The sequence below is a fragment of the Stomoxys calcitrans genome, chromosome 3 (genome assembly GCF_963082655.1).
Source record: "Stomoxys calcitrans chromosome 3, idStoCalc2.1, whole genome shotgun sequence".
Lineage (NCBI taxonomy): Eukaryota > Metazoa > Arthropoda > Insecta > Diptera > Muscidae > Stomoxys > Stomoxys calcitrans.
Window position 1 is genome coordinate 67,430,199 of NC_081554.1, and position 72,089 is coordinate 67,502,287.

Below are 72,089 nucleotides of genomic sequence, written 5' to 3' on the forward strand. Positions count from 1 at the left end.
CAAAGCCAACCTAGCCATAGGGATCTGACTGAATCTCTAGATTGATGTTTAAAAATCTGGTTGATTTAATATGAAATTCATTCTCTACTCCTGAATACCTTTCATTTGAGTCCCATATTGTCCCGATCGGTCCACTTTTATTTTTGAGTAGTACTTTTGGCGTAAGGGGAGGGTCCGCCTCCCCTTCCGATATCAAAAAATTATATCTTATATATAAAAATCAATTTGTGTTTATTTGTAGTTTTGTTTGTTTGTATGTTTGTGTGTGCCTTATAGACTCAGAAACGACTGAACGGGTTTTCTTAACATTTTCACAGATGGTGCATAATGACCCCGTGGTGGAAATAGGGTATTAAATTTTTTGATATCCGTAGGTGGGCGGGCCCTCCCCCTTACCCTAATTTTCAGAAACGCCAGATCTCGGAGATGTGTGGAGCGATTTAAGCGAAATTTTGTGTGCTCTCATATAGTAACCTAAAAATAAAAATTTGGTATCCAAATTTCGGATGGGTACTTAGGGGGGCTGCCCAACCCTAAAACCTACCAAACATATTTACACGAATCACGACAATATGGGACTCAAATGAAAGGAATTTAGGATAAGAAAACGTATCTGATATCCAATTGTCGGACCGAGTGCTATGGGGACCACCCCAAGCCCCAAAACACCCCTAAATCGGACATATTTACCGACCATGGCAATATGGGACTCAAATGAAAGGTATTTGCGAGTAGAATTCTGGGGGTCCACCCCTTCCCCAAAACACCCCCCAAACAGGACTTATTTACTGACCATGGGAATATGGGGCTCAAATAAAAGGTATTTTAGTGTAGAATTCGAATCTGATATCCAAATATGGGACCAAGTGTTTGGGAGGCCATCTCTCCCCAAAAACATCCCCAAAGTGGACAAGTTTACGACCATAGCAATATGGGGCTCAAATGAAAGGTCTTTGGGAGTAAAGCACGAATCTGATATCAATATTCGGGAAATACAATAACCTGTACAATCTATATGATAACCTTCTACAAAACTCTCTCTCTCTACATTCAAACGTATGCAAAACACATTCAACATGGCCTTCGTTGTCCATCACCAAAAACCATCTATGTGTTAGATTCCAAATGGCACTGCTCTTCTGGTTCGCCATATCGACATTGATAATGATAATGTTTTCGCGTCCGATAATTACATATCGTATTTGCTGTTTGCAGGATATGTCTCCTCCTCCCCTCCAGAAAAAATGCCTTTAGTGCAGGATTTGCAAATGACAAGCAAGTGATGAATGCTCCCAACGTTTATGTTGGTTGTCAATCAATCGTTTAATCAGACATGTGAGTGGGTGGATGGTGAAAAAAACACGAAAAGATACAAATGGCAGATTCAGCCAGCAACCTTTTCAAGCGGCAGTGTAGCCTGATTTAAATGGCATTGCTTGCTTTAATTTTAGCTTAAGGTTAAATGTTGAATATTTGGCTTGAATGAGGCAATGTCACCAAATGATACCAGTAAAGAGAAGCTAAAGTTGGGCCGACAATATATTGTAATACCCTACCCCACGGAGACTATCTGCTACAGCAAGATGTTTTTGCAATGGGACCCAAATTCTGGCTACTGCAGATTGAAAGACAAATATCAGCTAAAAAAGTAAAAACAAGTAAAAGATACCCACCACCTCGTGTATATACGGAAACCACCTTTCGTCAAAATCCGGTGAAAAATGCATACCTTATACCCCATAGCAGCTATATCGAAATATGTTCCGATTTGGACCAAATACTAATAAGTACAAGTCATTGTTCAATTGTGTATAACAAAATATGGATCTTTTTAGTAGCTATATCTAAAAATAAACTGATCTGAGCCATATACGACACGGATGTCGAAGTCACTGTGTCAAATTTCAGTGAAATCGGATTATAAATGCGCCTTTTATGGGGCCAAGACTTTAAATCGAGATATCGGTCTATATAGCAGCCATAACCAAATCTGGACCGATTTGAGCCAAGTTGCAGAAGAATTTCGAAGGGCCCAACACAACTCACTATCCCAAATTTCAGCAAAATCGGATAACAAATGTGCCCTAAAACCCCAAATCGGTGGTTTCGTCTATATAGATGCTATATCAAGATATAGTCCGATATAGCCCACCTTTGAACTTAATCTGCTTACAGACAAACCCAATAATATTTGAGAGTAGAGTACGATTATCTCTGAGCGAATTCTTACACCAATATTGATCATATGGGATTCATAAGACCTTTTTATTGTTGTACTGTTGCTCGAGCCATATACACATACCATTTTCGTAGCATGGTATTTTATTAAAAGCTCTTCTAATGTCTAAAATTAATATTCAAAGGATAATTTTATTCCATATAAAGTAAAAGAAGGCGCGGCGGAGCGGGCCCGGTTCAGCTAGTCTATAATAAATAGGGAATTTCCTGTACATTCATGTTAAACCTACACACCATATTCATATTATACTCCCAGATATGAATCAGTTTTAAAATAATTTCGCCACCTATAAATAGTCATAATTGCTAATCAGTATTTTAAGCAAATAAATGTCTGCGTTCTTTTGTTGTTGTGACCTTATATCAATTGTCTCCTTTCAGTCGAATATGTAATGAGGCAATGAAGAAGTCTGCTACAACACTCCCAGGTAACTTCATAGATAAAATCGCCAAAAAAAAACACAATTGTCGGCTCTGATTCATATTTGGTGATAAGGCCACTTAACATGGTGTTGGACAATTTTTTTGCTTCTATGAACATCGCAATAAGTCGTCTGTGGTTAATTGAATTGTTGATAGTTTCAGTTTAATTGTTAAGTGGACGAGAATGTGGAAAGCTTTAGGGCGGTTGTACCATTCATGAATGAAATTTCACTAGAGGCAAGATTTGTTAAGTATTTTACTCTAGAGAATAGAAGAAACAAATAAAAATAAATGGGAAAGGAGCACTTCATGCGATATAACATCAAGATAACATATTCGAAATTAAGGGTTTACATAGTATCAGGGAAAAATAATTTTATGAAGATTGATTAAGCCTGTATATAATTAATTTTCAAGCATACATTCGGGAGCTTTTTGTACAATCCACCATAGGATGGAGGTATACTGACTTCCTCAAACTCAACGAGATATTGATCTGAGACCCAACAAAGTACAGTTGAAACTCGATTATCCGGCTAGCTCGGGACCGAGTCTAGGACGGAAAATCGAAAAATACGATTAATAGAGTTTTTTTCTTAATATCATTAATTATCTATTTATATTGATTTCTTTCAATACCATACAGAGTTCTATGATATTATATACATACATCGGTATATAGATAGCGTTTTAAAATAAATATGCTACGTGTATCTATTATATAAAAAATAAATTGTTGCGCTTTGTTTGTTTATTTCTTTGTTAGTTTGTTTGTCTGTTCCGTATAGACTCAAAATCGGCTGAACCGATTTTCATGAGATTTTCACAGATGGTAGAGTTTGGGCCCCCTTTGAAAATAGCGTACAACATATTTTGATATCCGAAGGGGCGGACGCTCCCCCTTACCCAAATTTTCAAAAATGCCATATTTAAGCGAAATTTTGTATGCCACCTTATGGTACTCCAAAAACACGAAATTGGTATAACATTTTAGGGTCATATAACCTGGAGGGACGCCCTATCCCAAAACCCACCCGAACGGACATGTTTGCCGATTGGGACAATATGGGTTTCAAACGAAAGGTATTAAAGAGTATAGTACGAACATGGTATAAAAATTGAACCGTAAGTGGTCGGGGGGTCCCCACCCTCAAAAAAAAAACCCCAACAGGACTCTTTCACCGCTTTAGGCAATATGGGTATCAAATGAAAGGTTTTTAAATTCCGTAGAATAAAAATCTGACATAAAAGTTTATCTTTTGGTGTCTGAGGCGCCCACCTCTCCCACCCCCCAAAACCTCACAGCAGGCCATATTTAGTGATTGGGACAATATGGGTATCAAAAGAAAGATATTTATGAGTAGAGTACGAACTTGGCATACAAATCACCCTATGAGACGGGGGAGGGGTACCCCATTCCCAAAAACACCACCCAACAGGACACTTTTACCGCTGTGGGCAATATGCATAAAAATTTCACCATAAGTGTCGAGGGGGTTCCCCATCCAAAAAACACAGCCCAACAGGACACTTTTACCTTTGGGTAGAGTACAAATCTGACATAAAAATTTATTTCTTGGTTTTTGAGGCGCCCCGCCCACCAAGGCAAACCCTCAACAAATTTACCGATTGGGACAATATGGGTATCAAATGAAAGGTGTTTGGAAGTTGAGTACACATCTATTATAAGTATTTTGTCCAAGGGGACCTCTTCAACCCCAAAAACCTCCAAAACGGATATGAATGTCCAACGTCCCTCAATGGATGTAAATTGAAAATTCTTTGCAAGTTGACTAAGAATCTGATATACACACTTTGGACCGAGTCTTGGACCGGCTCACCCACGAAATACCCTTCAATAGGACGTGTAGTTCGTAGATAATACGGGAATTTAACGAAAGGTCTGTGACATTAGAGTTCGAATCTTATGTTGATATAAGTATTCAAAAATCTATGTAACGTCCTGGACATGTAGTTCTCGGCATTAAAGGACTCAAATAAATTTTCTTTTAGGTCTTAGCGTCGGGGGTCCGATGCTTTCCTCTCAATAAAAACAACACTTAACACTCATGTAGAACGGCCGAGAAAATATTGTATTCAAATGAAAAAACGTGTCAAAGAGATATCACCTTCCCCTCATCCTACCTTAAAAAGGAACAAAAAACCAGTTAGGAAAGGGAAAAGTGGGGCGGAGCCGACTAAATAATACCCTACACCACTGTATCTACGTACTACTTTTAATGCATCGAACCTATTTTGAAATATAATAAGATTTTAATTTTGCATACCTATTGAAATATGGAATAGAACCTTGTAAGGACCTAAATTGTGGCTACTAGAGCGCTAAAGGCAATATCATATGAAATATATATGGGAATTACATATACCTAAATCTGGACGGACTTTGATCAAATTTAGCATACTAACTAAAAGTCAAATAAAACATTTCACACTAAATTTTATAAAGATCAAACCAAAATTGTGGCTTCTATAGCCTTGGGAGGATAGCGTCGGTCTTATATATAAGGCCATGTCGGATGGAAGATATATACGGGAGCTATATCAAAATCTGAGCCGATTTTTATGAAATTTTATGCAAAATGTTGTAAAGATCGGACTAAAATTGCGGCTTCTATAGCCTTCAGCGGATGGAAGATATATATGGGAGCAATATCTAAATCTGAACCAATTTTAATGAAATTTTGCACACGTATGTGGACATCAAATAAAACATCCCTTGCAAAATTTTTTAAAGATAGGACAAAAATTGTGGCTTAAAACACCATATCGTATGGAAGATATATATGGGAGCTATGTTTGCCTACTATGGCAATAAGGGGCTTAATAATAGCTACTTGGCAGTAGAAAACGAATTTGATGTGCAATTTTGAAGCCAAGTGTTTGGTATCTGAAAGACCGTACCAGCATTACCAAACAGGCCTTTTTCCTGACCGTGCCATATCTTCCTTCTTGACTAAATTTAGTGATGCACCTGGCCATATCTCACAAATCTATTTAGGGTTTGTATGGGAGCTGTATCAGGTTATAGACTGATTTGGAAGTTGTTGGAAGTCATAACAGAACACCACATGCAACATTTCAGCCAAATCGGACAAAAATTGCGGCTTGTAGGAGCTCAAGAATTCAAATCGGAAAATCAGTTCAAAGGGAGCTGAACCGATATAGCCCATTTGCAACCCCAACGACCTACATCAATACTAAGTATATGTGCTCATAAGCAGGTTAAGTTTGAAGATAAGCTATATCGGACTATATCTTGATATAGCCTCCATATAGACCGATCCGCCGATTTAGGGTCTTAGGCCCATAAAGGCAACATTTACTATCAGATTTCGCTGAAATTTGGGACAGTGAGTTGTGTAAGGCCCTTCGATATTCTACTTCAATTTGGCTCCGATCGGTCTAGATTTGGATATAGCTGTCATATAAACCGATCCGCCGATTTAGGGTCTTAGGCCCATAAAAGCCACATTTATTATCCAATTTCGCAGAAATTTAGGACAGTGAGTTGTGTAAATCCCTTCGACATCCTTCATCAATTTGGCCCAGATCGGTCCAGATTTGGATATAGATGCCATATAGACCGATCCGCCGATTTATGGTCTTAGGCCCATAAAGGCAACATTTACTATCCGATTTCGCCTAAATTTGGGACAGTGAGTTGTGTAAGGCCCATCGACAACCTTCTTCAATTTGGCCCAGATCGGTCTAGATTTGGATATAGCTGTCGTATAGACAGATGCGCCGATTTATGGTCTTAGGCCCATATAAACTACATTTATGATCCGATTTCGCTGAAATTTGGGACAGTGAGTTTTGTCAGGCCCCTCAACATCCCTTTTCAATTGGGCCCAGATCGGTCTAGATTTAGATATAGCTGTTATATAGATCGATCCGCCGATTTAGGGTCTTAGGCCCATAAAAGCCACATTTATTATCCGATTTCGCTGAAATTTGGGACAGTGAGTTGTGTTAGGCCCTTCGACATCCTTCTTCAATTTGGCTCAGATCGGTACAGATTTGGATATAGCTGTCATATAGACCGATCTCTCGATTTAAGGTCTTGCGTCCATAAAAAGCGCATTTATTGTCTGATTTTACAATAATTTGGGACAGTGAGTTGAGTTAGGCCCCTCGATAACATTCTGCAATTTGGCTCAGATCGGTTCAGATTTGGATATAGCTGCCATATAGACCAATCTCCTGATTTAAGGTCTTGCGTCCATAGAAAGCGCATTTATTGTCTGATTTTACAATAATTTGGGACAGTGAGTTGAGTTAGGGCCCTCGACAACATTCTACAATTTGGCCCAGATCGGTTCAGATTTGCATATAGATGTATGATCTGTATGGCAGACCGATCTCCCGATTTAAGGTCTTGCGCCCATAAAAGCCACATATATTATACGATTTCGCTGAAATTTGGGACAGTGAGTTGTGTTGGGCCCTCCGACATTCTTCTTCAATTTGGCCCAGATCGGTTCAGATTTGGATTAGGATCGATCTTTCGATTAAGGAGTTGTGGGCCCATAAAAGGCGCATTTATTGTCCGATGTCGAAGAAATTTGGGACAGTGAGTTGTGTTGGGCGCTTTGACATTCTTCTTCAATTTGGCTCAGATCGATCTGGATTTGGATATAGCTGCCATATAGACCGATCTCTCGATTTAAGGTTTTGGGGCCATAAAAGGAGCATTTATTGTCCGATTTCGCTGAAATTTGGGACTGTGAGTTTTGTTATGCTCTTCGACATGTTTTTGCAACTTGACCTAAATCAGTACAGACTTGGATATAGCTGCCATATACCGATATCACGATTTAAAGTCTTGCCCCCATAAAGGTCGCATTTATATTCCGATTTCACTGAAATTTGACACAGTGACTTATGTTAGGCTTTTCGACTTCCATTTCGTATATGGTTCCGATCGGTTTATTTTTAAACGATCAATGTTTTGTTCTACACATTTGAACAATGACTTGTAGTTATTAGTATTTGGTCCAAATCGGAACATATTTCTACGGGGCATAAGGTATGCATTTTTCACCGGATTTTGACGAAAGGTGTTTTACGTATATACCCGAGGTTGTGGGTATCCAAAGTTCGGCCCGGCCGAACTTAACTCCTTCTTGCTTGTTTAAAATAAATCCCCAATTTGGGGGACATCCCCGATCTGGCAACATTATACCACAATTGTGAGCATTGACAATCCTATTGAGGAGACCGAACAAAAGAGGGTTCATTGAATCAATTCCAAGGAGCAGAACTCATCAATGATCCATTCCTTTCTAGGACTTCAGCTGTCTCATTTCCGGCCAATAAAATGTCAAGACGATCATTTGGCGGCCTCAGATCAAAAATTCCATATATTTGCAAAGGTATTGCAAGATTTGTATTTTCCCATCTATTGTAGTGAGTGTACTGATATTTTGTTTTTATAAAATAACCATTTGTGGACATTTTCATAATGCATTCCATTCCATGCTTCATTAACAACCAAATAATTGTTTTTCTTCTCCATATTAACAATTACATAATTAAAACAAAAAAAAAACTCTAAACCCATGGGAGCGTATTCATCAATTTTTAAAGCTTGACCTTGGTCATATTGTTTTCCAGCATTTTTGTATTATTGTTCCAGCTTAAGTACACTCCAAATAGACGATAAGAAGGGAAGCACGTACTACGATTCTTATCATGTTTTGAGAAAACTCGTTACAATAACAATAATGCTCCTACTTAAGTAAACAGGGGAAACAGGCATCACTCATAGTAAGAAGCAAAATGTTTTGAATGGGATCGGGAATCTTCAAAAGCATTTTTATTGTTGAAAAGTACGGTTGCATAGCAAAATATATCCTCATTTCATTAGTGGAAACCCAGTGAAGAGATCGCTTGTTATTTATACCGGAAGTTACAGTTAAAACAAAAATATTAAACAAATTCGAAATGGAAAATAAAACTGTTAAAAAGTATTCCATATCCTCAATCAAGGATGAAGAGATCAACCAACGACCACAGATATATAAATCTACAGGAAGTGTAACTAATTTGGAAGAAGCCTTTGAAGAGGTTAGTTGCCAAGACTTTGTGAAATTACTTAAATAGCTACTATTGGATATGTTTGGAAAATAAAAAAAAAACCCTAATAAGTCATTTGTGAAATGTGAAAAGTGTTAAAAAAAGCAAAAATCTAAATTCGGTGAATATACGCATTTTATGAGCATAAATATTTCACTTCGGAAATAAATACATAAGAGGTTGTCGATGATTCAGGCACAGCTCACTTTGCCAAACTTCATCGAAATTTGCTGCTGAGGTCCTTCGCCAATTGGGGACTCCATGCAGTCTGCTATGGAGAAGATGTTACACACACAAAAAAATAGTTTTGAAAAACAACAACTTTGGTCGAAAAACTACTACGAAAGTTGTTAATTTTCCTGCAACAATTTATTTTGAATCTCAATGACCCTAAGTACAAATTCGTTGTTAAAAGGCTAGCCAACATATAACAACAATAACAATATATCCATAAGCAAGGCAAAAAAAAAACATCTAACCAGCCAACGCATGTGCTTTGCTTCGGGTGGTGGTGTTTTTGTTTCCTTTGTTCGGCTCGTGCTGCTTTGTTTCGTTCGTTTTACTGCTGCTCTCGGATTTTCCTCTGTCACTCTCTCTACTGTTACCTTTAAAAACAAATTTTAATAATTTTGGTGCCGCAGAGTATTGCACTCATGTTCTCATGTTTAGTAGTCTTGCACGCATCCTCTGGCCTACCAACATCATCTTCTTTATGATGAAATAAATCAATAAGTATTGCTGCACACGACTGTCGAGTTTTACGCAGATACCTGCCATCACGGCCCAAACCTGCGAGGCCCAAGGCCCAAGGGTGAATACAATGCGTCTACCAACGCCCCCACATGTGGTAACCCACACATGAGTACCAATTTGATCCCACGTATTTGGACGTGTTCACCTCCTTGGTTAGGAGCGGAGCACTACCTAAAACTCCTTCTGATCTATGGGTAACGGCACCCGGTTGAAAACGCAACTCCACGCCGAGCTTATGCTCTACCCGCTATTTGGGTACAAACCACAGCCACCACGTTGCTTCCCAATGGGGCCTCACCATTGTCAGACTGGAACCAAAGTTCCAGGGGCTCCTGACAATTAATTAAAACTCAATTAATTTAAACTTAAACAAGTAAAACAAACAAGTTGTGTACATTTCAGCCATTTCAAATAAGAATTGCGCCATTTAGGGGCTCATGAAGTAAAAGAGAGAGATCGGTTTACATGAGAGATGTATCGGACTATAAACCGATTCAGACCATATTTGACTCGTATGTTGAAGGTCATAGTATAAGGCGTTGTACAAAATTTCTTCCAAATCGGATAATAATTGCGCCATCTAGCGGCTCAAGAAGTCAAGATTCAAGATCGGTTCATAAGGCAGGTTATAAACCGACTTAAACCATTATTGGCACAGTTGTTGGAAGTTATAGAACATGTCATTCAAAATTTCAGCTAAGTCGGATAATAATTGCGCCCTCTAGAGGCTCAAGAAGTCAAGATTCAAGATTGGTTTACATGGGAGCTATATTTGAATTGAACCATAATTAGCACAGTTGTTGGATGACATAACGGCACATGTCATGCAAAATTTCAGCCAAATCGGATAGGAATTGCACCCTCTAGAGGCTCAAGAAGTCAAGAACCCAGATCGGTTTAAATGACAGCTATATCAGATAATGAACCGGCCCTGGCAATATGGGGCTCAAATTAAAGGGATTTGGAAGTGCATCATGAGTTTGATATCCATATTTGAGTCAAAATGTCTGAGAAGCCTAATGAGAACATTACCCTAAGGAAGAACATTACCACCAGGAACCGACAAGGGTCAAATTCTCACACATCAATGAGTGCTTTCCGATTCAAGTTTAAACTCAATGATAAGGGACCTTTTTTTATAGCCGGGTCCGAACGGCGTCTCGCAGTGCGACACCTCTTTGGGGAAAATTTTTTAAATGACCATGCATGGTATTGTAACTCGCAAATGTCGCCAAAATTAAGAGGGGATAAACACCGCTATATTGAGCTAAAATTTTGCACAGATTATTTTTTGTTCATAAACAGGTTAAGTTCGAAGATAGGCTATATCAGACTATATATTGATATAGCCCCCAGATCGATCCGCCTATTTAGGCTCTTAGGCCCATAAAAGCCACATTTGTTGTCAGATTTTGCTGAAATTTGGGACAGTGAGTTGTGTTAGGCCCTTCGACATCGTTCTTCAATTTGGCCCAGCACGGTTCAGATATGGATATAGCTGCCATATAGACTGATCTCTCGATTTAAGGTTTTGGGCCCATAATAGGCGCATTTTTTGTCCGATATCGCTGAAATTTGGGACTGTGAGTTGTGTTGGGCCCTTTGAAATCCCTCTTCAATTTGGCCCAGATCGGTTCAGATTTGGATATAGCTGCCATATAGACCGATCTCTCGATTTAAAGTCTTGACCCCATAAAAGGCTCATTTATTACCCGATTTCGCTGAAATTTGACACAGTGACTTATTTAAGGATTTTCGACATCCGTGTCGTTTATGGTTCAGATCGGTCTATTTTTGGATATGGCTACCACAAAGACCAATATTTTGTTTTACAAAATTGAAGAATCACTTGTACTTATTAGACCTCTCAATATCCGTGTCGAATTTAGTCCAAATCGGACCGATAAAGCTGCTATGGGGGAATAAATTAAGCATTTTTCACTGGATTATGATAAAAGGTGGTTTGCATATATATCCGAGGTGGTGGGTATCCAAAGTTCGCCCCGGCCGAACTTAACGCCTTTTAACTTGTTTGCACTCTCACAGTCACCACAAAACATGGTTTCTATTGTAGGGGTCGGGTGCCGCGGGGGACGCCCAAAACCCGCCAAATGGATATATAGACCAATCACGTCAATATAGAGCCACCTCAAAATACCTACCTATTATATAAAATCTATTTGGGGGTGTAAATTGATTGATTTTCGAGAAATTGATGTTCATTTTCGAAAAAGGACCCTGGGGTCCAACCCCACCCTCAAACATAACTTTTTTAGCGATCATGCCATTATGGGGCTCATATGAAATGTTTTTGAAAGTGCAACATGAATCCTATATTGACTTTAATGACCAAGTGACCACCCCTGAAATACCCCCTAAAACGGAAATATTTACCAATACTGTACTATAAAACTCAAAAGAAAAGCATTTGGGAGGAAAGTAAAAAATTTGCCCAAGAACCGAGCAGAGACAAACTTCTCACATATCAATGAGTGCTTTCCGATTCAAGTTGAGCTTATCAATGACAAGCGGCCTTTTTTATAGCCGAGCACAAACGGCGTGCCGCAGTGCTACACCTCTTTAGGAAGAATTTTTTACATGACCATGCATGGCATGGTATCTCGCAAATGACGCCAGCATTAAGAGGGGATAACCATCGCTTTTAATTTTGTCCCATGTTCTCGCGAGGATTCGAACGCAGGTTTTCGGCGTCATAGGCGGACATGCTAACCACAATAGGCATGCAAAATTAAAGACTCACAGGATTGTGAGATAAGTTCTATTTATTAAAAGTAGTACATAGACTAAGTGGTGTGGGGTATTATATAGCCGGCTCCGGCTGACTTTTGCCTTTCCTTACTGGTTATTTTTGAGTTTTTGGCTCTTTGGCTCGTTTTCTTTGCTAAAATCCTACAAATAAGGAAAAATCTTAGATTTTAAGTCAAAATTTTTTCAGTGTAGATTAGTAGACTCCCCACCCTATGGTGGTGAGTATAATAAAATACGGTGATGGGTTGCCATTAAGGCTTGCGCGCAAGAATCACGCACAGGTACTTAGCCTCTTAACAAAACGGCAACTCTTTCCCATACAGAACATGGTCCGTCGCCCCGCATATAGCCTTCCGCCTAGCCGCATCACAAACGATACAACTTAGAATCTGACAAAGTCAAACATGTGTCAATTGCGAATCAAAACAACAGAAGAAGTTGCTGACATAATTCCCATTCCAAAAGATATTTTAGCAGAGACAAAGAAATATGACGGGTTTTGCATTTCCACATTCATTCAATTTTACTATCAGAGCGCGATAAGGGACAAAAATCCACTGATAGACAAAGAAGAATGGTGACGATTATTACTGTATATGTACATACGTACAATGGTTGAACTTGAAATTCATTCTCATATGTTTTAGATTCTAAAGCATCACTGCGTCATGCAGAACTGCCATCGCCACCAATTGATTAAATTAAGAACACAACATACACACACACACACAAAAGACGCCACGAAACAAATGTATTTGAAAACCCACCAACAGCTGTTTCTTAACGAACTTCAGATATGAATAATACGGGCAACCGTATTATCTTTGGTATAGAATGCAGACTCTTCTCTCCAAACTCTCTTCTCTATAAGTAAACTTTAACAAAGAGGATTGACTTTATGGGTGGCAGAGTTGCCAAGGCAGCCAGATAATAAAAAACGCAATTTTGATAAAAAAAAAACGTGATTGATTTGTTGAAAAAAAATATATGAGAACTAAATAGAAAAAAATATTTTTTTTAATAAAGGGCGATATTTAAAAAAGAAAAACAAGAAAGAGCGTGCTAAGTTCGGCCGAGCTGAATATTATACACCTTTTACCATGGATCGCATTTGTCGAGTTTTTTGCGCGGCATCTATTTTTAGGCTAACAAAAAATAATGGATAAGAATTGTTATACTATTAGAGCTATATCAAGTTATAGTCCGATTCGAACCATAAGTGAATTGAATCTTGAAGACCCTAGTAAAAGTCATGGTGTAATATTTTAGTCCATTCCCATAATAATTGCGCATTGTAGGGGCTTAAGAAGCAGAATCGCGAGGTCGGTTTATATGGGAGCTCTATCAGGCTAAAGATTGAATCTGACCATATTGGGCATGCACTCTGAAGGTCATGGGAGATGCCGTTGTACAAAATTTCAGCTAAATCGGATGAGAATTGCGCCCTCTAGAGGCTTAACAAGTCAAGATCCCAGATCGGTTTATATGACAGCTATATTAGATAATGAACCGATTTCAACCATATTTAGCACAAATATTGGAATTCAAAACAAAACACTTCATACAACATTTTAGCCAAATCGGACAAAAATTGCGCTCTCTAGATGTTTAAGAAGTCCCGATCCCAGATCGGTTTATATGTCAACTATATCAGGTTATGTACCGATTTGAAGCATTTTCAGTAAAGTTGTTGAAAGTCATAATATAATACTTAATTTCAGACAAATCGGATGAGAATTGCGCCCTCTAGAGGCTTAAAAAGTCAAGATCTCAAATTTGTTTATATGGTAGCTGTATCAGGTTATGTACCGATTTCAACCATACTTAGTACAATTATTGGAAGTCATTACAAAACACTTCATGTATAATTTCAGCCAAATCGGATGAGAATTGCGCCCTCTAGGGGCTTAAAAAGTCAAGATCACAAATCGGTTTATATGGCAGCTATATCAGGATATGAACCGATTTAAACGATACTTAGCATAATTGTTGTAAGTCACTACAAAACATTTCGTACAAAATTTCAAATTATACCCACCACCATAGAATGGTGGTGGGTATAAAAAGTCAAACAGGGGGAAATATTTGGAGGGTATTTTGGGGTTGGGGCGGATACAGGCACTCTTCCCTGAAAATAGATATCAAATTCGTTCTTTACTCACAAATACCATGATTTGAGCTCCATATTGCCATAATCAGAAATGAAGTTCAGTTTAAGTGACGCTTAAAGGCGTATCCCGAAACACTTGGCTCCAAAATTGAATATCAAATTCGTTTTCTACTCTCAAATACCTTTCATTTGAGTCCCATATTGTCATAATGGGTCAATCAACCTATTAGACTCATTTTTGATTCTACGGAACAAACAAAAAAATCGGGTCCCATATAGTCATGATGGGTCATATGCCCATTTTAGGAGTTTTTGGGGGTAGGGTTACCCCCTACACGAACTGATTTTGTATGCCAATATTAACACGAATTTTAGGGTTGGGGTGGCCCAATGGGTACTTCGGTACCAAATTTTAATACCATATTTGGTCCCGATCGGTCCACTTTTGAATTTGGGTAGTGTTTTTGGATAAAGGGGGAGGGTCCGCCCCCTTCCGAAATCAACAAATTGGGGCGGTGCCCCCAGTTACTTGGACCCAATTTTTAATATGAAATTCGTACTCTACTCCTGAATACTTTTCATTTGAGTCCCATATTGTCCCGATCGGTCCACTTTTATTTTTGGGTAGTACTTTTGGGGTAAGGGGGAGAGTCCGCCCCCCTTCCGGTATCAAAAAATTATATAGCCTATGTTTCCTTCCAGACCAACCTACACAATCTGCGAAAATTCTAACGTAATCGGTTCAGCCGCTTTTGAGTCTGTACAGAACAAACAAATACAAATTCAATTTTATATATAAGATTCTGTTTTTGCCTATTAAGAGATACGGCCCGGCCGAATTTAGCACACTTTTACTTGTTCGTTAATACTGGATAGTTTTGCCTATTCGTAATAAATAGTTATAGCAATTTAGAAATCAAAGAAAAGTTTTCACAAAAAATATCTTAAATAGGCGCATTTTTAAACCTTTATTAACTGACAACTCTGGCAACCCTAATTGGATGGTCTCTTGAAGAGCAAAACAGCACACACACACAAGAAAACCCATTCAGTAACGCTTGCCTAATGACGATCGCCAACAACGATACGCACCAAAGAGCAATTGAAATTGAAAGCCCCAAAACTGGAGAGACTTTATAGCTCCGACATTCAGTCATAACGAAGAATCGAACCGGAATACAACTCACAACACACAAATCTACTTTGCCGGCCGGTTTAATACAAGTGAATAATCGCAGCGATAAAAACAAAAACACAATATAAATTTGTCTGTCTAGTCATACATATGGTGTGGTGTTAATAACCGCAGAGCATTTGAAAAAGGTCACGTTTTGGTGGATCACCGTTAGGCGGGTGGTGGCGCACGATATACGGTGGCCAAAACAATGGCTTGGTTTGGGTGTTTTTCGAAAAAGGGCTCCCAAGATGAGCCCTACACCATACAAACGAATAACAGTCAGGCTGGTGCACTAGAATTAACCCCCTTTGAAATAAATCAAAATGAAGCCAAACTCGAAGAAATGCAACCGCTGACACATACCGAAGTCAAGACCAAAAAAAGCGGAAACACGGTTACAGTAATACGTACAACTCGTACCCAAATGGTGAAAACTCAAAAAACAAACCAAAATTCTAGCACGGCTCATAGTTCTAGAGAACTTCCGTCGAGTGGATTGCAATCACATGCCAAACTAGTAACGACCAAAAATGTATCTGAGGAATCTGAACCTTTGACTGTAACCAAAGTGAAGAGAAGCAAAAGCGGAAATACCGTAACTATAGTGAAAACTACACGATCCAGGGCTGTAAATGCACAAAACTCAGCAATCGTTATTGAAAGGAATCTGAATGAACCAATGCATCAAGAACGGGTATATAAAACCACTACAGAGGTTAAAATTCCTGAAAAGCGAACGCGTTTCAATTTAAAGTCTGTGCTGTGGCGAAGAGCCAAAACGGACGTTAAAACTTCAGAGGAAGACATTGAAAGCTTGCAGGGACGATGTCTACTATCACATAATCAATTTCGAGAATTGCATGGAGTAAAACCTTTGACCTTGAACAAGGAAATGTGTGATTTTGCTATGGAATGGGCTCAAGTAAGTTAAGAAAGATATTTTCAATTAGCTTTGTATATGGGGCATTCCATATGGCTTGTAGAGGGTAAAAAGTGCCATCAAAATCCAAAAAGGATTGTCAAAGTTCATATTTTTTGCATACTAATATATAATATAATAATACCCGCAAAATATTTGATAAGCGGAAAAGGTGTAGGTTTAAATTTATGTGGCCACAATACCACAAGGACAGGTTCAATTCAAAATAAAGATACAAATTTTCAAGGAAAATTTCATTAACGAACAGAGAGACTTCTCTATTACAAATTTGCACCAAATAAACTTCTTTTCTGAAAAACGTTGAACTTTGTTTACGACAAAAGTACATGTTTTTATAGGATGGTGGAGGGTATAAACTCGTCGAAATATTCGTCTTGATCGTCATGACATTTTAAGTCGAACTAGCCATGTTCGTCCGTCTGTCTGTCCGTCCGTCCGTCTGTCTGCCGAAAGCACGCTAACTTTCGAAGTAGTAAAGCTAGCCGCTTCAAATTTTGCACAAATACTTCTTATAAATGTCTGTCCGTCCGTCCGTTTGTCTGTCAAAAGCACGCTAACTTTCAAAGGAGTAAAGCTAGCCACTTGAAATTTTGCACAAATACTTCTTATAAGTGTAGGTCGGTTGGGATCCACGTTTTGATATAGCTGCCATATAAACCGATCTGGGATCTTGACTTCTTGAGCCGCTAGAGGGCACAATTCTTATTCGATTTGGGTGAAACTTTTGCATGAGGTGTTTTATTATGACTTCCAACAACTGTGCTGAGTATGGTTAAAATCGTTCCATAACCTGACACAGCTGTCATATAAACCTTTCTGGAACCTTGACTTCTTGAGCGTCTAGAGTGCGCAATTCCTATCCGAATTGGCTGAAATTTTGCACGACGTGTTTTGTTATGACTTATGAATAGTTCAAATCGTTCCATAACCTGATATAGCTGCCATATAAATTGATTTGGTTGATTTGGTCTTGACTTCTTGAGCTACTAGAGGACGCAATTATTATCCGATTTGGCTGAAATTTTGGATGAGGTGTTTTGTTATGACTTTCAACAACTGTTCTAAGAATAGTTCAAATCGTTCCATAACCTGATACAGCTGCCATATAAACCATATAACCGGCTCCAAGATGGATTCAGGGACTGGATTGGGGGTCTACTCTGATACACTCAATATCAGTATGTCTCTGAGTCTGCCAAGACGGGTTTTCAGGCAGAGGTCTGTGCCATTGCAGTGGCCGCAAGAGAAATTCTGGTAAGGGGCTTACCGCCCTCGAAACTCAGAATTTATGTGGACAGTATGGTGGCGCTCAAGGCCTTGGGGTCGAGGATGGTAAGATCGAGGATGGTAAGGTCGAGATGCGTGGCGGATTGTTTAGAATCCCTGGAGTGTGCGGTCTTTCAGGTAGAGGTCTGTGCCATTGCAGTGACCGCCAGAGAAAATCTGGTAACCGCACCGCAACCGCACCGCCCTCGCAACTCAGGATGTATGTGGACAGTATGGTGGCACTCAAGGCCTTGGGGTCGAGAATCCCTGGAGTGTACGGTCTTTCGGTCAGAGGTCTGTGCCATTGCAGTGGCCGCAAGAGAAATTATGGTAGGGGCTTACCGCCCTCGAAACTCAGAATTTATATGGACAGTATGATGGCTCTCAAGGCCCTGGGATCGAGGATGCTACGGTCGAGATGCGTGGCTGATTGTTTAGAATCCCTGGATAGGCTCCGGGCACATGATGTGACGCTGACATGGGTTCCTGGGCATGTGGGGAGTCCAAGAAATGAGAGTGCGCCAGGAGGGGTTCGTCTGCGCCAGGCGGACCAGTCATCGGTCTTGCTTACGTGCCATTTGTCGAGCTTCTGAACACAGTAGATGTGATGGCAAGGGCGGCGTCGGTGGCGAGGTGGGACTCGTAGATGGTTGCCGGACTGCGAAGGCGCTATGGCCGGTCATCGACCGTAATAGGGCGAGGGAGTTACTGGCGTTCGATAAGAGGTCAATGAGTTCTTTGACAGGGGTCATAACCGGACACTGTGCCATAGACCGCATGGCGGCGCGCATGGGAATACCGCACTATGACTTCTGCACGAGTTGCCACGATGAGGATAAGGAGGAGACTATTGAGCACTTGCTGTGTTTGTGTCCGGGTCTGCAGAGGCGTAGGCTCTCCTTTCTGGGGAGCCGTTTCTTCTGTGATCTGGATGAACTTGCAAACGTACCTCTGGTATGTCTCCTGAGGATTGTTGAGGGAACAGGATGGTTCCGACGGGGGGTGCCACAAGCTCCGGCGTAGATAGATCTGTGTTTGCGTAGAGACGGCGGTTCTTCGGAGAACACTCTATTCTAACGTCGATTTGTCCTATACACGTGCAAGAGAGCCATTGGAAAAAACCGCGTGTAATGCACTGGCTGTATACCGCAGTTGTCTGACCTTTCTTGCTGTATATATATCTAAACCGATTTCGTCCAAACTTCTTTGATATTGTGGTGGTCCAAACTTCTTTGATATTGTGGTGGTCCAAACTTCTTTGATATTGTGGTGGTCATCGAGGAAAGCGTTGGGCAAAATGTTGCCAAGATTGGTCAATAAATGCACTTGCAGTGTCTGTAGAATTGAAAATTCTAGATATACATATATGTCAGTCATATTTAAATCTGAACCGATTTCTATGAAAATCAGCAGTAATATCAAGAGTCATAAGAGAATGCTTCCAGCCAAATTTCGAAAGAATCCTTAAAAAAATTAGCACTTTATTGCAATATCTTAAAATCGAACGAACATATATCTGAACCGATTTTTTTCAATTTTAATAGGCTATGGCTCTAGGATGAAGAACATGTCTGTACCAAATTTTAAGATGATCGGGCGAAAATTTCGACCTGTGCTTTGTACTCAAATTAACATGGACTGACAGAGAGACGGACGAAGCCAAATCGAATTAGAAAGTGATTCTGAGTCGATAGGTGTACATCTCAATGGCTCTATCTCTCTTCCTTCTGGGTGTTACAAACAAATTCACTGGGTTTTAATGCCCTGTACCACAGTTGTGGTGTAGTGTTTAAAAATTCAAAATTTATCTCGAGGATTAATCAGTATAAATAGTGCCACTTTTACATCTGCAAGTTTCTTCAGCTGAAATGTTTTTAGTTGTAATCTGCAGATAGTTTGTCAAGAACCTCAAGGGGTTAGGTTAGGTGGCAGTCTGCCATCAGACTCACTTAGACGTTTTCGTCCATTCTGATACCACAGGAACAGAGGAAGGTAGATGCCTTCTAGTTCCTACCGTCGAACCATCCAGATCGCTTTAAAAAGCCCAACAACTTGCGAATGTTCACATCCGCTACATCAGACAGATTCTCAAAGAAATGAGAACCTATAATGGGCCACCGTCTGACTGCTTGTGCGAGAGATAAAATTCTTGGAATATTCGATTGCAGAATTCATTTTGCAATTTGAATAAAAAATTTACATCAAATATCGATTTAACTAGAAGTTTGATACGTCCCATGTTGGTTATCGGTCATTAAAATTTCGTTGCTGTATTGTTTGTGTTAGCGATTTATTCCTCATGCATTCAAATGCGTTTACTTGCAAAACTTAATGGGGCTTATCATTATCATGGCTTTTGTTATTTGCCTTTCACAGAACTGCTAACAGAACTTTTCACAGAACCCAAACATTAGTCATTTTTTATACGGGTTTATGCTAGGTAAATTCCAGATATCATGGTATAAACATTTCAATAAAAATGTATATGTAAAGGGTGATTTGTTAGCTATTATCTTTTTGGAAACACTGGTTTCAACAGATCACGCACGTTTCTTGTTTTCTTTCACTGTCAAACAACTTCAGTTTGGTCTAAAATTTAACCATGAATTGTTTTACAAACGAACAACACTTGCAAATGATTGAATTTTATTATTAAAATGGGGGCTGTGCTAAGAAAGTTCATCGCGCGCTTCTTCCATTTTACGACGAAGCTCATTTTTGGCTCAATGGCTACGTAAAAAAGCAGAATTGTCGATTTTGGAGTGAAGATCAGCCAGAAGCATTGCATTGGATGCTATCAATGCATCCAGAAAAAGTCACAGTTTGGTAAGGTTTATGGGCTGGCGGCATCATTGGACCGTACTTCTTCAAAGATGAAGCGAATCGTAACGTAACTGTGAATGGTGGGCGTTACAGCGATATGATATCCAACTTTTTTTTGCCCAGAATGCAAGAGCTTGACTGAAATGACATGTGTTTTCAACAAGACGGTGCCACATGCCACACATCACGCGTAAAAATGGACTTATTGAGAGGCGAGTTCGATGAATAGTTTATATCACATTCGGAACCGATCAATAAGCCGCCTAGATCGTGCGATTTAACGCCTTTAGACTATTTTTTGTGGGGTTATGTTAAAGCTCATGTCCATACAGACCCACTTCAATTGAAGCATTGAAAGTCAACATTGAAGCATTTTTTCGTGAGATACCGGCCGAAATGTCGGAAAGAGTATGCCAAAATTGTACTAAGTGGAGTAAACATTTGCCTGAAATAATCTTCAAACATTTCATTATATGGACCGTACGTACTATCGTATCAAATTAAGATTTCATGCATTTTTTGAATTTTGTGTGTTTTTTTCTTAACTTTTCTATAGTTCTTAAAAAATCACCCTTAACATATATAACGAATTTTGATATGCCTCTATTATTATTATGTGATAAATATAGCGATATTGATTGCTGGTTGCTCGACTTAATCATTCAAGCTAAGGGAAATTCCATAAAACTGCAGTATTTTATAGCTTTATATATAAAAGGAGTGAAGAGGGGGCTTCAACAATCTCTTATCATCTAACTCTATCGTTGGTCAAAGATTTGGCTTGATTCTACAATACATGGCTTCATCCCAACTCTCTCTCGTTGTAGGACATAACCAAACCAAATCTATTTTATCTTCCGGATTTCTACATCGACAGGGGTAATGTTTGTTCTCATTGCATCAACAAGCTCTCATCATCTAAGTCTATCGTTGGGCAAAGAGTTGGCTTGATTCCACAATGCATGGCTCGTTTCCAACTCTCTTTTCGTACAGCGGATCCATGTGTTTCTCGGGCGTCCCCTTCTTCGGTATCCTTGAGGGTTCCAGTATAGGACATTTCTCGCTATATCATCGCTCGGTCATTGTAGGATATAACCCAACCAAATCCATTTTCTCTTGCGGATTTCTAAATCGACAGGGATAGTTTTTGTTCTCATTTGCAATTTTTCGTTTCAAATACATTTTTGCCAGAAAATTCGAAATATTTGTAATGAACTTGGATTATGCTACTGAGTCAAGCTCCAAGTTGTGCAGCCATATATTAAAATAGATTTCACACTACAGTTGAAGATTCTGACTTTTGTCTTTTATGAGGTGCCACTGCATCTCCAAACTTTGTGGAGTTTCAGAAAGGCACTTCTGGCCTTGTTAATACGTTCGCAGGTGTCTGTTTCTGTTCCTTCGTTCTTTGTGACATTGCTGTCATGATAACAAAAGTTGTCAACGTCTTACATGGCTTGGCTGTTTAAAATGAGTACGGTTTATTTTTCGGTCCTATCCTCAACTTAGGACTTGTTGATTTTCAGATCTACTGAAAGCCTGGGTTTGAATGCTGACCTGAACATCAGAAAAAATGTTCAGCAGTGTTTATCCCCTCCTAATCTTTGCGACAGTTGTGAGGTATTGTACCATCTGGTATGGCAGCCTTGTATAAACTTCTCTACAAAAAGGATTTGCACTGCTGCACGCCAATCGAACTCGACTATAAAACGGAGGCCCCTAATCATTCAGCTTAAACTTCAATCGGACAGCATTCATTGATATATGAGAAGTTTGCCCTATTCCTTAATGGAATGTTCATAGGAAAATTTACATTTGCACTGTTGCAGATCATCATTCCAATTTGGCTTTTATCCGATCAAAGCGATGGGCGAAGAGGCAGATATCATACGCGTAGTCAATGTCGCCAAGGAAGACGTTTATACCCCAGCGAATGCCGTTGAAAGCCATAGCATTTGTTGCTTCTAAGACAGAGTCCAGTAGAATTAACAAGTAAAAGCGTGCTAAGTTTGGCCGGGCCGAATCTTGGGAGCCCACCACCATGGATTCTGCTAAAATATGGGAGCCCTTCTGTTTATAGACCGAGTTCGACCGTACTATGCGCAGTTTTTAAAAGTCATAACAGAACACATATGCAAAATTTCAGCCAAATCGAATAAAAATCGCGGCTTGTAAGGGCTCAAGAATTCAAATCGGGATATCGGTTTATATTGGAGCTATATCAGGTTATAGACCGATTTGGACGGTACTTGCGAATTCCAGGGGCTCAAGAAGTCAAATCGGGAGATCGGTTTATATGGGAGCTATATTAGGTTCTTGACTGATTTGGACATCACTTAGCACAGTTTTTGGAAGCCATAATAGAACACAATGTGCAAAATTTCAGCCAAATCGAACAAAAATTGCGGCTTGCAAGGCCTCAAGAAATCATATCGGGAGATCGGTTTATATGGGAGCTATTTTAGGTTCTTGACCAATTTGGACCGTACTTGGCACAATTGTTGGAAGTCATAACCGAACACCACATACAAAATTTCAGCTAAATCGGACAAAAATTGTGGCTTGCAGGGCCTCAAGAAATCAAATCGGGAGATCGGTTTATATGGGAGCTATATCAAAATATATATATATACATCAATATAAACTATCTATACAAAATTTCAAGCGGCTAGCTCTTCGTGTTCGACCGCTATCATGATTTTGACAGGCGGACGGACGGACATGGTTAGTTCTACTCAGAATGTCAGACGATCGAGAAAAAATACAATTTATGGGGTCCTAGATCAATATTTCGAGGTGTTACAAACGGATTGACTAGATTAGTATACCCCCATCCTATGGTGGTGGGTATAAAAAAAGCTTTGGCGATAGGATGCACTTCCGCTTCACTGCCTTTATCGATGCCGAATGGTCGGCTCTCTTTCCCATTGAAACACACTGAAACATCAGCATTCATATGATGCTCCCTTATTAGCGGCACAATCTTTTCTGGGGTGTCCTTATTCAAAATCGAGATCCACATATAGCCTCGCAAAATTGTGTGAAAATCACGCTCAAAATCGATGAATAGTTCGTAGAGCTGTGTATTAAGTTCTGCAGACTGTTCTACATTTATACTCAAGGAGTTAATATGGCCTGCATAAGAATAACCTGGCCGGAAACCTGTCTGTTCCTTCCGCAAAATGCAGTCAAGTGCAGGCGAAATACGCTGAAGCAGAAATTCCTCCCAGTCCTCTTCGATCATTGGGGTGATTTATTGAGCAATAGGGTGTGGTCCATACCCCAACAGTTTGGCAGGTACGTTAGCAGGACTGGCTGATTAGGCGGTATGAAATAAATCCCCAATGGAATAAAACCCAGACTGAAAATGATATAAAAACCCAAAAATAAAACTTTATTTCATAATGAAATAAGAACCCAAAAGTAAAAATAATAAAAAAATAAAAGTTTGGGGCCTTATTTCATTTTCCGTCTGGGGGTTTATTGCATTGGGGCCTTATTTCATTTATTTCACTTATTAGGCGGTTTTGAGTGGAACCAAAAAGGTGGGTAAATGAAACGGTTTCGCTCCGCTGCGGCTTATTTTACATTATAAGGAAAAAAAGAGCCAGAGACTAGGCCTTGTAAATAGATATAAGATTCGCGCTCTACTCTTAAACACCTTTCATTTGAGCCCCATATTGGCATGGTCGGTAAATATGTCCCAATTGGGGATGTTTTGGGGTTGGACCGGCCCCCCAAACACTTGGCCCCACAATTGGATATCAGATTCGATTTTTAAACTCAAGTAATTTTCATTGGAGTCTCATATTGTCCTGATTGGTACATACAACTATTTAACAGGTTTTGGGGGTGGGGCTGCCCCCACACTTCACCACTACTGTGGTACAGGGTATTATAGCTTAGTGCATTTGTTTGTAACACCCAAAAGGAAGAGAGCTAGACCAATTGATAAGTATACCGATCAATTCAGATTCACATTCGATATAGCTATGTCCGTCCGTCCGTATGTCCGTCTATCCATGTTAATTTGTGCTTTCGACGGACGGACGGACATGGCAATCAAGAATATATATACTTTATGGGGTCCTAGATCAATATTTCGAGTTGTTACAAACGGAATGACTAGATTAGTATACCCCCATCCTATAGTGGTGGGTATTAAAACGTATCTTATATTCAGTTGTGGGACCAAGTGCTTGGGGGACCACCGCACACCCCTAAACACTCCTAAATTGGAAATATTTACCCACTATGGCAATATGGGGCTCAAAAGAAAGGTATTTGGGAGTAGAGCAAGAAAATTATACCCACTTTCAGGACCAAGTTTTTGGCGTCCAACCCTACCCCAAACAGGAATTATTTACTGACCCCGTCAATATGGGGCTCAAATAAAGGGTATTTGAGAGTAGAATACAAATCCAATATCCAAATGTGGGACTAAGCGTTTGGGACACCGCCCCTCCGATATCCAAATGTGGGACCAAGCGTTTCGGGGACCACCCCAAACCGCATATATATGCCGAATGAAACTTATTTGTGAGTACAAAACGAATTTTATATCCACATTCGAGGCGAAATGTATGCGAGGCCTTCGAAATTCCAAAGTCCACATGGTAATATGGGTCTCAAGTTTATTCTAAAGAATGAAGTACATCTAACATCCATACTCTAAAATGACCCAAAACCCTCCGAGCGATTTCAAAGAATAATAAAGAACATATGGGATTCAAATAAAGGCATGTATGGTTAAACTGTTAGTAAAGCGACATGCTTACATATACCACTTTCGCTGCATGGTCACTAGCGAATCCAGACCAGCTTTCTAGATGATGAGATGGGGGGAGAGGGGCTAAAATTTTTAGAATATCATTTACATTTGCAATTTTTGTCAAAAACAACAACATTGTTAAAGTTCTGGGGCAAGCTAAAACTTTTCTGGGGGTGGTTACCCCCCCCGCCTACCTACGCTTATGACCCTGGCATATATATTGTAAAGAAGACCGAGCGGAGCGGGACCGCTTTAGCTAGTTTCCCATAAAAATTAACAATTGGACCAAAAATATATGTAGTAGAAATATATTCGACTCTACTACTTTGGATAGTTGAAGATTCTTTTATCTCACCCACGCAATTCTCAAATTCAGTGTTCAAAATTTTAATATATAAACACTATTGCTTATCTATACAGCCTTATGTACTAAGCCAGACGATTTCCCATTATTGTTCTATTCAATCTGCTTATAAATAACCATCTCCCTTTACATCGTTCTTCTCCATTTTCCCTCATCTTCAACAAAACTGGAACAATTGTCTTCCGGCTAGAAATTCATTGTTTATATTCTAGGAATATTCATACATGAGCGTGTGAATGCTTGCTTGTCCAATAGCGAAATGGCGAGTATGTGCGTTTTCAAATTGTGGCGACTCTCAGTGTCATCATTATTTCTTTAGCTGGTGTATGACTGACCATCTAAAATAAAACAGTGAAGCTAAGGAGGTCTTCCTCATGTAGGTAGGCCTTTTGGTAGATGTGGGAATACAAATAAAACAATACTCATTTCTGCCCTATATTTTAAAATCTACTTTGAAATAACTACTTCTGCTCCGCAAGATTTATATATACCATTATCATCTGGTTAGTCATGTTGCGACTTCATAACAAATACATCAATACAGCACAAAACTGAGTTACAGTCTCTGTACAATGCAGCGCTTATCTTCTATTATAAAGGGTGATTTTTTAAGAGGAACATTTTTCAAAAAAAAAAAAAACTCATAAAATTCAGAACATCTTTATTTGAATCGATAGTACGGTCTATATAATCCATTGTTTGAAGATTATTTCAAGCAAATGTTGACCGTGACTGCGCCTCAAATGGTCCACCCGCTTAGTCTCTTCAACATTTCGGCCGGTATCTCACGAATAAATGCTTCAATGTAGCCTTCCAATGCGTCAATTGAAGCGAGCTTGTCTGTATTATGAGCTTTAACATAGCCCCACAACAAAATATTCTAAAGGCGTTAAATCGCGTTATCTAGGCGGCCAATTGATCGATCTCGAACGTGAAATACAATGTTAACCGAACTCGCCTCTCAATAACTCCATTGTTACGCGTGCTGTGTGGCATGTGAAATCGTCTTGTTGAAAACACATGTCATGCCAGTCAAGCTCTTGAATTTTGGCCAAAAAAAAGATGATATCCAAATCTCACGGTTGCGTTCACCATTCACAGTTACGTTACGACTTCATCTTTACAGAAGTACGGTCCAATGATGCCACCAGCACATAAACCGCACCAAACTATGACTTTTTCTGGATGCATTGGTAGATCTTGCAATGCTTCTGGCTGGTCTTCCCTCCAAAAGCGACAGTTCTGCTAATTTACGTACGCATTGAGTCAAAAGTGAGGTTCGTCGCTTAACACAATTTTTTGATAAAAAAGCGGATTTTTGTCCAACTTTCTAAAAGCCCATTCACCCAAAAATCTGCGTTGCGGTCGATCGGCTTTAATTCTTGCACCAGCTGTATTTTGAAAGCCTTCACACCTAAATCCTTTCGCAAAATTTTCGACGTTGTTGAGTAACATAGACCCTATTGAATTGCTGCGAACGGGGACGAATCGCTAATTGATGGTCGTCATTAACACTGGCCAATACAGCTGCGATATTTTCTTTAGTTCGCTCTCTACGTAAGCATGTTCGTGGTTTATTTGCAACGAAATTTAGTCACAAAAGCCCGAATAGCCGCTTCAGACAGTCGATTAAACTGATTTGAAAAAGTGCGCGATGAACTTTGCAACGCATCGAAATATCCATTTCCGACCCTTGATCGTCGTAAAAATTTAAGACGATCTAGCCATGTCCGTCCGTCTTTCTGTTGAAATCACGCTACAGTCTTTGAAAATAGAGATATTGAGCTGAAGCTTTGCACAGAATCTTTTTTTGTCCATAAGCAGGTTAAGTTCGAAGATGGCCTATATCGGACTATATCTTGATATAGCCCCCATATAGACCGATCCGCCGATTTAGGGTCATTTAGGCCCATAAAAGCTACATTTATTATCCGATTTTGCTGAAATTTGGGACAGTGAATTGTGTTAAGCCACTCAACATCTTTCTTCAATTTGGCCCGATCGGTACAAATTTAGATATAGCTGCCATATAGACCGATCTCTCGAATTAAGGTTTTGGGCCCTTAAAAGGCGCATTTATTGTTCTATTTTGCCAAAATTTGGGAAAGTGAGTTGTGTTAGGCTATTTGACATTGTTCTTCAATTTGGCCCAGATCGGTCTGGGTTTAGATATAGCTGCCATATAGACCAATCTGCTGATTAAAGGTTTTGGGCTAATAAAAGGCGTATTTATTGTCCGATTTCGCCGAAAATTGATCTGTGACACCATAAATTACATATATTCTGGATTCTGATTCGAAATCACGATAGCGGTCGAACGCGTAAAGCTACAATCTTGAAATTTTGCACAGATACTTAATATTGATGCAGATCGTTGGGGATTGCAAATGGCCCATATCGGTTCAGAGTTGGATATAGCTCCCATATAAACCTATCTCCCGATTTGACTTCTTGAGCCCCCGGAAGCCGCAATTTTCATTCGATTTAGCTTAAATTTTGCACATAGCATTCTGTTATGATCTCTAACAACTGTGTGAATTCACTTCCATCAGACCATCAGAAAAAATTTTCAGCGGTGGTTTTCCCCTCCTAATGCTGTCGGTGTCGCACTGTGGCACGCCGTTCGGACTCGGCTTTAAAAAGGAGGCCCCTTATCATTGAGCACTCATTGATATGTGAGAAGTTTGCTCCTGTTCCTTAGTGAAATGTTCACGGGCAAAATTTGCAATTAACGCCCGACTTTTGCCTTTCCTTACTGGTTTACTTATCGAAATAATAATCTGTGATCAAACAAAGTGTATATATTCTTGATCCTCTTGACATTCCAAGTCTGTTTATCCATGTCCGTCTGTCTGTCTGCACACTAACTTTCGAAGGAGTAAAGCTAGGCGCTTGCAATTTTGCCCAAATACTTCTTATTAATGGAGGTCTGTTGAGATTGTAAATGGGGCAAATTGGTTCATGCATTGATAAAACTGCCATATAAATCGATCTCCCGAATTTGGCCTCTAGAGGGCGCAGTTACATTATGGCTTGGCTGAAATTATGAACGTGGTATAGCATGTCCGCCTATGACGCTGAACGCCTGGGTTCGAATCCAGGCGAAACCATCAGAAAAAATTTTCAGCGGTGGTTTTCCCCTTCTAATGCTTGCAACATTTGTGAGGTACTATGCCATGTAAAACATCTCTCCAATGATGTTTTACATGGCACAGCACGCCGTTCGGACTCGGCTATAAAAAGGAGGTCCCTTATCGTTGAGCTTAAACATGAATCGGACTGCACTCATTGATATGTGAGAAGTTTGCCCCTGTTCCTTAGTGGAATGTTCATGAGCAAAATTTGCAATTTGGTATACTTGTATGACTTCTAACCGCCATGACCGCCATGAAATAGGGTCAATATAGGTCTATAACTTGATATGTCTTCCATATATTTGAAAAAGTCATTCAAAGAATTTGTCACATGAAATCCATGGTGAAGGTGACCATATTATTCGACTCGATTGTTAATTATAAAAAGGATCTTGTCATTAAGGTGTGACGCATAGTAAACATTGCGCATACTACGGTTGGGTCAACCTTTACCTAGTGTTAAACGCTGAAGTTGTTTATACCTCCCATTTTCAAATCCTGTGTGTGGAATATAAGGAAAATACGTAGTACCTAACCAATGTTGCTTTTCTTGTAAATGAAAACAAAGGCCCCCTCGAAGGCCTGCTTACCAATTAATTCTCACATAGTCTTGGTGATCCCATAGCACCAATATACTGGTTTGACTTATTAGTTAATGCTTCAATAATGACTTAAATTGGCTGCTTGTGTAGCGCATACACAATAAGTAAACGATTGTTTAAATTTGCGCAACACTTTAAGTTGATTTTCTCGCGGCAGGTGTCTGAATTAACCAATGCATGAAATTTAATATGAAAACTTGAATATTAACTTGACTGAATCATTAGATTCATTCATTAGCTGGGTTGGGTGTAGAGAATTTACACGCATTCAGATTTGCCGGCATTTCCCCTCACTTTTTAGAACGGGAATTCCCAGTAAACTTTTATATTTTTAATTTAGCACATTTAGATTCAGCATATATCGATGCTGACCGCACAGCGACCTGCATGTTTTGTTTGTTGTATAGATCGAATGCTATTTCTATGAACATCTGATTTTTGTATAATCTTTTATAATCTTTTACACTTTGAAGATTACTCAATGACATGGAGTCAATTCTTCTTCAAATAAGGATAAAATACCACTTTAAGTACCTTTGTATATATCATAGCATCAGTCTTTCATTTATGGATTTATTCAGAATCTGGTGCAGTGTAAATATCAGATCATTGTTGGATTTGCCAGATCTAAAGGAACTTACTAGGCTTAATCAAAACTACTACTAGGGCCCAGAAGGGCCGAAAGGGCCTTGGGGATAGAATACGTTTGGGCTCCAAATAGGAATCTGAAAACAAATTTTTAAATAAGAAGACGAAATCATTCCGATTTGAGAAGCCCCGTTTTCTCAACAGAAAGACTTTGTTATCCGATGCAGTCCAACACTTCAAAGTAATCTTGGATATAAAACTGAATTGGGAACTTCACATCGAAGAGCGTACCGCAAGGGCTCACAGATATGGGACACTATATAGGCGGGCCGTGGGATCGGAATGGGGCCTGACACCGAGGATAGTCCACTGGGTCCAAAGAAAAGCGATTAGTCCAATAGTAACTTACGGTAGAGAAGAAGTGCAACACAAGGACATTATAAACATTTTCAGAGAATACATCAATCGCCGCTTCAGTGAGCTGGAACCAACCTCAAATGTGCTAGTTGCCGAGAAGAAATTCTGAGACGTCTTTAACGCAGAAGCCTCTCGATTTATACCAGCCAGTCAAATATTCCAAGTTCGGCCCAATTTCTAACGCAAGCAGCGATACTCGCAGACGAGCGTGATGGGATTCGTTGCACGCACCCCCATAAACCCCAGAATCTGCGAGCTGAATTGGGCAATAAACAAGGTAACCGACAAACATAAGCGGAATTTATGGATGGAACACTTGACGCAATTTAACTTAGGTACCGGTTTAGGCAAGCTTTGGTCTACTGTTAAGTCACTCTTGAACCCCCATAGAAGGGATAACAGGATCTCAGTCACTTTTGGCGACGTAACCGTGACTGATCCGCCACGTTGTTCAAACGTGGCTGAGGCTAGGAGGAGAGCCATTCGTAGTATCCTTGGTCTCCGATCTACCGGTTTAGACAAGCTTTGGTCTACTGTTAAGGCACTCTTGAACCTCTATAGAAGGGATAACAGGATCTCAGTCACTTTTGGCGACGTAACCGTGACTGATCCGCCACGTTGTTCAAACGTGGCTGAGGCTAGGAGGAGAGCCATTCGTAGTATCCTTGGTCTCCGAGCCGATGAACAGTCAACGTGGACAAAGTTACGAATGTCATACGTGGCACTAATTCATTCTAGGCGTTGGGCCCCAATGGAATCTCTACACTGATGCTAAAGAATCTGGATCTACCTGGAATCGAGTACCTTACAACTTTCATCAACCTGTCTTTGAACACTTTTATAGTATCCGATATCTGGAAGGTGGTGTGTTCCCGCCGCTAAAGCCTGGAAAGGAACCGAGTAGGTTAGGTTGAAAAGAGGGTGCAGATATTAGTCCGCCCCATGCCACTATGGACATACACCTAAGCCAGTAATCGGCTTGTTGTGCGCTCTTAAAACTATAAAGTAACATCTAAAAGGAATAATTTTAAGTTATGAATTCCGTACTACTTACAAAATCTCTAATTGTTTTCAATACCACTCCCCTAAGTTGGTTCATGTCTGGTATTGTGTCTCCTCCTAAGTGCCGGTATCTGTTTGACACAAAAGCCGGGCAATGACAAAGGAAATGCTCCAACGTCTCATCATCTTCCCCGCATGCCCTACACATGCTATCACTTTCCGCACCAATTTTACATAAGTGAGCTCGTAGTCCTATGTGTCCCGTTATGATACCACTAGCTGTACTGACCTCCTTCTTGCTTTCTTTCAGTAATAGCCTCGTCTTCTCACGATCTGGATTCCCCCATAGGATTTTCGGCGTCCTACTGACCGTTTCACTGTTCCACAATGTTGCATGCGCATTAGTCGCCCACTCCCTTACTCTATAGCTTTGTCCTCTAGCTTTGATCCATCCGTGTAACATAATCTTCCAGATGGCAATACTAGGGTTCCATCAATCCAATCTTGAAGTTCTGGCTAAATTACGATCCGACAAATGTTGCCGCCTCAACGCCTACAGAGCAGGGATTTACACTGACGTGCAGGATGTGTGTCCCGATTGCGACCTTAGACCGCACGACACACGTCCCCTCTGTGGCGTGTCCCAGAGGGAACACGTATCTATATTTAGATATATTGTAGCTGCCATATAGACCGATCTGCCGATAAGAGGACTGAAGCCTATAAAAGCTTTATTTATTATCCGATTTCGCAGATATTTTAAACTGTGAGTTTTTCAGAGCCTCACGATATTCGACCTAAATATGGATCAGATCGGTTTATAGTTGGATATATCTGCCAAAAAGACCAATATTTTGTTCTACAAAATTTAGTAGTGACATATATATTAGACCACTCAATGTCCGTGCCGAATTTAAGTTATCCAATTTTCATCCGATTGTGACGAAATGGGATTTACATATATACCCGAGGTGGTGGGTATCCAAAATTCGGCCCGGCCAAACTTAATGCCTTTTTACTTGTTTTCATTTTAATTCTCGAATAATTGGAAATCCTTAAAATTGGTACAGAATTAGGGGGAAATCATAATTGCATACAACGTTATTCTATGTTCGAAACTTCGTTCAGAATTCTTTACGAAGTTTCGGCAAGAAATTTCCTTTTCCGAATTTCCCAAGGTTTTTCTTCAGATTTCGTTTCGAAACCGGAACGATTTCGTTCCGATTTCTCTCCGAAATTTCAACGTTTCGTTCTGAAATCATATCAACCACTCCATATAACTTTCTTAAGATTTCGTTACGAATTCGGATCCGAAGTCTGAAGAATCATCCGCAGCTCGTACAGAGTCGAAAGAATCATCCAAATCGGTCCATGTTTTCACACAGCTGCCATATAAACCGCCTATGACGCTGAACGCATGGGTTTGAATCCTGGCGAGACCATCAGAAAAAAAATTTCAGTGGTGGTTTTCCCCTCCTAATGCTGGCAATATTTGTGAGGTACTATGCACTGTGTCGCACTGTGGCACGCCGTTAGGACTCGGCTATAAAAAGGAGGCCCCTTATCATTGAGCATAAACTTGAATCGGCCTGCACTCATTGATATGAGAGAAGTTTGCGCTTGTTCCTGCCCTTCCCTGTTCATGGGCTCCCAATTTCACATCTTGAGTCTCTGGAGGGTGCAATTATTATCCGATTTGGCTGAAATTTGAAGTAGTACTATGACGTTTTCTATGACATAGAACAGTTGAAGCAAGTATAGTCCTAATTGGTCTGAAACCAGATATAGCTCCCATACAAACCGATCTTCCGATCCTATTTCTTGAGCGTCTATAGAAGGCAATATGTATCCATTATCCTTTGTTTGCCTATAAAGAGATACCGGGCAAAGAACTTGACCATTCCTATCCATGGTGAAGGGTATAGAAGATTCGACCCGGCCGAGCTTAGCACGCTTTTACTTGTTTATGTTTAAGTCAACTTAGGCCATTATTTGAAAAATTTGCTTTCAAGAATTTGCATTACTCATGAATTCATTTGCCTAAGGTAATTTGGCATCAGCTATGGGTATAATTGATGATATGGTGTAAACAAAATTTGTAATTTAAAATAGGCACACGTATCAAAAGTGTTGATTTAAGGCTAACCCCTACATAAATGACAATATTTCGAACTTTTAATTCAAAAGCGTTGACTTAAGGCTAACCCCTACATAAATGACAATATTTCGAACTTTTAAATATCACGATAAAATTATCAATGGAAATCAATAATTGGTATTCTTCGTCTGATACAATAAACAATAGAATTGTATAGTTAAACTACCCAAATATGGATCAAACATCCATTAATATTGTCTTTAGCATGAGCAATAAAAAATCTACACATGCATTGAGTTTTTCAAAAATAAAAAAAATATAATTGATTGATGAAGTACGCAATGAGGGTAAAGTTAAAAAATTGAAAATTCGCTTAACAACATTATTGTTCGGAGTGTTTAACTAGCCGCTCATAGTTTTGCGCAAATACTTTGTAATCATGTGGGTGGGTTGGGTTGGGAATTGGCCATATCGGTTTTTGTTTAGATATAGATCTCATATAAGCCTATTTGATATCTTGAGCCCTATAGGAAACAATTTTTTATCCAATTGCCTAAAACTGATCTTCCGATTTTACTTCTTAAACACGATGCCATTCTTCTATTTTAGCAAATTTTTTTATAATAAGACTTAAAATACTATTAAAAACAAATTGTTTCTATTATTTCAGCACTTGGCCAAAAAGAATAAACTAAAGCATCGCAAAAAGAATAAGTACGGAGAAAATCTTGCCCTTGGCACAGGATCAAGCTATAATGTGGAAGATGCTGTTCAGTCATGGTACGATGAAATGGAAAATTATGATTATAAAAAACCTGGATTCTCCGCTCAAACTGGTCACTTTACGCAAGTGGTATGGCAGCAAAGTTCACAAATCGGTGTAGGTGTTGCTCAGAAGTAAGTTAAATCTCAATTATTTTTAGTGCTTTCTAACATACCCAACAAGTTTGATAGATTAATTTGAATTTCAACAATGACATGATTAGCCTACTCTAAAGATTACGTTGGAATAAGCCAATTACTTGTATTGTTTGGTGTCAAGTTTACCAGATATTTTCGCTTAGCATCTCTTACAAACATTTCTATGCTTAAACAGCATATTGGTCAAAAAAAAACTTAGGTGGCAGCCCTTCGGTTCCTGCTGCATTATTATTTTTCAGTCGGGTTACTACTGTATCCTTTTCACACCCTAGTAAAAAAAGGTACACAAACTTCTTTAGAGAAAAGCTAGGCGTTAATCCGTGTAAGACGGAAGTTATTCTTTTTAGCAGGAAGTAGAAAGCACCTAACTCTTAGCTGATTGCGCCAAATGCCTGTGTGTTTTGTGTGAACAGAAAATTTAACTTCAAATCCAAAACTCTTGCAGGTGTATAGCTATTGACAAAAGTTGGGATTTTTGAACCTCGTGTCATGCATTGGCTGAATACTGCTATATGGTGTTGTGCTCTGGTGGACGGCGCTCTAAAAATCTACCTATTGTTTACAATTTAGCCAGCCCCGATGATAGGCTTCTTGTGCATCAATGTCGCATTAAAGAGGACATCATCTTATGCACTGAATTTAATGATACACCTAATGCCTCTGGACATAGTGGCGAGACAGATAGCTGTGACCACTGCTACGGCTACGGAAACTGAGTTGTCCTTGAGTTGTCCTTGCCCAATGTTCCAGTCCGTGCGGATTACAAATTGCTTGAACCGCTATTTGATAACAATTACTGCACTACTACTCCTGATAGAACCGATTAGAACCACAATGTCCGCGGTAATATAAGGTACGTAGGCTTCTATACGGATGATTCCAGAATAGACGGCCAGGTGGGCATTGGAGTATACTCTGAAGTAATAACACTGGTAATATTGAGAAGGTTTCCCAACCACTGTAGTGTGTACCAAGGGGAGATCCTTGGACTAAAGAAGTGGTAGAATGTTTTTAACCCACCACCATAGGATGGGGATATGTATACTAATCTAGTCATTCCGTTTTAAACTCCTCGAAATATTGATCTAGAACCCCATAAAGTATATATATTGCTGATCGTCTCGACTTTCTAATTCGACCTAGACATGTCCGTTCGTCCGTCCGTCCGTCTGTCGAAATCACAATAGTCGAACGCGTAAGGCTTGCCGCTTGAAATTTTCCACAAATACTTTATATTGATGTAGGTCGTTGGGGATTACAAAAAGGCCATACCGGTTCAGATTTGGATATAACCCCCATAAAAACCGATCTCCCGATTTGACTTCTTGAGGCAATGGAAGCCACTATTTTTGTCCGATTTGGCTGAAATTTTGCACAAAGTATTCTGTAGTGACTTCTAATAACTGCGCCAAATACGACCGAAATCGGTCAAGAATCTGATATAGCTCCCATATAAACCGTTCCCCCGATTTGATTTTCGATTTGGTTGAAATTTTGCACATAGCGCTCTGTTATAACTTCCAACAACAGTGCCAAGTACGGTTTAAATCGATCTATAACTTGATATAGCACCCATATAAACCGATCTCCCGATTTGACTTCTTGAGCCCCTGGAAGCTTCAATTTTCATCCGATTTGGCTGAAATTTTACATGTGATGGTCTGTTATGACTTTCAACAGCTGTACCAAGTACAATCTAAATCGGTCTATAACCTGATAAAGCTCCCATGTAAACCGATTTCCCGATTTGACTTCTTGAGCCCCTCCAAGCCGCAAATTTTGTCCGATTTGGCTGAATTTTTGAACAAAGTGTTCTGTTATAGCTCCCATATTTTAGCAAAACACTTAGCACAAATGAAGATTCGGCGGGCTGAATAATTTTTCTAAATACCTAGGTGACCAACTTTAGGGGCCTGCCAAAAGGCGCCCGGATATCCTAGGTCCTTGAAATTTTGCAAATGATCTCGCTAACACCTCAGATCTTACCATTTCAAATGAGATATCTCTACCCGTTCTCACACGGCACATTTTTTAGTATTGTTTTTTTCGATTTTCTCCCACTGTGGGACGTCGAGAAAGCGGAGACTATACAACATCTGCTAGTTCTTAGCCCCCCACTAGCAAGTAGAAGGAGTATCACTTTAGGTTATCATTTCTTTGAGAACTTGTCTGATTTAGTGAATATCAACATTCTCATGGTAGCCCAACGTGGCGCAAAGGTTAGAATCTCCGCCTATGACGCCGAACATCAGAAAATTTTTCAGCTGTGGTTATCCCCTTGCTAAGGCTGGCTACATATGTGAGATATCCTGCCATGTTTAATCTTCTCTACCAAGTGGTGTCGCTATACGGAATGACGTTCGGACTCGGGTTAAAAGACGGAGGCCCCGGTTCATTCAGCTTAAACTTTAATCGGACTGCACTCATTGATATGAGAGAAGTATCCCCTGTTCCTTAGTGGAATGTTCATGGGAAATTTAGCAGTGGTAGAACATTCGATTTTCAGGCCTTTTAAAGAAGAAAGGCTTTCGCCTATCCGAGTGATGACGTCATCGTTTTCTCTCTACTTTTAAGGGTGCATTGTGGAAGATGTCTGAATTGACAAAGTCCATTGCACTTGGCGCAAACTCAAGTAAGACTAAGCTGGAACCGCTCACCAGAAGGCGGACGCTAGTGATTTCAGGGGACCTGTCCTGGATGGGGAACTACTATCGCTCTCTTGGGAGACCAAGTGTATGGGTATGGTTCTGGACGAGAAACTAAACTGAAGACGGAACTTCGAGGATGGGCTCAAAAGACTCAGTATGCTCTTATCCAGTTACAACTTAATCGGGGTTAATCGGCGGAATCTGTGCCTTTCGCAAAATGCCGCTGATGCTCGCTCCGGAAGCCAAGTATGTGAGCGTGATTCTGGACGAAAACTAAACTGGAGAAGGAACTTCTAGGATAGGCTCAAAAGGGGACTGAAGGCTCCGGCTCGGGCCATACGAGGTCGAGACACATGTCCACATCCGGTTCACTGCATGTTTTTTAGGGCAGTTGTTCGGCCTATTCTATGTCCGGGCAGGTACAGGGTATCGCAACTGTGCTGATCTAGGAGGTGCGCCGCCGATATATTGATTTTGACCTTATATGTTGGGTGTACTGCAACAAAGAATATTCTTCGACTGAGGGAGTCAGAAACCTGGCGTTCCTCAAACTTTGGCCGCTGTAATGTTGAGAGCTGGTGATGTGGCGTGACGGCAAGGTATAAGCGGCGTTGCGGACTATATAAAATTCTAGTTGAAGGGTTAGACGTCGCTTTCCCTAAGAGAGTGGTCTAGGCTAGAGGAATCTGTGCCCTCCGCAGAACGATCGGGCAGGTACAGGGTATCGCAACTGTGCTGATCTAGAAGGAGCGCCCCCGATATATTGCTGTTGCCCTTATTTGTTGGGTGTTCTGCAACAAAGAATACCCTTAGACTGAGGGAGTCAAGAACCAGGTGTTGCTCAAACTTTGGCCGCTGTTATGTTGGGCACTGGTGAGAAGTCTTCACAGAGTTCCTAGAATTTCGGGATTCATATACCCTTCTAGACCTGAGAAGCGTCTTTCAGGTGAAGGTATTCTCAGTCCGGGCAATAGCGAAATACGTGGCCCAAAGCTCTAGCTTTGGGCCATATAAGGTCGAGACACATATCTACATCCAATTCATTGGCTGTTTTTTGTGGCAGTTACTCGACCGATTCTATGCCCTCCGCGGGATGATAGGGCAGGTTCAGGGTATCGCGACTGTGCTGATCTAAGAGGAACGCCTTCGATATATTGGTTTTTTCCTTGTATTTAGGGTTTGCGGCAACGAAAAATGCCGAGACTAAGGGAGTCAGGAAGCTGGAAGCTTCCTCAAACTTTGGGCGCTGTTATGTTGAGAGCTGGTGATGTGGCGTGGCGGCAAAATATACGCAGCGTTACGGAGTACATAGCATCCTAGATGACGGTTTAGAGTTTGTTTTCTCTAAAAGAGTGGTCTGGGCTAGAGGAATTCGAACTTTCCCCTAACCTTCTGTATACACGGATTGGTCGAGATGGGGGGGGGGGGGCACTGTGTCAGAAATCTTCATCTAATATTAAGGGATTTTTATAGAGCGTGAGCAACGTCTTCCAGTTGGAAATATTCGCGGTCCTGAAGACCCTGGAGACGATTTCCATGTAGCAACGACTGCCCGCTCGGACTATTACGATAGAAATTCGGGCAGTGCTGAACTCTCTTGAATGGGGCTATGTTGATTCTAGACTGCTAAGAGCATCTTCGAACTTTGGGGAAATATATAAGACTTAGCAGGTTCCCGGAAAGCAAGGAATAAGGCAATTGAAGATCTGGCCGGCAGTTCTTCGCTTATTAGTGCTAATCATTCTATTGAACCCTCCCCGGTGCGAGTTTTATGGTAGGAAAGACGCTTTATTCAAGGGCCGAGCGAAGGGCGCGCAGGCTGATGCTGAAGGTTGCAGAACGACCGAGGCGCTGTGAACAAGTTATTCAAGGAATAGTACATACTTATCCCTACCTCATAGAAGTATGAACTTGGACTAGGAGTGCTAATCATGCAACTGAATCATTGAACCCTCCCCTGTGCGAGCTTTTTTCTAAGGAAGACGCTGGATACAAGGACGACACGAAAGGGGCGTTGCACAGTGGGAGAAATTAAAAAAAAAAAAAACTTGTAAAAATATGCCGTGTGAGAACAGGTAGAGATATTTCTTTGAAACTTGGAATGGTTAAAGCTGAGGAGTTAGCGAGATCAAGGCCCTATGTTTCATAGAGATATCTCAGGCTATAATTTGATATAGCCCCAATAGCATAACAATTCTTATCAATTAATCACTGTTTTGCCTAAAAGAAGATACTGCGCAAAGAACTCGACAAATGCGATCCATGGTGGAGGGTATATAAGATTCGGCCCGGAACTCGGAACTTAGCTCGCTCTTACTTGTTTTTATTTTAATTCTCTTCCGCAGAAACGATTGCACTTGGGTTGTCTGCAACTATGATCCCCCTGGCAATGTTTTGGGCCACTATGAAGAAAATGTTCAACGCCCCAAGGGTAGAAAACCTAAAAGTCAGCCTTTGACTGTAGTAGGTAAAGCCAAAAAGGAAAGTGTCCAGGATGACCCCAAACCCAGTACTTCGGCATCGTTTATAAAGATGGGTAGCAAAAAGGGGAAATGGTCAGCCTTCGAAATGGAATGTCTAGAAGCACACAACAAACGTCGAGCTTTACATGGCTGTGCCCCATTGACACTGAATAAGGATCTATGCTCTTTGGCCACCGATTGGGCTAAGGTAAGACAAAGACTTTAGAAAATTTCTTAAAAATCTTAACTATCACCCATTAAACTTTTAAGCACTTGGCCAAAATTCGTACCATGCATCATCGTCCTCATAATGATTACGGGGAGAATCTCTATCAGCTTACAAATAGAGATCCCACAGCCGAAGATGCGGTCAAGGCATGGTATAATGAGATCAGTCTGTATAAATACAGTAAACCCAGCTTTAGTATGGCCACAGGACATTTTACCCAAGTTGTGTGGTTGGACACCACAGAATTGGGTGTGGGAAAAGCCAAAGTGTAAGAAAGCCAATACTTTTCACTCAATATTTTGCCCCAATTTTCTTTGTTGTCTTATTTGTTTTTCAGTGACAATATGACATTTGTCGTTTGTAATTACAATCCTCCGGGTAATGTAATGGGTCAATATAAAAGCCAGGTTCCACCCTTGGGAGGTTTCAAAGAGAATGGAAGACTCAATACATCCAAAGACCGGTCGAATGACAACAACAATCAAGCATCGCCAAACGAACATTCCTCGCAGAATAGAAAATCGAGTTTCTTTTCCATCTTTAGAAGATCAAGCAAAGCCAAATAGTCGAGAAGAGTATTCCATAAATATAAACATATGCACTTTCTTTTATACCACAAAGCAACAAAGTACTGAACGTAAAAGTATTTTTAGTTTGTAATTTTTCTAGAATATATTTAATAACGAACTTAGTCATTCCCAACATGTATACATACACACAAACGAAGGTTTTTTTCTATTGTTATTCTTACCTTTACACAAACTATTGGATTGCCCTAAAAGTAATTGCGGATTTTTCATATAGTCGGCGTTGACAAATTTTTTCACAGCTTGTGACTCTGAAATTGCATTCTTTCTTCTGTCAGTTATCAGCTGTTACTTTTAGTTTCCTTTGAAAAAAAGTGTAAAAAAAGTATATTGATTAAAGTTCATTCTAAGTTTTATTGAAAATGCATTTACTTTCTTTTAAAAAATCCGCAATTACTTTTTGGGCAACCCAATATTTGTTTCATATACAAATAAATCATTATTATGCAACTTTAAATATGTCAGAAAGACTTATATACATATCTATTTTACTTTTATTAGAGCTAATCCCATGGCAGCTGGTTGTACGTACCGAATTGAACCGATCCTTCATCGGAAAGGGTTGCCAGAACAATGGATGGCATCCCTGCCGGGTCAGGTAATGACTCGGTTTTCCTACCTTCGGCATTACCTGACCAGTGACTAATGGCCAATTAGTCTCTCAAACTGGAGCGAAAACTTTACACTTTTAATGGAAACTTTTCGACCCTTCACTGGTATGCAGCTGTGGTCCGGCAGGGATGCCATCCACAACAATGAATGGCAACCCTGCCGGATCAACAATGGTCTGCGAGGAAAAATCAACGAGATGGTTGGTTTTGAGTCGGAAAGACATATTAGTTGCAGCGATCCAGGAGACAAAGCTGACCCCCGGCACGGGATAGCTGTGAGAGCACTACACAGGCCGTGTTCATTGCTGTAACGTAAAGTTTAGCTGCGAGCTACCGGGCGCGTCCACATGTTGCGGATAGTGGAATGCCCCATACGGAGTAGCTGCAACAGCAGTCGCGGACAATCAGCGGTATCGAGCGGAGAGTCTCAGTGAGAGGCCGGGCTGCACCTTGCACAAATACTGAGTGCCTATGAGGCTAGAGCTGGCAAAATATCGATGGCACTATCGATATTTAATTTCTTGGCTGACTATCGATCGATATTTTTCCGATGGATACTATCACAAAAGATGTATTTTTTGCAAAGCTAAACAAAAACAAGTAACAAGGCGTTAAGTTTGGCCGGTCCGAACTTTGGATACCCACCACCTCGGGTATATATGTTAACCACTTTTCGTCATAATCCGGTGAAAATTGCATAATTTATGCCCACACAGCAGCTTTATGGAAATATGGTCCGATTTGAGCCAAACTCGACACGGATATTGACTGGTCTAAGATGTATAAGTCACATTGTTCAATTTTGTAATGCAAAATATTGGTCTTTTTGGTAGCCATATCTAAATAAAGACCGATCGGAAGCATATACGAAATGGATGTCGAAAAGCCTAACATAGGTCACTGTGTCAAATTTCAGCGAAATCGGATTATAAATGTGCCTTTTATGGGGCCAAGACTTTAAATCGAGAGATCGATCTATATGGCAGCTATATCCAAATCTGAACCGATTTGAGCCAAATTGAAGAGGGCTAACGAAGAGGCTAACACAACTCACTGTCCCAAATTTCAGCGAAATCGGACAATAATTGTGCCTTTTATGGGCTCAAAACCTTAAATCGAGAGATCGGTCTATATGGCAGCTATATCCAAAACTGCACCGATCTGGACCAAATTGCAGAATGTTACCGAAGAGCCTAGCGCAATTCACTGTTGCAAATTTCAGCGAAATCGAACAATAAATTCGCCCTTTATGGATCCAAGACCTAAAACCGAGAGATCGGTCTATATGACAGCTATATCCAAATCTGGCCCGATCTGGGCCAAATTGAAGAAGGATGTCGAGTGGCTGGACACAATTCACTATCCCAATTTTCAGCTAAATCGAATAATAAATGTAGATTTTATGGGGCTAAGACCCTAAATTGGCGGATCGGTCTATATGGGGGCTATATCAAGATATAGCCCATCTTCGATCTTAACCTACTCATGGACAAAAAAAAGAATCCGTAAAAAGTTTCAACTCAATATCTCTATTTTTAAAGACTGTAGCGTGATTTCAACAGACAGACGAACGAACTGACGGACGTAGAGACGGACGGAGAGACAGACGGAAGGACAGACCGAAGGTCGGACCGACGGACGGACCGACGGACGGACGGACAGACGGACGGACAGACCGAAGGACGGACAGACAGACGGACGGACGGACAGACAGACGGACGGACAGACAGACGGACGGACAGACAGACAGACGGACGTACGGACGGACAGACAGACGGACGGACAGACGGACGGACAGACGGAAGGACAGACGGACAGACAGACGGACGGACAGACAGACGGACAGACAGACGGACGGACAGACAGACGGACGGACAGACAGACGGACGGACAGACGGACGGACAGACGGACGGACAGACAGACGGACGGACAGACGGACGGACGGATGGACGGACAGACAGATGGATGGACGGACGGACAGACAGATGGATGGACGGACGGACAGACAGATGGATGGACGGACGGACAGACGGACGGACAGACGGACGGACAGACGGACGGACAGACAGACGGACATGGCTAGATCGTCTTAGATTTTTACGCTGATCAAGAATATATATACTTTATAAGGTCGGAAGGGATATTTCGATGTGTTGCAAACGGAATGACAAAATCAATATACCCCCATCCTTCGGGGGTGGGTATAATAACCAATCCGTTACTGAATGTATACTTTAATATACATTGCGCCTATAGGGGGCGCTTTACTTCTCATTTTCGTTTAAAATATATGTGGCGGGAAATTAACGATAGTATCGATACTATCGATATTTATTATTAAAACTATCGAAAATATCGATTGTGGCGATTATCGATAGTTTGCCAGCTCTATATGATGCTCGATATGTCAAGGCGAGTTATTGGCGCCTTTAAACAATCAATGGCCTCCCTGTTCTTGCGACGATCGTTCCTTTCGACCGGAACGAGCTTGCTCACCTACAGGAGCTTAACAAGGATCACCACCTCCACATAAACATGTGGGTACAACAACAACAACAGCAAAGCTGACCAACACCTGCAGCCTGTACAGTTGTCAAGGATACAATGTGCTACGTAATGATCGCTTAAGGAGTGGAGGTGGGGAATTGGCATTCGTGATATACCATTGCCTGCAGTATAGACGCATCTCAACTGCGCCTGGCGCTAGTGACCCCTTCATGCAGTAAAATCCGGTACTGCCGAGATAGAGCTATGCAACGCCTACACACCCCCGTTTGGGCGCCCGGTAGCCGAGTTGGTAGCATGCTTGAATTACCAGTGCAGGGGTCGTGGGTTCGATTCCCGCCAGAAGCCTTGGTCCGTCGCTACTGTGGCATCACAATGGAATTAAAATTGTCAAGCTGTGGTCTACTGTTAAGTGACTCTCGAACCCAGGTAGACGGCATGACAGGACACTTTTGGTGACGTAACTGTGACTGATCGGAAGATATGCGTCAGGTTTTTTAAACCTCAATTTATAGTGCATCCGGAGATGGACAGGGCTAGGAGGCCGAGCGATGGACAGCCATCATAATTTACCAGTCTCTACACTGATGTTGAAGAATCTGGATTAATCTGGAGTCGAGTACCTTACAACTGTACTCAACCTTTCTTTGAACACTCTTATAGTACCCGATGTTTAGAAGATGGGCAGAGTGATCCCGCTACTGAAGACTGCAAATTACCCGAGTTAGGGTTAGTCGTACAGACCGATCTCCCTTCTCCAGTAGCCAAGACGCCTGAAGGACTACTTCTCCCGAGCCTCGTCGGAGAATTTTCGAGCATCAGCATGGATTTCGAAGACTGCATAGCACAACTGTTTTGCATGCCATCACCACACATATTTGCCGTGTAATTCCATGGCAGCCGGTTGTACGTATCGGATTGACCCGATAGAGTCCTTCATCGACAAGGGCTGCAGCTTTTTCAATGCCCCTGAACGAGACGAGGTTCGTAAAGGTAGAGTAAGTAGCAACCCACCATGATAACAAAGTCATTCGTCACCGTTGTCATAAGAAGCAAATTGCAAATTTTGCCCATGAACATTCCATTGAGGAACAGAAGAAACTTATCTCATATCAATAAGTGTAGTCCCATAAAAGTTTAAGCTCAATGATAAGGGGCCTCCTTTTGATGGATGGAGACGATTTAAGATGGCAGGCAGGAAGCCATCATTAGTAAGGAGGAAAACAACCAATGAAAATTTTTCTGATGATCATGCCAGAATTTGAGTTCAAATCCAGGTATTCCAAAGTCGGATATGCTAACCCCCGCGTCACAATGGTCTGCATCATATACATGGACAGTAAGGCGGCGTTGAAGGCTATGGCATCAGTCCATATGATGGCGAGACTATTTAGGAAACGAGCTAGCCGGGAATGGGTCGCTGATGACCTACGACCGTGGTACTGAATCGGTGAAAATGTACAGCTTAACAGTATAGTGTAGTACATTTTTTACGGCGACCGCGCGAATGAGGCGTTGTATACAGGGTGACCGAAAATCTGCTGCCGCGTATACTGTGGAATAGGACATCTTTTATCCTGAGACTGATGAAGCATGACCTCGGAGTGCTGATAAGATTCCCGTTTGGACATAGCAAAATCAGACTTTTGTCATCCAAAGAGAGGCGTGGTGAAGAAGATATGGAGAAGGTCGAGCTCCTTTTGACTTATTACGAGGAGGAGCTATAAGATTATAAGTGAACTCTTGGGCTTAGGATGATGGGGGAACTCTTTGGTATAGGATTATGGATGAATGAGGGATAGCGACCCTCATGCACCAATGCATGTTCGTGCATAGACCCAATCACTGGGGAAAGACCCATAATATAACGAAAGGATAACAAACAGCAAACAGCTGAGCACAATTTTTTTCTCAAAGTGCACTATCTGTCAACGAGTTTTCATAACGTTTTGTTGTGTACACACAACGAAAAATGGCGCGAATTAGTAACATACTCAAAATCAGAGTTGCACAAAACACTGCTTTTGGCAGAAAGTGAAATCGATTTTTTGTTGTTGGGCAACTGCACTTACCTGTATCGATTTATCTTGGGAAGGCGTACTTTTTTATCTTTTGCAGATCTTTCGATATGTTTTTCTCCACTTGATCGATTTCTTGAACCTTTAACTGGTGTGTTAACAAGACTTTCTCGCTGCAGCACCTTTTTCCGCTGTCACAACTTGGCTCAGGCAACCAAGATGTTGTTTGATGTGATACAATCGCAATTAATACGACACTGATAAATTGCGTTTATACAGACGGTACCCAAGCATCTGCTTCATATAATAAAATGCCATGAGTAGGAGACTTATTGCTTTGAACATATTGCTTCTTGTGCACTGATCACAGTTTACGGAAGTTTTAAGCCAAAAGCTTGCCTTTCGTTCTGACTTCGGCCTTGAATAGCTCAGTTGGCAGCCCATAGGTTATTGCTGCCTTATTATTGAGTTGCTGTTGTAGCCACACGTTGCAAGTATTTTGATTTTTCTGCTGTCTTCCTTGTTCACACTTCTCTTTAAAATCATCCTGACTTGGCAATGGTTCCTCACCAAAAATCTGGCTGCTTCAACTAGACCAGGCCATAGTGCCTCTGGGCGCCCACCAAGGGCTATTTTCAGTCGGCATGATAAGGTCGCACTAGTTACTGCATCTTAGTGGATATCCTGTAGACTCGCTATGCATAAGGCAGTGAGCGAACGGTGAGGTGTTAGCGGACTGCGTTCTTAAACATTCAGATGTTCTTTTTCTAGTTTCTGGGAGGGGCCAATCCGGTAAGTCGGCCGTTCGAGTGGTTCCCTCGATGGCAGCCCAGGAGAAACTGTTTAGATAAACGTTCACAGTGGAACCTTGGGTTTGGTGCCTCATCGTTTGTCCATCGACCTGTATATCAAGCCCCCTGGTGTAATAAAATGTTCAGGTGATGAATAATAGGTCTCTTCGCGTACTTTTCCAGTAAAAAATTGCAGGACAGTAAGAACAGCCTCCACTCTCCTTTGTTATTTATTTGAATTAAACTGTTTTTCATAAAACAACTGGATCGATACCTCTCTAGCCTTCCGCATGTTCTGAGTGCGTGGTGAGCGTTGAAATCTTCCTTGATTATGCGGTTCTCTCCCACAACCAATGCTCTTATGTCAGGGCGAATGCAAGATCAGCAGGAGGAAACCGACGGAATAGACATATCGGTACCTCTCTGGCCTTCCACATGTTCTGAGTGCATGATGGGTGAATCCCTACACAATGCACAAAACCATGTTCAGGATGATCGCTATTCCGGCTTGAACTAATGAGATTCGGAGAAGGGAAGCGGATTGACCCGATGGAGTTCTTCGTCGGCAAGGGCTGCTGCCTCTGTGTACAACACACTGCTACAGCAGCAACAACTAGCTGGTCGATTGGTTGCGTTCATTCATGTTCCTACGGAGTACACGTTTCTCACTGCAAATTTTCCCCGTGTGCTGCATACTTATTCTGTTTGCACCTCGGCACTCTCATCGTAGCATCCTTTATGGGGGCTTCTTATAACCAGTACTGTACTGTGTAGCAAATTACTTATATAAAACTCCCAGATTGTGTCAGATTGTAAGCTTTTTATTTTATTCAGTTACGCTTCACAACAATGATCGATATGTTCAATGCACTGGATATCTACCGCCAATCTCAAATAAATTTTGTTTCCCAGCGACGAATTTCGACGCAGAAAAGATATTTTACTTTTTCATTTTCCCTTCAAACTTATCCGAAAATTTTTGAATGTTTTGATGGGGAAATCCGTCATATGTTCTCTTTAGAAGCTCCGCTTTGCCTTCGGTTGTGGCGTGGTCACAGAGAAGATTGATGTTAAAATATTCGACATTAATACGGATCGTAGGTAGCATCTCATTAGCAAGAGAAAACTATGAATCCACAGCCAAACTCACATCTCGTTTCATAATTTTTCTGACATTCGCAAGTATGTTAACTGCATCTGCTCTGATGAGAATCCGCTAAACAAGTTCCTAAAAACGTTGACAAAAGTAATCAATATTTGGGTTTTTCTTAAATATTTTTCTAAACAAACCAACGATGGGCAAACACACACTATTGTACTATATTATTGTGTACATGCTAGAGAACAACAGCTAGCCACTTAGTTGAGTAGTTTTTATACCCACGACCGTGGATTGGGGGTATATTCATTTAGTCATTCCGTTTGCAGCACATAGAAATATCAATTTCCCATCCTACAAAGTATGTATATTTCGGATCGTCGTAAAATTCTAAGACGATTTAATGATGTCCGTGTGTCTATCCGCCTGTCCCTCCGTCTATCCGCCTGTTTATCCGTCTGTTGTAATCACTCTACAGCCTTCAAAAATAGAGATATTGAGCTGAAATTTGGGACAAATACGTCTATTCGATGCACGCTAGTTAAGTTCATGAACGGTCCAAATCGGACCATATTTGGATATAGCTGCTATATAGACCGATCTGACGATAAAGGGTCTAATGCCTAAATGCTTTATGCCAATTTCGTTGAAATTTGAAACAGTGAGTAGTTTAAGGCTTTCCGACATCTGACCAAAATATGGTTCAGATCGGACTATATTTAGATATAGCTGCCATATAGACCGATCTGCCGATAAAAGGTCTGAAGCCGATAAAATCTTTATTTTTTAACCGATTTCGCTGAAATTTGAATCAGCTAATAGCTTTAGGCCTCAAAACATAGGGCCCAAATATGGTTCAGGTCGGACTATATTTAGATATAGCTGCCATATATACCGATCTGCCGATAAAGGGTCTGAAGCCCATTACCATATTACCCGATTTCGCTGAAATTTGTAACAGTGAGTTACTCTGAGCCTCCCGACATCTGACGTGAATATGGTTTAGATCAGACAATATTTGGATATAGCTGCAATATAGACCGACCTCCCGATAAAGCGTCTGAAGCCTTTCACTGTGACTCTCCGCTCGATACCGCTAATTGTCCACGACTGCAATTGCATGATCGTATGGAACATTCCAATACACGCAACCTTTGGACCCGCCCGGTAGCTCGCAGCTAAGCTTCTCGTGATAACATTAAACAGTATACAGATCGGACCTCAAAGTTCCAGCTTGTGTGTTGCTCACAGCTATCCCGTGCCCAAAAATAAAAGCAAGTGCAAAAAAGCAACACAGTATCTATGCCGCTCATTTGCAAACAACACACATTGTCCGTTGACCAAATTGAAAATCACATCTACCGAAGGATTACTAAAACGTGCGCGCTCTCTCTCAATTGTATATTCGCGTGTGTATCTAGCTAACTTCATTTTTATGTGGCATGCGATACAGACAATTGCTTTGGCCAAAGTGCTTTTGAGAGACAAATTTTGGGTCTCACGCAGTTCTCCGGTACATACACAATAACGTAAGCCCATAAAAGCTTTATTTATTACCCGATTTCGCTGAAATTTGAAACAGTGGTTAGTTTTAGGTCTCGGGTCGGACTATATTTAGATATAGCTGTCGTATAGACCAATCTCCCAATAAAGGGTCTGAAGCAAATAAAAGCTTTATTTTTTATCCGATTTCGCTGAAATTTGAAACAGTAGTTTTAGGCAATCCGACCCAAATACGGTAACGATCGGAATGTATTTAGATATAACTGTCATATAGACCGATCTGCCGATAAAGGGTCTGAAGCGCATAAAAGCTTTATTTATTACCCGATTTTTTTGAAATTTGATATACAAAATTCAACAGCATTCAATATTTATTAGACCACTCAATGTCCGTGCCGTATTTGGGTGCATAAATTACCCCAATTTTAACCGGATTGTGACGAAAGAGGGTTTACATATATACCCGAGGTGGTGGGTATCCAAAGTTCGGCCGGGCCGAACTTAAGCCTTTTTACTTGTTTTATTTATCACAATATTTTCTATTATCAAACTAGAGAAGGCGAATAAGTTACAGAATACCACAAAATGTGACATTCGCCTTAGACTACGACTGCTGTCGATTTTCGCCTTCGACAACGGGAATAAAGGTGATTATGCACATTTGTGAGTTTGCCCATCACTGTTATAAACAGGTGCCTAAACATAAGTAGGCAGATGCTTTCTTACATTTTTACCAACCAACGTTGAGATTGTTTTCGAAGGTAAAAAATCAATGCGACTGGCTAAAAATCTCAGAGTTTCAAATATAACTTACCGCTTTGAAAATAACTCCAAGCTCCAAATTTGGTATTGCATTATTTCAATATAGCCAAATCGGATTTGAATTGCTTAACTCACAATGAACGTTTTCTTTCTATGGGAACCATATCAGATTATGGATCAATTCGAAATATACTTTGCATTTATGTTGATAGTCATAACAGAACATCACTTGCTAGGTAGTTGTGATGTAGACAAAAAAATTCTTGAAATTGTGTTAGAGCTTATTTCCTTTTGCCGGATCTTAGAATACGAATGTTAATTCCCTCACGAACCTCCAGATCACTCTAGGTAAAATTCATTTAAAGAGACATAACCAGGTTTTTGCTAATAGCAAGCATGAGTTCAGCGTTGGAGGCCACCGTAGCGCAGAGGTTAGCATGTCCGCCTATGGCGCTAAACGCCTGGCTTCGAATCCTAACGAGAACATCAGAAAAAATCTTCAGCGGTGGTTTTCCCCTCCTAATGCTGGCAACATTTGCCATGTAAAACTTCTCTCCAAAGAGGTGTAGCCCTGCGGTACGACGTTCGGACTCGGTTATAAAAAGGAGGCCCCTTACCATTGAGCTTTAACTTGAATCGAACTGCACTCATTGATATGTGAGAAGTTTGTCCCTGTTACTTAGTGGAATGTTCTTGAACAAAATGTGTTAGTAGTTAGTAGAGACATAACCGGGTTTGTGTTAATAGCAAACATGAGTCCAACGTTGGAGGCCACCGTAGCGCAGAGGTTAGCAAGCATGTCCGCCTATGACGCTGAACGCCTGGGTTCGAGTCTTGGCTAGACCATCAGAAAAAATTTTTAGCGGGGGTTTTCCTCTCCTAATGCTGGCAACATTTGAGGTGTCGCACTGCGGCACGCCGTTCGGACTCGGCTATAAAAAGAAGGCCCCTTACCATTGAGCTTAAACTTGAATCGGACTGCACTCATTGATGTGTTAGAAGTTTGCCCCCGTTCCTTAGTGGAATGTTCTTGGACAAAATTTGTTAGTATTTGTTTTTGTTTCACAGCAACTTAATAACTATTAGTAAACAACAACAATAATATCCAATGTTTTCCAAACAAATAAGTTTTCAGGAGTTTGCAGCCGTTTTTATTTCCACATTAAAAATGATTTGAACTAAACAAGATTATGTTGGTACACGACGAATGAGATATAGTTCCAAATAACATTCCTTTAAACTTCAGAAGATGGTCTTTCAAAAACACCTCAAGTGACCTAAAATTAAAGAAAGCAAACAGCTTTAGTATGACTTGAGTAGGGTAAGATAAATTGGTTTTAATATTTAAATACTTTCTCAGATATAAATGTCAATGAATAGAGTAATCATGGTATGTCATAACCCAGCGCTCTAAGCAATTTCATCATTAGATTTGGTCTTAAATAGCCCTAAGATTTGCAAGTCTTCGGGAATATATAATGCAACAGATTCTGTTGAAAAGTTTAAACTTTGCTTACTTTGGACCGTAGGAAAAGCTGCTATACACATTGGAAGGTTGATAGGCATATGGTGCCAACGCGTCCAACTATGATGTAAACTAGTTTTTCGCCTGCAAGTAAGAAAACGAAAGAATTTTTAATTGGTTCAAATAAAAAGTTATAAAAAAAGGGTTACGATATAACAATCAGTAAAGAATGTCAAAAAACTGGTAATCATGCCAATATCATAACCCAGCGCTCTAAGCAATTTCATCACTTGGTAGTCTAGTACAACACACATTAGCACTGACAAGAACTTCCGATACATTATTAACGCAGGTGCCGCTAGCTTAATACTAGCTCATCGACACCAGTTGTGCTCGAATTTCCCTGCGAAGGTAGCAAAACTCGTAGACAAGGGTTATGTATGTGCTCGGCACGGGATAACAGGCTGCAGCTTTGAGCTCCGAGCTCTGTGTAGTTCTTCGTTATCACGAAAGGCTAGCTGGAAGCTACATGGCGCATCTACAGGTTGCAGATGGTGGAATGCTTTATACGGAGTTGCTGCTACAGCAGACGCAGACAATCAGCAAGCTCAATACAGGTTCTTGCTTAAATACTGAGTGTCTATGATGGTCAATATAACAATGCCATCATGTGCCCGCGGCAATCGATCTTATAACCAGTAAACTAAATCTGGAAATCAATAGGATGGGCAATGGGCATAAGCGGAATTTATGACTAGAGCACATAAGACAAACTGTTACTTGAATGCCTCTTCACTTCGGACCGCGGCAGAAGTTCTCAGTCACTTTTGGCGACGCAACAGTGACTCATCCAATAAGGTGTGTCACATTATATAGCCATCATATAGGTGGGAAGCCATTCCATCACAATTTAACGTTGACGATGTAGGGTAAGCCACAAAGCCTAGACGTTCAAGGCGCGGGACCCCGATGCGATTTTTGCATTGATGCTGAAGAACCTGGATGTACCGGACTATTCATTTTCCAGTACACCCAAGTTCTTCAGCATCAATGCCGAAATCGCATCGGGGTCCAGTGTTTTGAACGACTTGGGGTTTCGGCTGACCCTACATCGTCAAATGGTTCCGCTACTGAAGCCAAGAAAATATGAAACAAATAAGAATCGTTCACACCCATGTCCCTTCTCTCGCCAGTAGCTACTAAGACGCTGCCGCATCTTCAGCCGCATTGTTCATTGTCTTGTGTCAAGACACAAGTAAATGTTGTGTAAGCAGTATCGTCTGGTCTGTTATCGCAGAGATCATGCTAATCACCATCTTGTGGTTGGACCATAGATTTTCATGGTCTAGAGCAGCGAAGTGGTTAGCACTTCAGACAGAAGCTACTAGATCAAGTGGCGTTTGAGGCGGGTCTAAATAGCATTCTGGACGATATGGCAAGAGAAGCAGTAAAATCCTACCAAATAAATGACTTTCTTAGAGACTATCCTTCACTCCTAGCATCTGATTAAATAAACCTCCATCGTCAAACCAGAGTTTTCAAGGGTGCGTTCCGGCAGATGGAGTCGTCTCAATTCCTACTACGCTAGGAATGACGGCCCCGCCTGAAACCAGGTACCGCAGAACATGTGTGACATATTCATCTGCTCAGCCCGGCACGGAATGTCTGTTAGAGCATCACACGGGCTGGAGCATTCGAGTTTTCTTCTATGTGGTGTTCATTGCTGTCACGAGAAACTTGGCTGCTAGCTACAGAGCGCGTCCACAGGTTGCGGATAGTGGAATGCTCCATACGGCAGTCGTGGACAATCAGCGGTATCATGCGGAGAGTCTCAGAGAGGGGGCAGGCGGCACCAGCTCTAGTACAAATACTGAGTGCCTACGATGCTCGATATGACAGGCGAGTTATTGGCGCTTTTAACAATGTGCGGACCGACACACTGATCCAATCCTTAGTAGGGGGCATTTTATCGCCACTCCTATGGATGACCACCATAAATTACCTTTTACGGACGCTGACTGAGGAGGGATTTTAACCCGTCTGCTACGCAGACGATGTTATAATACTTCTAAAGGGTAAGGATCCGAAGGAGCTATGCAGAAGGGCCGAAAGAGTTTTGCATATGGCATATGACTGGGATAGACCCAGTGGTTTCAATGTTAACCCAGAGAAGTCTGAAATATGCCTGTTCACGAGGAAGACGAAGGTGGGCCAATTTAACGCCCCACGTTTCCTCAATAAGACGATTTCGATATCTAACAAGGTCAAATAGTTAGGTATGATCTTGGACAGGAAACTGAATTGAAAGTGTCACATTCAGGAGCGAACTGAGAAGGCTCACAGATTTTGGGCACTATGTAGATGGGCCGTAGGTTCGAAATGGGGCCTGAATCCGAGGATACTCCACTGGCTCTACAGAAGCGTAATTAGACCAATACTTACTTACGCCTCAGCAGTTTGGTAGACTGCTATAGAGAAAAAGTGCAACATAAGGACCATACAACAGGTTCAGAGAACATGTTGTCTTGGCATAAGCGGAGCGATGAGGACCACGCCCACTACGGCACTGGAGACTATTCTAGATATCCGACCCAATAGCATACAGATTGTGAGGCAGCCTCTGCGGCTATGAGACTTAAGGCGATGGGAGAATGGATTAAGGATGGGAGCAGCTCATACCATCGCAGTATAATCGAGGCGACGATAGGAAACCTGGATGGAGGGGATGAGGTTTCCGATCGGATACCTGAGATGAACCTTAAAGTCGAGTGCGAGGCACTGCCTCAATCGGAACAATCTTGAATTGACGGAGCCTTAGTATTGCCATCTGGAAGATCATGTTACACGGATGGATCAAAGCTTGAGGACAGAGTGGGCCTGGGGGTTTACATTGAGAACCCAGGGATTGAGATCTGTTTTAGACTGCCAGACCATAATACGGTCCTACAGGCGGAGATCCGGGCGATCACGAAATGCGTGAAGTGATGTGGTGTTAACTCGAGGACGTCGAGTGTGAACATCTTTATTGACGGTAAAATTGCCATAAACACAATTACAACCAGGACAGTAAGGTCACGAACAGTCTTGCAGTGTAGAGAGAAGATTAACGCCTTCCCTGAGGATGGCAAAATCCGCATCGTTTGGGTGCCGGGCCATAACGGAATAAGGGGAAATGAAAGGGCAGACGATTTGGCGGTGAAAGCCAGAGAACTGCCGTCAATAAACTTGGTTAACCCGAAGCCTTTCCGGTCGACGCAGTACAAGTTAAGGGAGTAGGCAACGAATGCGCATGCAACATTGTGGAACAGCGAAACGGTCGGTAGGACGGCGAAAATCCTATGGGAGGATTCAGATCGTGAGAAAAAGAGGCTATTACTGAAAGAAAGCAAAAAGGAGGTCAGTATAGCTATTGGTATCATAACGGGACATATAGGACTACGAGCTCACTTATGTAAAATCGGGGCGGCAAGTGATAGCATGTGTAGGGCATGCGGGGAAGACGATGAGACGTTGGAGCATTTCCTTTGTCATTGTCCGGCTTTCGCGTCTAACAGATACCGGCACTTAGGTGAAGGCAGAATACATGAACATGAACCAACTTAGTGGTGTGGTATTGAAAACAATTAAGGATTTTGTAAGTAGCACGGAATTCCTAACTTAAAATTTTCTTTTTAAAGGTTACTCTATAGTTTTAAGAGCGCACAACAAGCCGATTACTGGCTTAGGTGTATGTCCATAGTGCGATGAGGCAGATTAATATCTGCACAAGAATGTCAAAAAAGGGTAATCACGGTCAAGTCATAACCCAGCGCTCTGAGCAATTTCTTCAAGTTTTATATACAAAAGTATAAACTTACCTTATATTATAGTCATTTGCCTTTTTAGCAGCTATGCTTACGTACGATTGCGACGATTATGCACAATAAAGTATCACCACCGATACCATAGCGAACGACCTCGTTCCCTTAAGAAAACGTGCGAAAAATCTTTCTCCATATGCAATCATGTGGCTACAACAAATCCACTGTTCTGAAAGAAAATAGACAAAGCATTTAGTTTTTGCGAAAAGAAATTGAAAAGGTTCTACTTATACTAAGCATATCTCAGCAAAGAATGTCAAGAAAGGGTAATCACGGTCAAGTCATAACCCAGCGCTCTAAGCAATTTTATCATGAATGGACACAATGTATCAACAAAAATATAACACTTACCCAACATGGCAGTGTAATGATGTTGTCTATTTAGCTTGTTGTCCAAGCGGCATGTTACGAGCAGAATGTTTACTAAATATGGAACCTGGCGGACCTGAAAGAAAAATTTAAAACCGTTAGTCCTAATAAAAGCCAGGAAGATTGAAAGATTTAAATCACAATAGATTTCAGAAAAGAATGTCAAGAAAGGGTAATCACGGACAAGTCATAACCCAGCGCTCTAAGCAATTTCATCAAGAAAGTAGAAAATACCATATATGCACACAAATCTCAGACCTACCTAACGCCTTAAGTTCCTTTAAACAGCTCTGTTCTACGTCACATAGGCACCTCAATGAGTTTGTCACCGGTCTAAAAGTAAAAAAGATAGTAAATTAATTCTCCTGTCATGGAAAACGAAAGGTTTTATAGCATACTACATACATATCAGATAAGAATGTCAATAAAAGGGTAATCATGGTTAGATCATAACCCAGCGCTCTAAGCAATTTCATCAAATAGATTTTATGTACTTTTAACAAAAACTTTAACTTACCATATGTATATGGGTGAAATATATCCTATTGAAAGTAATATGGCTATTCCGCAAATCCATTTTCAAACGGCAGGGGGGAACAGCCAAACGCGTGTGAAGGCCAGTTGTTGTTGTAGCAGTGTGTTGTACACTTAGGCAGCAGCCCTTTGTCAATGAAGGACTTCATCAGGTCAATCCGGTATGTACAACAGTGGATAGCGCCGAATTCCATGCCAGCGATTGCTTACCTCCAAATTACAAAAAAAAATCCAGCAGACTCTGCCGCACCACGTGTATCATGGTTTAACTGTACCAATACGTCTTGCATGGCATTTTGATATATTTCAGCCAGTTTTCATGTTGTAGGATAAATTCAAGATATACATTTTCTTTTTTTTTCCCATCGAGTTATTTATTAGCCAAATATTAACCAAATTTTTATCACCTACAACCGACTAAACTGATAGATAGAAAATGAGAGACATTTATTAGAGGAAATGGTTGGGAATACTAGCGTAGGAAGTGTTCAGAATATTTTTTTTTGTGGTTGGCAACTATAAACAAACACATTAATAGCTATTGGCGATTGCGAAGCTGAGTAAAATCATGTTTACACTTGGAGCAAATCTAGATTTGCCACAAGATTTCGGAAGTCTCGTGCTTTACAACGAGGTTTCTCATACATTTTCAGAGTGAGCATTCAAATTTAAAAAATCATTCCACCAATATAATTCCTGACCACAATATATATGATGAACACAATAAAAATGCAGATCACAATAAAAACGCTTTCAAAAACATCCCTGTTGACCAGGATGCACTTATAAGGTGAGGTCATGCGAACAGCTGAGTGGAACTTTTTATAATTGTTTTGATTTTGCACTAAATCTAAATGTCGCAGCTGTAATTTTTTTCTAAAATCTTAAAAATATGTTCTATTTGATCCGATATTCCTTATATAAGCAACAAAGCAGTGTTATAATGATGAAAATGCAAATATAAAACACATTTAACGAGATAAGTTGTCGAACAAAATTTATTTCTAAAAACCACTTTGACTTTTCAATTTACGGCATTTGCCACAAAAGGTAGTTTTTTTGATGTACACAAGCTATATTCATTTACAGGTGGTGGCAATTGCCCCACAACAAAATATTGAGTGCTCTATTTGTCAAAATCAGTGATTTGTGCAACTCTGATTTTGTGTATGGTATTAGTTCGCGCCCATTTTGGTTGTTTGTGTGTGTTATAATAGTTAAGAACTTATAATGCACACACACAACCACAACTCGTTGACAGATAGTGCTCTTCGTAAGAAAAAATTGTACTCAGCTGTTTACGGCACACTATCTGGTAATTATGTCATGGTTGTACCATGTCGTTAGCACAACAACAGTATGCACTTATAAGGTGAGGTCATGCGAACAGCTGAGTACCATTTCTTTAATTGTATCCTTCCTGACACCAAGAAAGTGTTTTGATAGAATCATCCTCATCGGAAAGCTACGATGAAACCAACGCCGTCCCTTTAGCTGAGCAATTAAACAAGTGACGCACAGTGGGATTAGTAAAATTAGTCTGCCAATTGTGATGCAGATATATTCTGGACATTGTCCGACGAGAGGAGCGGGAGGAGTAGTCACTCATGCGTCTTGGCTTCTGATGAGAGATGGGAGATCGGTCTGTACGACTCTCCCTTACTCGTTTCCTTTTCGGGTTTCAGTAGCGGGATCAGACGGGCAGTCTGAAGATGGGCAATCTTCTAAACATCGCTGGCTATAATAGCGTTCAGATGGGCTGAGGACAGTTGTAAGGTTATCGACTCCAGGCAGGTCCAGATTCTTCAGCATCAGTGTAGAGATTCTGTCTGGAACCAGCGACTTGGCGCCACGGATGACATGCGTAGCTTCGTGCACAGTTGTTGCAGCCCTTGCCGATGAAGTGCAACCGGCTGCCATGGGATTGGGATTGCACGGTAATTTGACAGGTGTAAATAGTTTTCACGAGGTTATGGTAGCCGTACATAGCTACCATGTGAATGCTAACAAATGGCTCAAATAGGAAGATTGTGATTAGAGCTTAATCACCACAAAGAGGGGTGGTGTACCCCTTTTATGCTCTTGGATATATGTCGTATTTTCAGGTCATTTGATAATGACCGTAAAAGTTTGTTGGCTATGAGGACGACGTTGTCGTCTTGGTGAGTGGCTGATCAGAGTGCATATAGTATGCTACCAAAATACTATGTATCTTGGTATGTCCATGGGACCTCTCCTAGATGTGATGACTACGTCACCCAAAACTACTGAATGTCCTGAAAAGCCATTGCAATATCAGGACTTTGACCTTGCGCTGCTCACATGGCGGACTTAAGCTTGATTTGTGGGGATGAAGAGGATGATGGGAGTGCCCTAAAATTGCGGAAGTAGAAGCAGGATTATGGCTACACCAAAACCTTTTATCCTGCCTAAATTATCTTCGTGCAATAGTCTTTTTGCCATTCTTGACTACTACAGCATTGATTTGCATATTGGAGGGGGCTTCTCCAGATCGCCTTGCCGTTTCGTCAGGCAAGTAGGTTCCTAATTCTCTTCAAATTAATGTCTTGCATTGTACTGACGTAAATTTGGTCATTGTTCTTCTACGCTTTTTGAATCGTTCTTTATTTTGAAGGTTATATTTCTGTACTGACACAGATAACATGCTGAGGATATGGAAATAACATTTTACCCAACTGCTAGTGTCCGACGTTGGCGGCGAAGAGGATATCGCAGAACCAATCCAGGATGATAGTATAGAATGTTTACCTCCTAGTCAGATTGAGGTCCAAGTAGTAGTGACCCGACGAAAGAACAACAAGGCAGCAGGAGCCGACGGGTTACTCGCTGAACTATTTCAGACCGGAGGCGACACACTGACAAGGCGTTTGCATCAGCTAATCTGCGCAATCTGGCCGATGACTAGAACCTCAGCATACTATGTCCCGTACACAAGAAATGTGACAAGACGGAATGTGCCAACTTAAGAGGAACAAATCTCTTCCCCATCCCATACAACATACTCTCGAGCGTACTGTGTGAAAGCTTAAAACCTAAAGTCAATAAGATAATTGGGCCCTATCAATGTGGCCTTAGACCTGGTAAATCCACCCTGGACCAGATATTCACACTGCGCCAAATCCTGGAAAAGACCCGAGAAAGAGAAAATGAACACCTACCATATCTTTGTTGACTACAAAGCCGCTTTCGATACCCCTTTACGTTCGAAGGTATTTCAAGCCATGTCTGAGTTTGGTATCCCTGCAAAATTAATAAGACTCTGGATAATAAGACTAAGGATGACACTTGTTGATACGCGTTCCTCAGTAAGAATAGGAAAGAATCTCTTCGTACCATTTAATACCAAACGAGGTTTCAGATAGTGTGATTTCTTTAATATCCTGTTGGAGAAGATTATACGAGATGCAGATGTGAATAGATATGGCGCATATGATCTAGAGGTTGTTGTTGTTGTAGCAGTGTGTTAAACACTGAGGCGGCAGCCCTTGCCGATGAAGAACTCCATCGGGTCAATCCGATGCGTACAACCGGCTGCCATGGGATGGCTTCTGGGCGGTGGATATCTATCCACAAGATGATGATTTGGATGGTCTCTGCGATAGCAGCCCAAAAGGTATTGCTTAGACAGCATGAAGTTATGTCTTCGCACTGGTAGGATCTTTGTCTCCTGATGGAGGTGTTCCACATGAGAACCCGTCGCAGTTCAGAGGGCGGCATTCTGACAGATCTGAATTTAATTCCACTGGGTGTCACAAAGTTGACTAGACCACACTGGCGCTGCATAACTTACCACAGACCGGCCAATTGTTTGTACGTGGTCAAAAAGGTTTCTTTGTCTGCACCCCAAGTGCTGCCAGCAAGTGACTTGAGGACCTTGTTTCTACTTTTTACTTTATCGCAAATTGCTGTGGCATGTAGGGAGAATGTGTAAGAGCTGTCAAATGTGACGCCAAGTATTTTGGGACACTTGATGGTCGGAAACATTTCTCCATCGACCATCACAGTCAGCTCACGCGTATTTGTAGTGAATAATGTGGCTGAAGATTTGGTGGCAGATATCTTCAGATTTCTTGCAGCAAAATATGAGGCAAGTTCGATGAGGTAGAGGTTCAACCTATCTCAGATGTCAACAATGGGTGCTGGGTCTGATGCCATGATCGTACAATCGACCGCATATGATACGATCTCTATGCCTTCTGGAGGGGGTGGAATGGAGGAGAGCTAGAGGTTAAACAGTGCCGGAGATATCACCTCACCATGGGGAACTTCCTGTTTCACTCTACGGTGCTTCGACTTCTTATCCCGAAATTCCACAAATGACTGGCGACCACACAAATAATTCGCGACCCAGCGTTTCAAACCTGGCTGGAGGGACGTATTGGCGATGTCCTCAAATAATTTGGCATGGCTGACCGTGTCGAATGCCTTCGATAGGTCCTGTGCCGGACCGTCCTATCACATGACCTGGGCTGATTGAAGCCACGGCAAATGTGTGCGGTGATGCAAAGCAGTTGTTGTGCTATACAGTCTTTGAAACCCATGTTGATGCTCGGAGATTGGAAATTCTCCTACGTGGCTCGGGAGGAGTAATGCCTCAAGCGTCTTTGCCACTGGTGAGAGAAGGGAGATCGGTCTGTACGACTCCCCTAAACTCGGGTCCTTTCCAGGCTTCAGGCTTCCAGATACTACCCGTGTTGTTATATGGTTCTGAAGCATGGGTACTTGTGAAAGCAGATGAGGCCGTGCTTGGAGTATTTGAGAGAAAGATTCTTCGTAAAATATATGGACCAGTTTGCGTTAATGCAGAATTAGGCGACGTATGAACCACGTGCTGTATGACGACGATAGCATAGTTACACGCATCAAAATACAACGGCTGCGTTGGCTATGTCATGTTGTCAGAATGGATGAAGAAGCTCCATCAAAGAAGTCTTTTGAAGGCAAAGACCAAAAGTCCGATGGAAAGATCAAGTGGTGGGAGGCACCTTGGTGTCAGAGATTTTAGAATGAGCGCAGAAGATCAAGGCGCTTGGAAAGCTATTATTTTTAGAAAAAAATCCATTTTGTTGTATATTTTATTACCTTAAAGATGTACAAATGCATACAGACAAAACAAACATATGTGAAGTTCGTTAACGAATATAAATCTATCACGGCAAATAATTTTTCTATAAAACTACACATGAAATAAACTATCCTATTCAACATTTTTTCTTAACAAAATGGGCAGCTTACAGATACTTGCGCATATAACTATTTGAGTATATATAAATTTTACATAATTTATTTTTTAGTATCAGAAGTATTTTAGTCTATTTGGATTTTCTTCCATTGGTTTTTATTTCGTCGGATTTCTTTTTGAGCTTTGCAGCAACCACAATCCCTTCGGATGGTGACAATTTTCGCTTGACGCCGTTTACCTTTCCTTTTGGGTGTTTGCTGGCCATGTGTTGCTCCAGACCTTTTGCAAAGGATATACCACAAATTTCGCAAATATTTTTTTTGCGAACCAAGTGATTCTTTTGTATGTGTGATCCCATTTCATCGACGGTAAGGAAACATAAAACACACATATCCTTGGGCCAGCTTCTGCGGGCATGGCTCTCCTTCATATGCAAAGATTTCGCATAAGGAGTTTTGAAAACCTTTGAACAGAGCGGACATTTCTGTGAAGTTTGGGCAAAGTGCAGGTTGCGCATGTGAATGTACATGGAACAGATTTGTGTTGAACGCATCTTACATATGGTGCATACAAAGGAGGCGTGGGGCAAATGTGTTAAACGATGACGCCGTTGTCTCGATATATGCTCGCGGAGTACTAGCTGGCAATCGGGACATTTTAACTGGCCGGTTTTTGCATCACTCACACTAAGTTGAGATGCATTGAAAAACGAGTGCTGGGTTTTTATATGGCGCTCCCAAAGGTGCAGCGATTTGAATGACTTGTTGCATTCGGGACACGCAAATGCTATAAAATCCTTAAATTCCTGAAATAATTTAGCATTCGCATCAAAAAATGACTGGTCCTCAGAGTTTTCTGCTGCTATGGTTCTGTCGGATTCGAGCAGCTCATTCTTTATGACGCTCTTGGTGGGATCATCCTCAATTTCCGATTTTATTTTTGTTTTTGGTACAGCTGCTATAACCGCTGCGTTTCCTCTCTTTGGGGTCTTTCGTGAAATTTTTGCCTCAACTTCCTCTTCTGTTTTTATTAAGGATTTTCGAGTTTTTTCTGTCTTCTCCTTATCCTGCTCCTTCTTAACCGAGCGTAGTTGGTAGGCCTCTTTTTCCTGTTTTATCTCCAACTCAGCGGGCATGTCGGAGCTGTTATAGTGATAGCTTTTCACATGATGCATGGCCCGCTTATGCAGACTAAAAGTTCGATTGCATTTCCTACATCTAAAGGGCTTCTCATCCAAATGATGAAAATAGTGGGGCACAATTACTCCGCTGATATTGCTGTTCAGCAGATTGCGACATATTTTGCACATAGTTTTATTTGCCACATCCTTTAAAGAGGCCTTTGTAAAATATTGCTGAAAGTTATTGTGTACAGTGCGAAAATGTTTTGTCAAAGCTTCAAGATCGGGAAATTTCTTATTATTGCACAGCGGACAACAGTAGCTTAGATAGCTGTGAGGTGTGGCATACTCAGGTTCAGTTTTTAGTTTGTAAACTTTGTTTGTCTGTGCTGCTACCAGTGTTTCCTTATGGTTTGTTCTTAAATCAGCATTCTCCTCGCAGCACCCCTGTAGTGCATGGTTCAAAGCTGAGCTGTATGTGGCCAAAGGTTCTAGACATTGTCGGCACAAGTAGGGCATAAAAGGCAAATGTTGAAAACGATGTTTGTGTAGCTCGACTGCAGATTTAGTTACCTGTGCCAAACACTCCATGCACTGTAACTGATCTTCATCCCCCGGTATGGGCGACATGTTTAGTCCCTCTAACGTGTTAATGTGGTGGATCTCACGCACATGTTGCCGCCATTCATCAAAATGTTCGAATTCGTATTTGCAAAATGGGCACACATGCTTGACATACACCTCAAATTCGTTCCAGCTGCTTATTTTTCTAATTGCATCTTTGCTATCCTCCATGGCGGCTTCATTGGCTTTATGCGAGTGTTTGTGGTGATAGAAGTTCTTCATAGATGTACATAAATGCATGGCGGGCAATTCTTGAAAGCGGTTCGTTGCCTCACAAAATTTGCAGCTCCAAAAACAGTTCTCTTGGTGAATTAGAAAATGAGCCAACAACTTAGAGGTGTCCTCGATTTTGGTGAAAATTTTTAAGCATTCTGAACACTGCAAGTACTGGCCATTATCGAATTTACGCAACTTTAGAGCTTTCCAATTGTTCAGCTTATGCACATTCATCATGTGCTCCAGGTAGTTTTTTTTACACCCCTCAAATGTTTGAACACACAAGTGACAACTATAGCGGAATTTTCCCCAGAATTCTCGACTGTGTTCGGAAAAGAAATGCAGCTCAATGGCAGCATTGTTTTTGAAAATTTGCCGGCATTTAGGACATTCAACGCCTTCCGCCTTAATATCATTTGAGCTAAAGCTGTTTGCTTTTTCCTCGGCAGCATGAGTTTCCTTTTGATGTTGTTTCAAATCGAAGATAGATGCATCAGCATGCCCGCAGATGGTGCACACAAATATTTCTATACCACTAGGGCTTTCCTCGCAATGATTCCAAATGTAATGGAACATGTGATTGACTTTGGAATTTATATTAAGCTTGCACAGTATACAAAATGCCAAATTTTCAGTCTGAAAGCGAAATGCGGCAAGCATTTTGGCATAGAAACTCTGGTGCAAGTCACGTATGTGTTTAAGCCAATTGTAGGGACTAAAGGAGAACGTTTCACCACAAATGTGACATTTGATTTTCATGTATTTGCGGGCCAACAAATCTTTTACGGCTGTGACACATTGGTTTTCCTCACTGTGCTCCAGCAGCGTAAGACCATTCAAACCTTTGCTTCTGCGAGTTCTTCTGCCGACGACAAAATTGTTGTCATTTAGCAATCTGTTACCATCTTTTACTTCATCAGCAACCATATTAGATTTGAAGGGGCTTTTTAACTTGCTCATGGTTACAACTGAGTCCGTTCTATCCTCCTTATCAAACTCCTCAGACTTTGGCAACTCTTGACCTATGCCTGAATATCCAATACAGAAACTGGATTCTAGGGGCTCGTTTACTACTCCTATATCATCATTACAACTACTAAAGCTGTTATTTAAACTATCATAAATATCGTCTTCTTCATCAGTAATTTCAATGACATCATCTTCCTGTACAGGTATTGGAAGCAATTGCCGCTGTGGTTGGACTTCATAAAAGCTGCACGAGCTCGCCATTGCGCCTGTTGTGGACGGACTAATTTTGAAAGACATGTCTTTATCCTCAATTTCATCCTCTTCATCATCATCATCCAGACCGCCAATGAAGCACCATCGTACATTGGAATCATCTATGTCATCTATAATCAATTCTTCCTCTTCTTTTATTTCCACGGGAACATTTTGTAAACTGTAGATGCTTTTCATATCAGCTTGCTGAGCTTGTGTGGCTGAAGCTTCACAATTGTCACTTATTTTGTATACCATTTTAGCAATTATCGATTTGTGTTATGAATACACAAAATTGCAATAAATTTCATTCAATTTAGAAAATCTTTTAGCTATTGTAAACAAACAAAAAAAACTGGTTACTGTACGTTATGGAAGAGGATAGTTGTGTAGCGTTGTTGTAAAATAATACCAGAACACGAAGCTGGAACTAATATTAACAACGCCGACGCGATTAAAAATATTGAACGGCAGCGAACTATGATAGCAACTTGAACTGTAACATAAAGCGTCAACGTCTGTCTATTATTAACCTTCGATACATGAATCCGGGGTACAATTAAGAAGTATTCGTCATTAGCACAATAACAAATAACAAAAAACTACCCCCAACGAAACTATCTTGATTGACAAATGCAAGACCACGTTCATGGTTGAATTAACAAGGTTGGCTCACTTGCCCAACAGCAATGGAATCAACTATACAACACTGTGGTAATGGTTTACAGGTAGGGGCAGTTGCCCAACAACAAAATATTGAGTGCACAATCCGTCTATATAAATGATTAGTTACTTAGTTCGCGCCATTTTTCGTTGTTTGTGTGGCTATGGTTCTTCACTATAATACAAACACAACCACAACTCGTTGACAGATAGTGTACTTTGCGAGAAAAAATTGTAGTCAGCTGTTAACGGTACAATACCTGGTAATTATGTCATGCGTCAACGTCTGTCTATTATTAACCTTCGATAAGTGAATCTACCCCCCAAAAAAAAAAAACTAAAATCCATACCAAGCATTTGACCATGGCGAAACAATTAAAGATAGTCTCATTTGTACAACAACCACAAATAATATGTCGCAATCTGCCATCTTGTTATCAAGCTGATCGTACTTTTGCCAACACACGCAAAGAAATTTGTTTTGGTGTGTGTATACGTGTGCGTACATGAGCAGAGAATATGCAAGAAAGAAGATAACAACAAAGAGAATGCAAACAAAATCTGTCATCTTAATACCGTCAAACCTGGTCAGCTGTTAACGGGTGTTCGCGTGAGAGCACCCTTTTTAAATCTGCTTTGGGATTTGAAGACAACTCTGGAGTTGGACAATTCCATCAGCTGGGCGAGTGGGCCAACCTTGTTAATTCAACCCTGACCCCTTTTACACCTAAAATCCGGATTTAATGGCTCGATCAGCTGTTTCCCTTTATAAAATCGGCTGACGAGAGCCTTAAATCTGGATTCAATGTGGTTTTATACATAAACTTTGCTTTACAATTTATCTTCCTCAAAAGCGTTGCTTTTGTTTCCCACACTAATTTTTGGATTATTTGCTCTTAGAGAGATTTTGGAAATCTCGTGTTTCCAGCAAGGTTTCCCATACATTTTTAGTGTGAGCAAATATACTTACTTGCAGCAAATCTCCTTCAAAATGATATATGTTTAACACAATAATAATGCTGATCACAATAAAAACGCTGACAAATTACTTGAATCGTAGTGTAAACGGGTTTTGGATATTATCTCAAATCAAGTAGAATCGGGCTCCACTTTTTTGTCCTCAAAAGATAGCGGAAATATGTAGAGCCTAGCCGCAGTAAGACAAATTTGACAGGCAGGAGCAGTTGGCCAAAAAATCAAGTGCAATATCGGTCAAAATTTGATTTTATGTATGTTACTAGTTTGCGCAATTTTTCTTTGCTTGTGTGTGCTAAGGATTCACTAATAGAAGGTTAGATCACGTGCGAAAACATAATGTGGATAGGCCCCACGAAGATCATTAAGGATGTCAAATCTGCCAAATGTCATCATATAGAAGTAAACGTAAACAAAGAATAAATGTAAAAAGAGAACAAGTTCATATTCTCAATACCAAGTACTGCCAAACAATAGAAATATTGTATGCCTCCTGATCGCCTGGCTTATCCATATTCAGTGAATCCTGGTGTATGCTATGGTTCTTAACCATGACATAATTACCAGGTAGTGTACCGTTAACAACCGCATATATGAATATATCTTGCTTTTACCAATATCGAATTATCTTGACATAACATATGTTTTAAGTTTTGCGCAACTCTTCCGCAATCTAAACAGAATACCCTGCTTAAACATATGTCATCGCACCACGCCATTATTTTGGTACATATCGCTTGCAATAACTCAGAGTTGGCAACTTTTTTTTTGCTTAAGCCGGATTAGGGGTGGTTGTTTTCCTCAGTGATCCGTTTCCCATCGTTTAATAAACAACAAACAAAAGGTATTTTATTTATTTAATAAAATGAAAGCTACCAATGATGATGGAAAAGTAAAACACATGCATGATTTTTTATAATTGAACAAATCGACGCTCCTGGAAAACATGGCTAATACAAGTGAGACAAAAGGTAAAATCAAAGGTGAAGTAGTTTTATGCATGAGTGAATTTGTTTGTACATTGCACACTTTTAAGCCGAATAACTGGTTCTGGCACTCAATGCTGTTGCTGTGTAAACTGGATATGCAAGACTTTAGAAAAAGGCTGGAATAAAATAGCTCGCAAATTATTTTAGTTTTTATGTGGGCTGTTTAGATGAAAAAAAATCGCTCAAAGAATAAGGCATCAAGAAGCTCAATAAGTCATTGAGGGGCGACTATTTATATGGAGCTATATCTATTAAGCGGTATACAGATACGTTAATGTGAAAACTCTTACTGTCTGCCCTACTGTTTCAAAACATCAGGCATCTGGAAAAAATTATCCATTCCGTTGATGTAAGATGTCTTTTTGAAGATATGTTGGCTGTTAGATTTCAATTGTTTCTAACTGCGCATAAATGAGTGGATTTGTTTTTTAATGTTATAAATAGCGAACCTTTTTTTCTTTTTCAGTTTCTCGAGAGTGTGCCGAAACATTTAATGAAGTCAAAAATAAGGCTATGAAAAATGACGAAAACTTAAAATCTAAATATATTCTTAATGCAAGGTATGTCGTTTTATTCTTTATTATCATTCTTTTAAAAATAATTCCAAAACTCCCACTATGCTATGTCTACATTGACTAGTTTTGCTTATGTTGTTTTGAAAAACATCGCAACCATTTACACTAGTTGAGATGTTTTGGAAATTGCATTTTTTATACCCACCACCGAAGGTATATTAATTTTGTCATTCCGTTTGCAACACAACGAAATATCCGCTTCCGTCCCTATCTTGCATATAAAAATGAATTTTTGTTTGTTTGTCTGTTCCGTATAGACTCAAAAACGGCTGAACCGATTTTCTTGAAATTTTCACAGATGAAGGGGGCGGACCCTCCCCCTTACCCTAATTTCCAAAAACGCCAGCTCTCGGAGATGGGTGGTGCGGATTTAAGCGAAATTTTGTGTGCCGTCTTATAAATAGTAATCTAAAAACAAAAATTTGGTATCTAAATTTCGGATGGGGTACCTAGAGGGCCGCCCCACCCCCAAAACCTACCAAATATATATTTAGACCAATCACGACAATATAGGACTCAAATGAAAGGTATTTAGGATAGGAAAACGTATCTGATATCCAATTGTGGGATCAGGTGTAAAGGGGGGGGGGGGGTGGGGGGGGTCATCCCAACCCCCAAAACACCCCTAAATCGGGCATATTTACTGACCATAGCAATATGGGACTCAAATGAAAGGTATTTGCGAGTAGAATTCGATTCTGATTTCTAAATGTGGGACCACGGTTCTGGGAGTTCTCTCCTTTCCCAAAACACCCCCCAAATAGGACTTGTTTACTGACCATGGCAAAATGGGGCGTCACTGAGTAGCATCCTCATCCCATCCCTCAAAACATCCCACAAACCGGTCATGTTTTTCGACTATGGAAATATGAGGCTCAAATGAAAGGTCATTGGGAGTAAAGCACAAATCTGATATGAACATTCGGGACTAACTGTCGTCCCACCCTCACAACAACACACAAATAGAACATATTTGCTCACCATGACAATTTGGAGTGGAGCTCGATATTGATAGTTTTTAGGGTTCATACCCTTACTTTTGCAATAAGGGGTTTAAATGAAAGGTGTTTGAGATTAGAAAACTAATTTGATATCCAATTTTGAAGCCAATGGCAATTTGGGGTTCAAATGAATGATATTTGGAAGTAGAGCACAATGCTGATATATTTTCAGGACTAAGTGCTTGGGGGACCACCCCACTCCCCAAAACACCCCTCAATCGGGCATATTTACAGACCATGCCAATGTGGGGCTCAAATGAAAGGTATTGGGGAGTAGAGCACGGAATTGATACCCACTTTCGGGACAGATTTGCTGGGCATCTACCCCTTTCCCAAAGCACCCTACAAACAGCAATTATTTGCTGACCATCGTAATATGGGGCTCAAATAAAGATATTTGGGAGTTACTGATATCCAAATGTGGGACCATGTATTCGGGGCACCGCCCTTTCCCCATAACACGTCCCAAGGAGTACAAATTTACCGACCATGGCAATATGTGATTCAAAATCGAATTTGATAACAAATTTTAGGGCCAAGTATTTGGGGACGCCTCATTCCATAAACTCTCCTTAAACAAATGGCAATATGGGGTTTAAATAAACGGTATTTGAAAGTAGAGCACGATGTTTATATTTTTTCAAGGCTAAGAGTCTGGGGGAAAATTGGACATAAATATTTATCGATCATGACAATATGGGGCTCAAATGAGAAGTATTTGGGAAATTCTAAAATCGCCATGGGAATATCGGAATCAAATAAAGTGTTTTAAGAATGGAGTACAACTAACATCCTAACTTAAATGACCCTGAATTCATAGACCAATAAAGATAATATGGATTCAGATAAAGGCATTTATATTGTTATGCTATTAGGCAAGCGATATACATATACTTTTTTTCGTAGCATGGTAGTTTACTAAAAGTTCTTTATTTGTCGAAAATAAATTTGCATGGTAGAGCTAAAACCTTTGATACAGGATCATTTAAAGTAATTTCTATATAATTTATATATTCGACATGGTTGCGTATGATTGATTGTCATACGCCACCTTAGTGACTAGTTTCCAACCAAAATGCCAAACTATGTGTTCTAAGAGCTTTATAGCTTCTCTTTTCTCACTAGAACATAACATTTATATATCATAACCTTTATATATATTTATTCAAATAAAATTAAAACAAAATAAATAAAAATGTTTTTATTTCTTTAGTGACAAAAAGCCCGATTCTGTACCTCATATACAAAATGGACAAGATGAAACCTCTTTGTTCAATCATCATTCTTTGAAGGAAGATCATCTATTAGCACAAGCTCTAAAAGAACTGAATCTCTATGACGAATTGTATGAGTTTATGAAGTGTAAGTATCGATATTTATTCAAGTACAGTTATATACACTCGAAAAAGGATCCAATGGGCATTTCAAAAATAGAACTTTAATTTTTATATTGGTAAAAATTTTTGTACAATGTCCGTTTGCTAAGATTAATATCTGTTATTGTTGAGAGTGAGCTATAGCTCTAAAACATTTTTGATACTTGGCCTTTAGCAAACAATACTATACTAATGGTATACTAATTTCATCGTTCCGTTTGTAACACCTCGAAATATGCATCTAGGACTCCATAAAGTATATATATTCTTGATCGTCATGACATTTTAAGTCGATCTAGCCATGTCCGTCCGTCTGTCGAAAGCACGCTTACTTTCGAAGGAGTATAGCTAGGTTAGGTTAGGTTGAAAAGAGGATGCAGATATTACTCCGCCCCATGCCACTATGGACATGCACCTAAGCCAGTAATCGGCTTGTTGTGCGCTGTAAAGGAGTATATCGAGGCGTTTGAAATTTTGAACATATACTTCTTATTAGTATAGGTAGTTTGGGATTGTAAATAGGCCAAATCGGTCCATGTTTTGATATAGCTGCCATATAAATCGGGGAGGCCACCGTAGCGCAGAGGTAAGCATGTCCGCCTATGACTCTGAACGCCTGTGTTCGTATCCTGGCGAGACTATCAGAAAAAATTATCAGCGGTGAGGTACTATTTCATGTAAAACTTCTCTCCAAAGAGGTGTCGCACTGCGGGTCGCCGTTCGGACTCGGCTATAAAAGGAGACCGCTTATCATTGGGCTTAAACTTGAATCGGACTGCACTCATTGATATATGAGAAGTTTGAGCCTGTTCCTTAGCGGAATGTTCATGGGCAAAATTTGCATTTGCCACATAAATCGAGCTTGGGTCTTGACTTCTTGAGCTTTCAGAGGGCTCAATTCATATCCGATTTGGCTGAAATTTTTAACCTGGTGTTTTGATATCACTTCCAACAACTGTTACAAATATGGTCTAAATCGGTTGATAACCTCATATAGCTGCTAAATAAATCGATCTTTGGTACTGACTTCTTGAGATTCTAAAGAGCGCAATTCTAATCCGATCTGGCCAAAAGTGTTTTATTTTGACCTACAACAACTGTGTCAAGTATGGTGTAAATCAGTCCATATCCTGATATAGCCACCATATAAATCGATCTCCCGACTACACTTCTTGGGCTTCTAGAGCGCGCAATTCATATCCAATATGGTTGAAATTTTGCATATGTTGTTCTGGTGTGACTTCCAACAACTGTTCCAAGTATGGTCTTAATCGATATGTAGCCTGATATAGATGCCATATAAACCGATTTCCCAGTTTAATTATGACTTTAATTATGACTCCTAACAGCCATGGCAAGTACGGTACCATATCGGTCCAAAACTTGATATAGCTCATTTGTATTTGAACAAGTAAAAAGGCGCTGGATACCCACCACCTCGGGTATATATGTAAACCATCTTTCGTCATTGTCCGGTGAAAAAAAGCCTAGTTTATGCCCCTATAGCAACTATATAGAAATATGGTCCGTTTTGGCCCAAATTCGGCACGGACATTGAGTGGTATAATAAGTACAACTCATTGTTCAATTTTGAAGAGCAAAAAATTGGTCTTTTTGGTAGCTATATCCAAATATAGACCGATCTGAAGCATATAGGACACGGACGTCGAAAAGCCTAACATAAGTCAATGTCCACAATTTTGGTGAAATCAGACAATAAATGCGTCTTTTATGGTCCCAATACCTTAAATCGAGAGATCGGTCTATATGGCAGCTACTATATTCACATCTGGATCGAGCTGGTCCAAAGTGAAGAAGTTTGTCGAAGGGCCTTTCACAACTCACTGTCCCAAATTTCGGCGACATCGGACATATAGCAGTCACATAGAGCGATGTGCCGATTAAGAGCCTAAATCTCATAAAAGCTTTATTTATTACCCGATTTTTTTGAAATTTGAAAGTTATCCAATTTTCACCGGATTGTGGCGAAAGGGGGTTTACATATATACCCGTGGTGGTGGGTATCCAAAGTTCGGCCCGGCCTAATTCCTTTTTACTTGTTTACTATTTGGTTGCCCAAAAAGTAATTGCGGATTTTTCATATAGTCGGCGTTGACAAATTTTTTCACAGCTTGTGACTCTGTAATTGCATTCTTTCTTCTGTCAGTTATCAGCTGTTACTTTTAG

The 72,089-nt window shown here is 40.6% G+C and overlaps 2 protein-coding genes and 2 long non-coding RNA genes across 8 annotated transcripts in view; 2 read left to right on the forward strand and 2 right to left on the reverse strand.

Annotated features, from left to right (window-relative positions):
* The first annotated feature begins 8,473 nt into the window (after window positions 1-8,473).
* On the forward strand, window positions 8,474-40,878 carry LOC106086211 (peptidase inhibitor 16). 2 transcript variants are annotated; one of them, XM_013250786.2, is made up of 5 exons: window positions 8,474-8,751; window positions 34,245-34,471; window positions 39,489-39,813; window positions 39,876-40,102; window positions 40,172-40,878. In XM_013250786.2, exons 1-5 carry the CDS (start codon window positions 8,629-8,631, stop codon window positions 40,398-40,400), a joined length of 1,131 nt encoding a protein of 376 aa, XP_013106240.1. In that variant the 5' UTR covers window positions 8,474-8,628; the 3' UTR covers window positions 40,401-40,878. The 2 variants fall into 2 exon arrangements, with proteins under 2 accessions (XP_013106240.1, XP_013106239.2); XM_013250785.2 differs by lacking the exon at window positions 8,474-8,751 and adding an exon at window positions 15,522-16,491.
* Window positions 40,879-50,815: 9,937 nt separating this feature from the next.
* Window positions 50,816-55,400, reverse strand: LOC131995832 (uncharacterized). 2 transcript variants are annotated; one of them, XR_009397643.1, is made up of 4 exons: window positions 55,388-55,400; window positions 55,034-55,200; window positions 51,229-51,320; window positions 50,816-50,988 (listed from the first exon to the last, which is right to left on the reverse strand). It is a non-coding gene; the product is annotated as an uncharacterized LOC131995832 (long non-coding RNA). The 2 variants fall into 2 exon arrangements; XR_009397642.1 differs by having other exon boundaries at window positions 55,034-55,205; window positions 55,388-55,399.
* A 3-nt stretch (window positions 55,401-55,403) lies between these two features.
* LOC131995833 (uncharacterized) lies at window positions 55,404-56,380 on the reverse strand. Its single transcript, XR_009397644.1, has 3 exons — window positions 55,923-56,380; window positions 55,668-55,738; window positions 55,404-55,481 (listed from the first exon to the last, which is right to left on the reverse strand). It is a non-coding gene; the product is annotated as an uncharacterized LOC131995833 (long non-coding RNA).
* Window positions 56,381-66,778: 10,398 nt separating this feature from the next.
* The window catches only part of LOC106086195 (uncharacterized), a 21,321-nt gene continuing 16,010 nt past the window's right edge, over window positions 66,779-72,089 (forward strand). Inside the window, exons 1-3 of one of the 3 annotated variants that reach the window (XM_059365865.1) lie at window positions 66,779-66,932; window positions 67,417-67,510; window positions 69,740-69,888. In XM_059365865.1, the coding sequence (XP_059221848.1) occupies window positions 66,908-66,932; window positions 67,417-67,510; window positions 69,740-69,888 (268 nt within the window). In that variant the 5' untranslated portion in view covers window positions 66,779-66,907. Of the gene's footprint in view, window positions 66,933-67,061; window positions 67,300-67,416; window positions 67,511-69,739; window positions 69,889-72,089 lie in introns of those variants that run through there. The other 2 variants (XM_059365866.1, XM_059365867.1) reach the window with 2 other exon arrangements.

Bases quoted from the DNA above. Each gene is read 5' to 3' on its own strand.
- LOC106086211 (XM_013250785.2), top strand. From the start codon at position 15,778: ATGGCTTGGTTTGGGTGTTTTTCGAAAAAGGGCTCCCAAGATGAGCCC. The intron at 39,814-39,875 runs GTAAGACAAAGA...TAAACTTTTAAG, and splicing joins TGGCCACCGATTGGGCTAAG to CACTTGGCCAAAATTCGTAC. The intron at 40,103-40,171 runs GTAAGAAAGCCA...TTTGTTTTTCAG, and splicing joins GGTGTGGGAAAAGCCAAAGT to TGACAATATGACATTTGTCG.